Source organism: Dama dama, chromosome 30, assembly GCF_033118175.1.
Source record: "Dama dama isolate Ldn47 chromosome 30, ASM3311817v1, whole genome shotgun sequence".
Lineage (NCBI taxonomy): Eukaryota > Metazoa > Chordata > Mammalia > Artiodactyla > Cervidae > Dama > Dama dama.
Window position 1 is genome coordinate 83,929,786 of NC_083710.1, and position 72,089 is coordinate 84,001,874.

Here is a 72,089-nt window from a genome sequence, read left to right on the forward strand (position 1 = left end):
ACCCTAAAGACTCTACCAGAAAATTACTAGAGCTAATCAATGAATATAGTAAAGTTGCAGGATATAAAATTAACACACAGAAATCCCTTGCATTCCTATATACTAACAATGAAAAAACAGAAAGAGAAATTAAGGAAACAATACCATTCACCATTGCAACAAAAAGAATAAAATACTTAGGAGTATATCTACCTAAAGAAACAAAAGACCTATACATAGAAAACTATAAAACACTGATGAAAGAAATCAAAGAGGACACAAACAGATGGAGAAACATACCGTGTTCATGGATTGGAAGAATCAATATTGTCAAAATGGCTATTCTACCCAAAGCAATCTATAGATTCAATGCAATCCCTATCAAGCTACCAACGGTATTTTTCACAGAACTAGACCAAAGAATTTCACAATTTGTATGGAAATACAAAAAACCTCGAATAGCCAAAGTAATCTTGAGAAAGAAGAATGGAACTGGAGGAATCAACCTGCTTGATTTCAGACTATACTACAAAGCCACAGTCATCAAGACAGTATGGTACTGGCACAAAGACAGAAATATAGATCAATGGAACAGAATAGAAAGCCCAGAGATAAATCCATGAACCTATGGACACCTTATCTTTGACAAAGGAGGCAAGGATATACAATGGAAAAAAGACAACCTCTTTAACAAGTGGTGCTGGGAAAACTGGTCAACCACTTGTAAAAGAATGAAACTAGAACACTTTCTAACACCATACACAAAAATAAACTCAAAATGGATTAAAGATCTAAATGTAAGACCAGAAACTATAAAACTCCTAGAGGAGAACATAGGCAAAACACTCTCCGACATAAATCACAGCAAGATCCTCTATGACCCACCTCCCAGAATATTGGAAATAAAAGCAAAAATAAACAAATGGGACTTAATGAAACTTAAAAGCTTTTGCACTACAAAGGAAACTATAAGTAAGGTGAAAAGACAGCCCTCAGATTGGGGGAAAATAATAGCAAATGAAGAAACAGACAAAGGATTAATCTCAAAAATATACAAGCAACTCCTGAAGCTCAATTCCAGAAAAATAAATGACCCAATCAAAAAATGGGCCAAAGAACTCAACAGACATTTCTCCAAAGAAGACATACAGATGGCTAACAAACACATGAAAAGATGCTCAACCTCACTCATTATTAGAGAAATGCAAATCAAAACCACAATGAGGTACCATTACACGCCAGTCAGGATGGCTGCTATCCAAAAGCCTACAAGCAATAAATGCTGGAGAGGGTGTGGAGAAAAGGGAACCCTCTTACACTGTTGGTGGGAATGCAAACTAGTACAGCCACTATGGAAAACAGTGTGGAGATTCCTTAAAAAAATGGAAATAGAACTGCCATATGACCCAGCAATCCCACTTCTGGGCATACACACTGAGGAAACCAGATCTGAAAGAGACACGTGCACCCCAATGTTCATAGCAGCACTGTTTATAATAGCCAGGACATGGAAACAACCTAGATGCCCATCAGCAGATGAATGGATAAGGAAGCTGTGGTACATATACACCATGGAATATTACTCAGCCGTTAAAAAGAATTCATTTGAACCAGTCCTAATGAGATGGATGAAACTGGAGCCCCTTATACAGAGTGAAGTAAGCCAGAAAGATAAAGAACATTACAGCATACTAACACATATATATGGAATTTAGAAAGATGCTAACAATAATCCTATATGCAAAATAGAAAAAGAGACACAGAAATACAGAACAGACTTTTGAACTCTGTGGGAGAAGGTGAGGGTGGGATGTTTCAAAAGAACAGCATGTATACTATCTATGGTGAAACAGATCGCCAACCCAGGTGGGATGCATGAGACAAGTGCTCAGGCCTGGTGCACTGGGAAGACCCAGAGGAATTGGGTGGAGAGGGAGGTGGGAGGGGGGATCGGGATGGGGAATACATGTAAATCTATGGCTGATTCATATCAATGTATGACAAAACCCACTGAAATGTTGTGAAGTAATTAGCCTCCAACTAATAAAAAAAAAAAAAAAAAAAGAAAAGATGAGGAAGAACCAACTCAAAAAAAAAAAAAAAAAAAAAATAGGATGTCTAGTGAAGTTTGCCTTTCAGATAGCAGTGAGGAATATTTTAGGACCTGTACATCCCATGGAATATCTAGAAGACTATGGATCTCTGTAGTGGGTAAGGGGATCCTGGGAGTGAGTACGTCTATAGTAGATCTTGTGGGGGAACAGATCGAGCTTCTTCAAAAAGTATGATAGGAGTGACAGGCGTCATATCTGTCATTGTCATATCAGGCAGGTAACAATGAATACATACGTGGCTTCAGGTGCCCAACTCTGATTTTCTTCAGGAATATTTGTCATCGAATACAAGGAAGATTCAGACATAGATTTTTGGCTGGTTGGATTCCTAGGGCTGTGGATGTGGTAGACCAAGTGTGATGAAAGGAGAGAGAGGCAAGGGAGTTGGGGGTATTTTTAAAGAGTGGCTATACTGATTAAACTAGACTAGAAAGTGAGTTCAGCGATATTGCAGTTTCTGGTGATGAAAATGTGCATGATGTCATCTTGGGAAAAGGTAGGGGCAGGACAACAGAATAAAATAAAACTGAGTGTGAGGTGATCACAGAGATGGAAAAAAAATACATGGCTGGAAATATTACACACATGGACTGAAGTCAGTGAGGGTAAAGAGAAATCTGGGGGCACACACTGAAGTCTTGAGTGAGTGAAATTAGAGAGTTATAGGAGGGAGACGTTGTGGTCAGTTGCTCACTGGTGTCCAACTCTTTGAGACCCCATGGAATGTAGCCTGTCAGGCACCTCTGTCCATGGCCACTCTCTAGGCAAGAATGCTGGAGCAGGTTGCCATACCCTCCTCCAGGGGATCTGCCCAACCCAGGGATCAAACACAGGTCTTCTGCTTTGCAGGCAGATTCTTTACCATCTGAGCCACCAGGGGACCTCATGAATATTGGAGTGGCCAGCCTACCCCTTCTTCAGGGGATCTTCCCAAACCAGAAATCAAACCAGGAAGGTAGAGGTAGGTATGAATGATTGATTTTTGTTTACTTATTTTTTCACCAATAAACAAACCTTCCTTTCTCTTTGGGTTAGTGGGTGACGGGGACAGGTAGAAATTGAGCTTCCTTTTTTATTTGGTAACTGAGACATGTGGAATATTAGTTTCCTACCAGGGATCAAACTTGTACCCCCTATACTGACAGCACAGACCCTTAACCCCTGGGCTGCCAGGGAAGCACCAGGAATTGTGCTGCTCATGAGCACAGAGGTGTGCTTCCGATTGCCTGATGAATGTATGTTCTTGAGAAGGTATGTCAGCGTTTCTCTGTGAACTTGAAATCACGTTTTCTAAATAGATGGCCAAGGTCAACATTCCTCAGTATGTTTTACTAAGGATTTTCTCCTACAAAAGTTAAGAATCTATTACATTGCTTCTCATTATGACACATTTCATTTTGCAAAAAAAAAAAAAAATGTTTATTTTGTATCCCATTTCATATACTTTTACTCTGTATTAAAGAAAATTGAAGTGTAATTCCAGAATGTACAAATATGTTCTCAATCAAAACAAGACTCTAGGAACTTATGTCCAGGCCACCAACAGTAGTTGTGCATTTTTTATATATAACTATATATACAGTTATATGACAAGTCTTTGGTTTTCTATCACACTGTTTAGTTCTTTACACTGAGTGCCATTTTGCCTGAACTCTTTTCCTAAAAACTAAGAGAAATTCAGGCAGGTCATTGCCTTTCAACCTTTACCATGTAAGTTCTGCCAGTTGAGGCCCCCTTCCTTGCTCTTCCATCTTTGCTAATTTGCACTGATGTTTCTAAAATGTTAAGTAGCACTGTCCATTTTGCACATCAAGATTCTGAAGAGTGCTCTTTGTTGGGGCATTGGACTCACTTCCTTGATTTCAGACCCAACCCCAAAGAAAAGCAGGGTGCAAGGCCCCTTCTCATCATCTCTCCCTCTTATTTACTCTACAGCTTTCCCTTTCATCTCCCTCCAGTTTGAAGTTTCAATCCTCTCCTGAGGATAGGTGTGGTGCGGCAAACTAGCACTCTAGTTTATTCTTCTAAAGCTTCCTATCTTTTAATTGAAGCTTGGCTCTTGAAGGAAAATTGACCAGTCTTGCATATTGTAAAAATTAAAACAAAGAAAGAACCTTGACATATAGAAATTTATAGCTATTTAACATAGGACTACATGAGTGTATGGTCTCCCTAGGTGGCTCAGCGGTAAAGATTCTGCTTGCCAATGTAAGAGACACAGGAGACGTGGGTTTGATCCCTGGGTGGGGAAGATCTCCTGGAGTAGGAAGTGGCAACCCACTCCAGCATTCTTGCCTGGGAAACCTCATGGAAAGAGTAGCCTGGTGGGCTACAGTCCACCAGGTTGCAAGCAGTTGGGCATGACTAAGTGACTGAGCGGGGCTTCCCTGATGGCTCAGCGGGTAAAGAAGCTCCCTGCCATGCAGGAGACACAGGTTCAATCCCTGGGTCAGGAAGACCCCTTGGAGGAGAAAATGGCAACCCATTCCAGTATTCTTGCTTGGAGAATCCCAGGGACAGAGGAGCCTGCTGGGCTACAGTCCATGGGGTCACAAAGAGTCAGACACGACTGAGTGACTAGGCATACAGGTGACTGAGCTCACATGTGAGCACATATACAGATAAACACACAGGCACATTCATGTATCATACATGTGTATGTGCGCATGCATCCTCACTTGCCTCAGTCGTGTCTGACTCTGTGCGACCCCGCAGACTGCAGCCCACCAGGCTCCTCTGTCCACGGGATTCTCCAGGCAGGAGTACTGGAGTGGATTGCCATTTCCTCCTCCAGGGGATCTTCCCAACCCAGGGATCAAACCCTCATCTCCTGCATCTTCGGCATAGAAGGTGGATTCCTCTCCACTGAGCCAACTGGGAAACCTGTGTATAACATCAAATAATTTACGGTGATAAATAACAATAGAACAAAGAAAATATGGAGTCAGGGAGGGGACAGAATTGCCAAATCAGGAAAGGCCTCCTTTACAAGACGAAGTTTCAAATCCATGGCTGATTCATGTCAATGCATGGCAAAAACCACTACAATATTGTAAAGTAATTAGCCTCCAACTAATAAAAATAAATGGAAAAAAAAAAGAACTAAAAAAAAGAATGAAGTTTCAGTGGCGACCTAAAGACAGGAGAGGAGAGCCATGTGCATAGTTCAGGAAGTTATTCAAGCAAAGAAACAACACACAAAGCTTCGAGACCTGAGTGACAGGATTGGAATTAGGAGACAAGGAAAGCAAGTGTGTGTGTGTGTGTGTGTGTGTGTGTGTGTGTGTGTAAGAAGCTGCTGGATGTAGAGATAGGGAACCAGATCATACTGGATGTTGCAAAGTCCTTACATCATTGTGATGACTAGGGTTCCCTGTGAATGAGATCTCAAACCATCCACTGGAAGAGGCATCCACTGGAAGAGGCACAACCTGAGTCACCTTTTAAAAGGTCGCTCTGGCAGCTGAATGGAGATTGGCTTTTAGTGGAGGAATAAAACCAGGAACAAGGACTGTGGCTTATCTGGGAGGTAGTATCTGGGAGGATTTCAAGGGTAGTCAGAATCTGAACGTATTTTGAAGTTGGATCTAACAGTATTTGTTGGTGGATTAGATGTAGGGCGTAGGAGACCTTGTGCCAAATAGCTCATGATGGTTGTACGCTTTTTCAGGTGTTGATCCTTAGCAAGCATATTTTTATTAATATTTACCTTAGACTCATAAAATGCATTTACCAACCACGTAATAACATATGTATAAAGGCCTTTGATTTACCCAAGGCCAAAAAAAGGCATTAATGTCCAAGCAAAAGAATGTTGGCAGATGTCATAAAAATCAGGTGTTTGCAAAAGACTTTGAAATGAAATGTGCTAATAATATTATCAGAGCTTCTCTATTTAACTTCTTAATGGCCAACGCAATAGCCGTGTTCCTTGGAGCTACTTTCATCTCAGAGATCATTTTCAATGACATGTTACAGCCACTTACCAGTAGAACTTTTCACTAAGATTACTTGTCTTAAATTTCTAACACTAAGATTCCCATGCCCAGCTTTAAACACATCCTATTTAGTAAACAGCACTTCACTCTTCTTAAATCAGGCATGCAATGTTCCAGAAGCAGCCAATTTAATGTAGCAAGACTGAATATTTGTGTTGTTTGAGTATTTGAGTATATTCTTGTACAGAAAAGTATAAGAACTTCCAATTAAAATGTATATGCTCCTATTATAATTATACTTTCATATATTTAGATAGACTTGAAGACATTAGTTATATATAGAGAGACATATATTATTAATAGTATTTATTCTGGTCTAATTTCAAATATAGTATTTTTATAACTTATATTTCTGTAGTAGCTTATATAAACAGTTTTAACATGTTATAACAATTTATTAAAACTACTTTAAAAGATATAGGTCATCATAATTATAGTGTTTGAGGAAACTGAGAAACTAAATGATTAATTGACTTCATCAGAGTTAAGTGGTAAGAGATTCATCCAAGATGTGCATCTTAATTTTAGAATTTCAAGTTCTCCAAGACCTTGTCCATTTCTTTTTAGGTGAAAAATAGTCTGGAGACAAGACACATTTATTAGAACTAACTCAAAGAGGCAAATATTGTCACTGATGCTCTATGCAAGCCAAGGACAACCTTATATGTAACCAAACTAAGCAGCAACTTCAGGAAAGAAAAGATCTCTTCTTGGACTTTGTAAATAATTTGTCAGATGAAGGAACTGAAGCTAGAGAGTTTTAATAAATTGCAATGAAATGATGGGGACTGGATCCAAAACTCTTTTTCTCTGATTTCAAATGTGCAGGATTCCTATCATATCAGACTCTCTTCCAACAAAGTTAAATTAAGTCTGCACAGATGATGTTTAAGTAGTTCATAAAGTCTCCAAAGGAAGCTCACATATACACATTTCTATCCACATATGTATTGGAAGAACAGAGGGCCCTAGGCAGTTTGAGATTAACAGGCACACACTGTTATATTTAAAATGGATAACCAACAAGGGACCTACTGTATAGCATAGAGAACTCTGATCAATATTCTGTAACAATCTAATTGGGAAAAGAATTTGAAAAAGGATACATGTGTGTGTGTGTAACCGAATGACGTGTTATACAGCTGAAACTAACACCACACTGTCAATCAACAAGCAATAAATATATAATTATATATAATCCAACATAAAATAAAAAGTTAAAAAATGAAAGAACAGAGAGTCCTAGTGAACCACACGATTACGATGAAGAGTCACAGGAATCTGGCTAGGAGATGGGTCTGGTGAGAAGACAAGGGTCTGGAAGAAGCTGGGAACAATCTGTTACTTCTGCAGTGCTGCCGCTTGTTAGCATGCTCTGCGCCCGGCTGTACTCCAAGAGTTAAGAAGGCGGTCAAGACTTTGATGAAAGTACAGAACTCAGAAGTGGAAATCATTAAAGGATAGGAACACAGAATATATGAAGTCAGGTAAAATGACATTGAGGAATATGGGGAGATAAAGGGTAAATTTGAAAACTCCATTTATTCATATGAAGAACTGCATGATCCTACTTTCTCATCATAAACCAAATTTGGGGGGATAAAGTTTAAAGAAAAGTGCTTTAAAATAGCAAAATTCAAGCTTCCCAAAGGTAAATTATTTCAAATGTTGAGGAAAATCAAGGCCTATTTGCTTCTGGTATCATTTTGGGGTGTAAATAATAACAGAAAAGTAACCAAATTGGGATAGGAGAAAACATTCTTGCTGATGCTGTTTTTTAATTTGACGCCAACAGGGTGGTGAGATTTTAAAGTGGGTTTCAGCTCTCACTTTCTCATACACTGTGAAATCTCGTATCTTGCTGTCCAAGGAAAGTCATTTTTTTAGGATAGATATTTTAAACCACTGTTAAACCTTTGGTTCTTTTTTTTTTTTTTTGTAAATAGGCTTTATCTTTTTAGGGCATTTTTTTCATTTTATCTTTTTACTTTTGTCTTTTTAGTTCTAAGTTCACAGCAAAACTTAAGAGGTAGGTACAGAGATTTCCCATACCCTGTCCACACATGGGCAACCTCACCTTCTATAAAACTCTCATATCAAACTGGCGTAGCCGCTATGGAGAATACTAGGGATATATCTTTAAAAAACTAAAAATAGAGCCTCCCTGTGACACTGAAATCCCACTCCTGGGTATATATCTGGAGAGTAGCATGATCCAAAGGGATACATGCGTGTCGGTGTTCACAGCAGCACTGTCTACAACAGCCAAGATATGGAAGCAACCCTAAAGTCCATCAAGAGATGAACGGATAAAGAGGTGATATATATATATATATGTACACACACAGTGGAATATTACTCATCCATAAAAAAGAATGAAACAATGTCCTTTGCAGCAGCATGTATGGACCTAGAGAGAGTCATACTGAGTGAAGTTAGTCAAACAGAGAAGCAGAGACATTGTATGACATCCCTTATAGGTGGAATCTAAAAATAAACGATGCAGATGAACTTACACAACAGAAAGAGACTCAGACATAGAGAATAAATGTATGGTTGTCAGGGGGAAGGGGTGGGGGAAGGATAATTAGAGACTTTGGGATGGACATGTACACGCTGCTCTATTTAAAATGGATAACCTACAAGGACCTACTGTATGGCACGGGGAACTCTCCTTGATGTATGTGGCTGCCTGAATGGGAGGGGAGCTGGAGGAGAATGGATACATGCAAATGTAGGGCTGAATCCCTTTGCTGTTCATCTGAAAACATCACAACACTGATGCTGGCTCTATCACAACACTCACGTTGATAATTGGCTCTATCCCAATACAAAATAAAAAGTCAAAAGAGAAAAAAAAACCTCCCACACCAGTGTGGGGCATTCATTACAACTGATGAACTGTGTAGATACACCATTATCAATCAACGTCCATAGTTTACATTAGGGTTCACTCTTGGGGTTGTACATTCTATGGGATTTGGTCCTTTTTTAAGCAAAATTCTTCTGTGTACAACATATGAGAGAAAAACATGCCTTGCTGAGACCAGGGTCAACAGGTCCGTCCACTCAGCCTTCAGAGTTTTGAGAAAACTTCCAATGTAGTGCTAGTTTGAAACATTGACTACACCGGAGGAGCCTGTAGATATCTAACACATTCTTGTAGGAGAAAGTGGACTGGATTCGGAGTGGAAGACCAGGATGGTAATCCCACCCCTAGCTCTGTGACTTTGAGTAATAAACCACATTTTCGTGATTTATTGTCCTTATTGCCAAAGTAGAAATCATACGAGACTGCACAAACCTCTGGGAAAGGTTTAAATGAGGTCACATGTATGTAATATTTACTGGAACATCTGATACAAGTGGTTAGTTATTCAGTGAATGGTAGATTTACCTAAACTCTCTAAATTGTATTTAACTCAAGACCAATGTGATTCATGTCAACTCTATTTTCTTCACAGAATATAGTGGAAGTATAAGGAAAAGGTGTATAAATAAGTTTTTAAAACACAGTAATGTGCAATAGCTTTTTTTCATTATTCACAGAGAACATGAAAGACTCTAAGATGTCAACCTCAAAGAAAGGTTAACTTTGGCTTAAAGAAACAAACAAAAAAAACTTGGGTAATTTTCTGAAAGTGATCAGAAAGCTTAAATTTACATTACTATCATTTTAGAAAATTTTCTATTTCAAATAAGACTCTAAATTTATCATTTCTTCTCCTGCTTAAATTATTTCCATGTGACTTTGATCTACAAGAGGAACAGAAAGAAAACAAAAAGAGACACTATGATATTTTTTTCTCCTAAGCATAAAGAAAACCTCTAACACATTAAGGAGATATGTGTAGCCATTAGTACATAAGCTTTTTCCCCGAAATTTAACACTGTTATCCAAAGAAGTTTATGTCTACATTTGGACTGTTATGTTATTTGACTGAATAATTTTAAATAATACCCCACTCTTTTGAATGAATAATTTTAAACATCTCATTCTTTTGATATCTTATTTTTCCACTTATTGAAAGAACCAGTTTTCTCCTTTCCCAACCACTTTACAGGAACATAACAAGATCAAAGGTTTGGTGATGATGAACAACATTCAAATTCCTGATTATAATGGGATACAGATCTTCTCATTATCCTTTGTATAGATTTGCTGGATTATACAATAAATTATGTATTTTGCTTGGTCTTCAGTTAATTCTATTAGAAGCTCAGCTTATAATTTACAATGACATGAATTAATGTCAGAGTGTTTTGCTGTCATTTTAGCTTACCATTAATAATTATCTCTATATTATCTAATGTTAACTTCTCATAAAAGATTAATGTAGAATTAGGGACAAAATGATTCTCTTTCAAACACAAAACTCCATAAAAATTAATGCTTCTCAAGTGGTAACTTGAAAATCCAGCAGACACTTGTGATTTAAATCTGTTAATTCTCATTATAAAATTTGTATTTCTGCTTCAAATACAGAGATGCAGGCACCAACACATTTTATGTAAGAAGCATGAAGTGTGAGGAGATGTCTTAATCAGGTCTAATAAACTGTTTATGATAATTCATTCATACTTTTTTTGTTAACAGGAGTCATGGGAATATTGCAACACCGTGATTCTAGCTACCTTTCTAATGATAAAGCAACCTATGCCCAGTAGGTTTTCTAAAAACTACACATTTATGTAACTTCACACCATATAAGTTTATTTGGCAAAAGAAAAAATAAGAACAAATAAAATAAAACTAAAATGCAATATTTTCAGCCTTCTTAACTTGGAAATGATCTAATCAAGGGGTTCCCATTAATACATTTTTGCCATGAAAGTTATTAATTATACATAACACAGCATAACATTAAAGCATTAACATAACTTAACAGTACAGGTCTATCAATTAAATAAAAAGCTGACAGCTTCCTATCTGACAGAGCTGTCTTTGCTGCTTACTATACTACACACTAGTACAAATTTATTGTTAGACTCACCTCAATACTATCCACCCCAATTTTCATTTTTGTCAAGTAGGTAAGGAATATTTGATGTCTCAACTTGTTCAGGTAGTTTATATATTTTAGCAACAATCAAAACCTTGTCTCTGTTCTTTCCATTGTAATAAAGTTTTGTACCATCATATGTTGATCCTCAAAAGAGTACAACAGAAATATCTTAGGGTGAAGGCTGTCATTCATTTTGTATTTTCCTCTTGGTTTTATACAGAGTCCTAATTTTCATAAAGTGGAGTTCTAAGAAACTATCTTTTCCCTAAAACTTCCTTAAAAATTATTTACTATTTTCCTCTAGGCTTTCCTGGCTTCTGGATAAAAGAAAGGAATTCTTTTCATACTTTCCATACCACACCATTATAATCTATCTGTTAAAGGTGCTCCAGGGCATGTAATACGCCTTATGTTGTGGGGCTTTCAGACCGGGGACCATATGGGGTGCGATTATCCCAGGAAACAGCAGGGTTCAGTTACAGGGTTGGATGCGTTTTTCCCTTCCTCTAACAAGCCCTGCATTTATACATTGTTGCCATCGGTGCTATTTATTTAGTATAATTAGCAGACTTTTGGTGCATTTGTCACAAATGCTGTATTCAGCATTATTTATATGCCTCTCAACATTCACAGCTTGGTAACTTAAAATGCAGCTTTCTGTCTTATATAGCAATGTCACCCACAAATAAGTCTGAACCTCAACTGATTCTATTTTGAAAAAGATAGAAGTTACTTTACTGCACAGATTGTCTTCTGGCTTAAAAAAAAAAAAAAAAAAGACGGAACTTGAGGGCACAGACCAACATTCCTTGTTGGATAGATTGATGCATGTGTATCTAGGGCAGGGGAGTTTAATCCCTTGGGTCTGCTATCAAAACGTCCATGACGCCTTGCTCCATAACTTATAACATGAGGTTACTTTACAATCTCTAGTGTTAATCCCTAAGTGTATTTCAATTGATTTGAATTTATTAATGTAATTCAAATGCATAATATTCCTCCCAAAGCAGCTATTATTCAATCTCTAGGTTAATACAAAAATTAGGGGAAAACTTGTGGAAAAGGCCTTCTTTGAAAACAATGAGAACTTCTGTAGAGAAGTATTTGATTTGGAAGTCGGAAACCATTTTATATTTTCCTAGAGCATTCTCCATAAAGCAGGACTTCTGAGGGAAAGGAACTTCCCTGAGTCATATATCACCTACGGGGAGGAATACCTAACTCCAGCACACTCAAGTCAAAATGTGTGACCTACGGAAGAAGAACAAGAAAAGAAATATTTGTGAAAGTCATGGCAGTGAGAACTCAGATCCACTAAAACACTGCCCCCTGCCTTCCTGCCACACCCATAGGACTTGCATGTTAAACATCAAATTACAACGGAAAAAGTCGAGACACAGGCTTTACCTAAAGGGCAGTTCTTGGGAAAATCCAAAGGAAATAGGGGAAAAGAAAAGTGGGTAATCGAGGAATTTGAAAACTCTGGAACCAAGAGCTAAAACAAACATTAAACACAACCAAAATCCTAGCCAGATTAACATAAGCATCCACATTGAGTATAATTAACCCAGCTCCTATTAACTGATATATTGATAGCATGTCTAATTCTTAACCAAGAGTCCCTTGAACTGCAAAGAGATCAAACAAGTTAATCCTAATGGAAATCAACCCTGAATATCCATTGGAAGAATTGATGCTGAATTTGAAGCTCTAATATTTTGGCCACCTGATGCGAAAAGCTGACTCATTGGAAAAGACCCTGATGCTGGGAAAGATGGATGGCAAAAGGAGAAGAGGGCAGCAGAGGATGAAATGCTTAGATAGCATCACGGACTCAGTGGACGTGAATTGGAGCAAACTCCGGGAGATAGTGAAGAACAGGGAAGCCTGGCATGCTGTAGTTCACAGGATAACAAAGAGTCAGACATGACTTAGCAAATGAACAACTTTAACAAAAATCACAAAGCATGTCCAAAGACAAGAGAGGATGAAAAGCAGCATTGAAGAGATGGAGCAGGCATCAAATCCAGGCTCAGATGATACCGATGTTGGGATAACCAGATCATGTATTTAAAAGAACCAGCTTACCTGGTGGCTTCAGTGATAAAGAATCTGCCTGCCAATCCAGGAGACACAGGAGACAAGCGTTCAACCCCTGGGTGGGAAGATCTGGAGGAAGAAATGCCAATTCATTCCAGTATTCTTGCCTGGGAAATTCGAGGGACAGAGGAGCATGGTGAGCTACAGTTCTTGGGGTTGAAAGAGTTGAACAGGACTTAGCTACTGGGCATGTACACACACATTTAAAAGAACCAATGAGATCTCTTCAACATCATTAATTATTTCTTTGGCTATGTTCAATCCACTGATGAGTCCAACAAAGGGAGTGAATCTTCATTTACGTCACTTTTTTTCCTTCTATTTTTTCTTGACTATTAGCATTTCTCTACAAACAAAGCTAGTGGAGGTGATGGAATTCCAGTTGAGCTGTTTCAAATCCTGAAAGATGATGCTGTGAAAGTGCTGCACTCAATATGCCAGCAAATTTGGAAAACTTAGCAGTGGCCACAGGACTGGAAAAGGTCAGTTTTCATTCCAATGCCTAAGAGAGGCAATCCCAAAGAATGCTCAAATTACCCCACAATTGCACTCATCTCACACACTAGTAAAGTAATGCTCAAAATTCTCCAAGCCAGGCTTCAGCAATACATGAGCCGTGAACTTCCAGATGTTCAATTTGGTTTTAGAAAAGGCAGAGGAGCCAGAGGTCAAATTGCCAACATCCACTGGATCATCGAAAAAGCAAGAGAGTTCCAAAAAGCATCTATTTCTGCTTTATTGACTACGCCAAAGCCTTTGACTGTGTGGATCACAATAAACAGTGGAAAATTCTGAAAGAGATGGGAACACCAGACCACCTGACCTGCCTCTTGAGAAACCTGTATGCAGGTCAGGAAACAACAGTTAGAACTGGACATGGACCAACAAACTGGTTCCAAATAGGAAAAGGAGTACATCAAGGCTGTATATTGTCACCCTTCTTACTTAACTTATATGCAGAGTACATCATGAGAAACGCTGGGCTGGAAGAAGCACAAGCTGGAATCTAGATTGCCAGGAGAAATATCAATAACCTCAGATATGCAGATGACACCACCCTTATGGCAGAAAGTGAAGAAGAACTAAAGAGGCTCTTGATGAAAGTGAAAGAGGAGAGTGAAAATGTTGGCTTAAAGCTTAACATTCAGAAAACTGAGATCATGGCATCTGGTCCCATCATTTCCTGGGAAATAGATGGGGAAACAGTGGCTGACTTTATTTTGGGGGCTCCAAAATCACTGCAGTTGGTGAATGCAGCCATGAAATTAAAAGACACTTACTCCTTGGAAGGAAAGTTATGACCAATCTAGAGAGCATATTAAAAAGCAGGGACATTACTTTGTCCACAAAGGTCCATCTAGTCAAGGCTATGGTTTTTCCAGTGTCATGTATGGATGTGAGAGTTGGACTGTGAAGAAAGCTGAGCACCGAAAAATTGATGCTTTTGAACTGTGGTGTTGGAGAAGACTCTTGAGAGTCCCTTGGACTGCAAGGAGATCCAACCAGTCCATCCTAAAGGAGATCAGTCCTGGGTGTTCATTGGAAGGACTGATGCTGAAGCTGAAACTCTAATACTTTGGCCGCCTCATGTGAAGAGCTGACTCATTGAAAAAGACCCTGATGCTGGGAGGGATTGGGGGCAGGAGGAGAAGGGGATGACAGAGGATGAGATGGCTGAATAGCATCACCAACTCGATGGACATGAGTTTGAGTAAACTCCGGGAGTTGGTGATGGACAGGGAGGCCTGGCATGCTGCGATTCATGGGGTCGCAAAGAGTTGGACATGACTGAGCGACTTCACTTCACTTCACTTCACTTAAAATAATTTAACATATTAAATGGATGCTATTTTAGCTAAAGTAGATCAAACTCCCATGTCTGGTGAAGAATAGTTGTAAAATAATAACTAACAGTATGTTTCTGTTGAAGAATGTCATTGAAATCTTCCTTATAAACCATGTAATTTGCATGAGTTTTTAGATCTGTACTAGTTGACTCAAACTATAATCACTATTTTAGGGATTTAACTTTAAAATAATTATAATTATAAAAATAAAAACTTAAACGTTAGGGAGTGATATATACATTGCTAATGCCTCAGAGTAACTTCACTGATGATAGACCCCAGAGAATGAGATCTCTTGTAGAGAAATGAGCAAAACATATTTTCTAAGACAGCTTAACTTTCTATCATGTGTGTGTGTTTTCAGAAGCAGTTGGCCCAAAGAGAAATGAGGTGTTTCATCTTTTTTTAATATTCTACTAGAACTTTTATATGCAAATTAGTTTTCACCTGAAATTTCCTTGAAATACTGCATATGGTTCCGAAAGTGTATATGCAAACAAAATCCAAACAATCTATACTATCTTCAAATGCATGTTAGCCCATTTCTAGGCTCAAGCAAAAATGATTTTCAAGAGAAAAATATAATTAGATTTCAGCTGGGACACTGAGAGTCTTGAAATATGTCCAGTCTTGAAATATGTCTTGAAATATGACTTTGATGCTAAGGTTATAGAAACATAGAAAAACTTCTCAGAAATTTGCTTTGCATATACATAAATATTGCTTGAGTAACATATAATATTTATATATATATATATATTTAATAGGTTCTTAATTTCCTCTGAATTTAGAATACAGTTAGTACTGCTGTGTACTGTCCAAAAAAATTTTGTCTTTGGGTAGAGGACAGCCTTGGGTGCGCAGTGTCTTCTTTTTTTCTAAAGTTTCCCCTCAGACAATTTCTTTTTATTGATACCCTTGAACTCCCTGCAGACAGATCATCACTCTGCTATTGGCAGATAAGGTGGATCTTGGGAATTGACTGTCTTCTTTCTGCTTTCTGCATTCTGGAGATATTATAGGCTAGTGTTCTCTGGAAGCCAGAAAACTTAATTCTCACTCTTATGAACTGTCAAAATGCAAATAATTGCACAGATGACTGTATTAATTGAAAACTGATAAATGGTAAAAAAAAAAAAAAAGAGAGAGAGAAACAAAATTGCAAAAATATGTGTGTGCATATTTATATAATATATGCATAGGCATATTTTATATGCATGCTTCCAGTATGCATGTGTAATACATAAATATAAAGCAATAATCGTTTATGTGTGTGTACATCATTCTATTTACTCTTTCTTCTCTGCCCGTAGTGTTAATACAATTACAACATCTGGGTTCTATCTATCAGATGACAGTGTAATGTGGAAAATAGTGAATCACTGTCTGGCTGACCCATGAGCAGATATCACACTCTTGACATGTATGGCATGATTTTATTCTTCAACACAGAGCACTGTAAAAAGTTTCAGATGAATAATATCAGTATTGACAAAGTCACCTACATAATAAGTTACCTGTGTGGGACTGTCTTCTTTTCTCAGCAGTGAGCTTTAGAAGAAATTCACGCTTTATACTTTTTTGTGTGTGTATAGAACAATAGATAATAGAACCATTATGGACACTGTTTCTAACATCCTGTCTTTAAAGATAAATGATAAATTGTGCTCTTTTGTTTATAACGCAGAGAAGTCTCTCCTTTCCTTTTCCCACAAGTTAGATATTCTAACAACTTAATCTGTGGTTCATAACAGATGCAAGACTAGTTTCAAGGCTCTTTCAATGAGAAATAAAATGTGTTAGATAAAATGATTATATTTTTAACCTAGACATTTTAACAAAACAATTTCTACAAACTACAAAACCTCTCACCACACTACAAGCCATCAACTGCCTCTCAGTTTGAACCAATTCAGATCTCCCACCTGGATCTGAACAGACAATATCTGTTACTCATTCTGCAATTTTTACCTTAAGACCCTTTTTATTGCACTTTGCTTAATCACGCTTTGCAGATATTGAGTTTTTTGTTTTGTTTTGTTTTGTTTTACAAATTAAAGGTTGTGGCAACTTACTGACAGCAAGTGTATCCGTGCCATTTGCTCATTTTGTATTCCAGTGTCACATTTTGGTCACTCTCACAATATTTCAAATTCTCCACCAGCAAAAAGATCATAACTCATTGAAGGCTTAAATGATTAGCATTTTTTAGCAATAAAGTATTTTTAGCTAAGGTATGACATTATTTTTATAGACAGAATACTATTGCATACTTAATAGACTACTGTACAGTATACCCACAACTTTTATATGCACCGGGAAGCCAGAAAAATTCATGTGATTTGCTTTATTGTAATATATGCTTTATTGTGGTTGTTCTGGAACAAACTTATGGTACCTCCAATTTATGGATTTTGCTTTCCAATGGCTTTTCCAAGTGTTCCCACAGAAAAAGGGGAGGGGATTGGAATCTGTTTTTTGAGGAAAAATGACACCTCCACAACATAAATTTTCCCCTGGGGCTGTCAGATGCTCCCCAGATCCATTAGCTGCATTTATTCCTGTGGGTACTTAGAGTTATTTTTGCCAAGGGGATCCCTCCTGGGAAGGGAAATAAGGATTATTCATCATTGAAATATGTAAATATGCAAGCACATCCTGCACAATAAGAAATCGCCTCCACTGTGTTTCTGTGAAAGCCCCCAGTTCCTAAAATGAATACCTATGACTTTGATGACAAAGCAAGTTGTTTTAAATATGGCCAAGTGAGCTTCATCCATCAATGCCCAGGTTGAAATTTATCACTCCAAGAACGCCTTCCCCATTTTCTTCCTGCATATACATTTCTATGAAACTTAATTTCCCAAGAAATGTCTGCTTCATATTATTATTTATATGTTTCCTGTGTCTCTTTCAAACATCATGTTCTTGAAGCCAATGTGTTATGTCTAAACATCTCCATGTTTCCCACAGGCTCTAGAAAAGTGTCACCATTGATAAATGTCCATTGATTAAAATTAACTAGAATTATTATCCTGGATTGTTTTATCACGTATAATATATAGGTTCTGTCTTTTTTTTTTCCTATTGAGGGTATAAGGGCCCTGGAGTTGCATTGGATTCTGTTTGCACTGAAAATACACAGATGAGAGTTCCGTGCAAGCTGCACCTTCTGTCCAGATCTCTGAGCGCTACTGTTTACCATAGCCTTCCACTAAGGACCTGATGTCATGAAGCAGTGCAGTGGCGTTGTTTGGATTTATGGGGAATGTGAGGGAAGGCGGCCTGCTGAAATAAAAACTCTGAAACTCTGGGAACTTCACATGCAGGTGTGTTCACAGGCACAGTGGAAGGCCTGATATTATTCTGAGAACCAAGTCTCTTGACTGGGGTTTGCTGCCAAGTTGAATAATATCCATCCAGTAAGTTCTACATCAAGATGAGCATGTCAATGTAAAACTAAGCAGTGAAACCTGTTCCGGAACAGTTTCGAATTTGTGATATCTTGACCCTTGAGATTTCTCCAAGTTCAGTGAAATCTATAGTTGAACAAACGCACTTATATTTGTTTCATTTGCCTAAAGAGAGTCCATGACTTCAGGATTAAAAATAATAATAATAATGTTTTCTCACTTGTTTTTTCAGGATCTGCTTTGTTTTTTTTTTTAATTTATATTTGATGATGTTAACTTGTTGAGATTCAATATTTCAGAAACTAGAAAAAAATATTAAATAGTACTTGACTTCACTTACACTTACCTCTGCATCCAATACTGTAATTTGGTCACATTTGTGTGAACATGGTTTTAATGGGCTTCCCAGGTGGCGCTAGTGGTAAAGAACCTGCCTGCCCGTGCAGGAGACCCAAGAGAGGTGGGTTCAGTCCCTGAGTCCGGAAGATTCTCTGGAGAAGGAGATAGCTACCCACTCCCGTATTCTTGCCTGAAGAATCCTATGGACAGGGGAGCCGGGAGGGCTACAGCTCACGGGGTTACAAAGAGTTGGCCATGACTGAGCGAACTAGCACTTGCACTTTCACGGTTTTTGAGTTTCCCTGGTGGCTCAGATGGTAAAGAATCTGTCTGCAATGCAGAAGACCGGGGTTCGATACTTGGATCACAGAGATCCCCTGGAGAAGGGAATGGCAACCCACTCCAGGATTCTTGCCTGGGAATCCCATGGACAGAGGAGCCTGGAAGGCTATAGTCAGTGGGGTCACAAACGTGTCTGACATGGCTGAGCAACTAACACTATCAAAGCCGAGTCCTTTTTTAGTTGCTGAGGCTTTAAGGCAGCCAACCTTCTAAAGAAGCTCAACACAGTCAACACAGTAAAAGATCAAGACTCGTGTGCTGCGTGCTGTGCTCCGTGGCGTCCGACTCTTCCGTGACCCCAGGGACTGTAGCCCACCAGGCTCCTCTGTCCGGGGGGTTTCCCAGGCAAGAACACTGGAGTGGGTTGTTGTTTTCTTCTCCAGGGGATCTGCCGTAACAGGAATTGAACCGAGGTCTCCTACACTGCAGGCCAACCATTGACCATCCGAGCCACCGGGGAAACCCGACACGCTGGTGTTACTGTTACTGTGACTGTTAGCAGCAGCACTAGCACTAGCATTTTGTTATAATCATTTCCTGTTCAATTCAGTTGAATATCTCATTTCTGTGAGCATCGTGAGAACATTAGGAATGGTTGATCCTAACGTAAACTTATTCCCAAAAACTACCGGTATTCATATAAAGAAAAGTGATTTTTCTACTCAATAAATACAAAGCTCAATTTGGTTGATAGGATTTGTAGAAGGATGTGTGAAAGGTAATTAAAATATTAACGTGTTAAACATGTTGAATTAATTATTACAAGCATGAGTTGCTTTCTCTCTAACAGGTAGCTTGGTCTGAAACAGGTGTCTCCCGATGCCTTCATCGCTGCCTCTGTAACATGAAATAAGATAGATGGATGACTTTGGAAGACCTTTCAGGCTCACACAGTCTCTTGAAGGGTGGCTCAAAGCTAAGCAATAATTCTTCAACATTTCCCTCAGTGCTAGAATTTCAAGGGTACAAATGAATAAGACAGACATTGAAGAGCCAGAAATAGCAAGCCATCCACAAGGCACATCTTCCCTATTTGGGTTCATCTCATATTTGGGGGGCAATTTATAAGCTTGCTCCAGGAATGGAAGGAGAAGCTTATGTCTTTTCTACCCCTTTCATAAATTAATTCCAGGTCCCAATTTTCTTTACTTTATGCTGCTCTGAATTCCTTCTCCAAGTGAATCTTACCCCACTTATCTTCAGTCAATCACTCAATAAAACTAAACCACCAATCCAGCATACCTCTAGCTGGTAGGCACATTTCAAAAATATTTTCTGAATAGCAAAAGTAAAGAAATGTGTGCCATATTATGCACTCAGGTTGAGTCTTCTCTGCACCAGACGGAGAGCGATTTTCAGCTTGTTCTACACCCAGACCTTTCCTTTTGGTGAACAAGAGCATAGATCTCCTGCAACAAAGAGAAGAATCAGTTCTGAGCCAGGGGCAGAGCTGTGAGGCGGAGTTGCCTTTTCTTCCCCAGGGTGGAGGGCCTCCCCTGTCCTCACTACATCTGGCAGCACAGATGGCAGGAAAATTAATAGGAGTGAGGAAGCGTTGACCTCATGTGGATATAAACAAGTCCTGAGACTACACAGGCAGCAAAGCTGATAATAGCCTTAAAAGAGACCTTGAAAGTTCATCGAGTTCAGCTCCCTGCGGCTGTTAGGGATGTACTTGACAGAGTCCGATGTCCTGGATGAGCATCCTTGAGGTACCGTGCAGAGAGGTACCAGAACAGGTCACTGATGACAGCCGGGTAGTGCATCGCCCTCGGTGAGTGTGGGTGTAAGCTGCAAACATCTGTTTTATATTAAGCTATCTTGTTGGCGGTAGGAGATGAGAAAATGACTGCTTAGGTTTTTCCTATCACGTGTATTCAACCAATCAGAATCCTCAGAGACCAAGAGCCTAGAAACAGATGCTCATCTTTAAACACATTTGCAGGGTTTCAAGAACTAGCCTGCTTCAAGAACAGGTTGGTAATTGACATTAACCACTAAACAAATGTCTATTGATCATAGAATTATTGATCTGAAAAATGATCTGGATTCTGTCCATGTTGTTACTGGCAGCCGTGGTCTGGCTATTCAGGCATGGTTGACTGACGGATGTAAAAGTCATTCCCTTGCCTTTCAAGGTGGCTTCATGGGGGCAGTGAGACTTAATCCAAGGCCCAGTGGAGGGTTTTAAAGAAAGATTTGCTCTTTTGATTAAAGAGACGAAAGGGTCTCATGCTGTGCTTTCTCCCCTTCCACTTGCCTTGAACATGAACTCACTGATGTATTGCAACCATGGAAGCAGGGCAAGAGAATTGCAAATTGCTGATATTATTCCAGCAACTTTCCTGGCAACACATTTTTGTTATGCGAATATAATTAACTCCTGTTTTAAGTCGGGCTTAGTTCACTAACTTCATTTGAAAACACACCTAAATGATGCACTTACTAGTGTCTAAATATTCTTTACAACATCTTAACAGCAAAAAGCCTTCTCCAGAGTAATATTAGTTCAATTCTCACTCTAAAAATATAATTTAATCATTATATCTAGGTTTATAATCTAGAAAGCCCTTTCAAACACTTTGTCACCAAGAATATTTTTCCTTTAGCTTTGATAATTGTTCTTACTCCAACTATTTTTTATTCCATCTCACCTAACTGAACCACTAAAAGCATATTTTTTTTATTTAAAACTAAATTTGGAAAAAGTCTTCAATGTACATAGTCCTTCATATCTGACTATTTTTACAAAATGAAACATGAGGGAAGTTATTTTCATGAGGCGTGTTTGAAAACTTCATATTAGACCATGAATTTCCTGTAAGATCAGTCATTTGGGGGTTGTGTTAAATTTGAATTTTCTCAGTATTTGACAAGTAAATTCAAGTTACTGATGCCCCTAAATCACATTAGCCTTGGTTCTCAACTTATCTCAGGTACTAATCACTGACCCCATGAACTGTAGCCCACCAGGCTCCTCTGTCCATGGGATTCTCTAGGCAAGAATACTGGAGTGGGTTGCCAAGCCCTGGTCCAGGGGATGTTCCTCACCCAGGGATTGAACCCATGTCTCTTACATCTCCTGCATTGGATCTTTACAGGTGAGGGTTCTTTACCACTAGCACCACCTAGGAAGACCTAAAACCCAGATACTAGATCAGATTTGCAAAAATTGATCCAGGAGATCAGTGTGGAGTCTAGCAATTTACATTTCTCATCAGTTTCCAGGTGATTCATATCATTCGTCTGAGGGCCACATTTTCAGTGACATGGATACAAACAATTTCAAAGGATACTTTTTAATAACACTGCTATACTTGCACTTCTGTTTTAAAAAATGTGGACTGTTTTTAAAATCTTTATTGAATTTGTTACAATATTGCTTCTGTTTTATGTTTTGATTTTTTGGCCTCAAAGTACATGAGATCTTAGCTCCCCAACCAGGGATCAAAACTGCATCCCCTGCAGCGGAAGACAGAGTCTTAACTATGGGACCCCTCAGGAAAGTCTCTATACTTGTACTTCTTCATACTGGAGAGATCAATTGTCCTTGGGAAAGGTGTTGGCATATGCGAGGTCAAAACCGTGTTTGCATTTAGTATGACCATTGCACAGCATTGGTAAAATTCCCAATGATATTTAAGATCCGCAGCTTCATTTCCTGGACAAAGAGCTCTTAAACTTACGCGAACACATTTATGCAAATACGTTGTCTCCCTCCTCCGACTCTGATAGCTCTTGTTGTAATGGGTCCCCACCATTTCTATCTTTGGAATTCATTATGAGTCATTCCAAGTATTTAATACTATAGTAAAAAGAGCACATGGAATCTAAAATTCACAGTAAAATTACATGGCTCTGTTAAAATGCAAGGATCTCATTTTCATTTTTTTTAAAAAATTCTCATTTAACTAAGGAAGAATGTGTTTCTCATTAATCAGTGTCCTTTTCTTCTGTTTCCAGTTTTAATCACACACACACACACACACACACACACACACACACACACACACACACACACACACTTTTGTGTGCTGGAGAACGCAAGAAAGATGCCACTTTACGTTTGATGGACAAGAAGGGGTGCCATGATGAAGCTCATGCAGCAGGTGTCTGATGGACGATTATTTAATCTTTGCTTGGGGAAAGAGCAATCAAATGGTAGCTGCTGGTATTTGTTTAATAAAAACTCCAGATGTTGACAATGTTTTCCCATGGCCATTGATGCATAATGATTTGCACACAGCTGCTAAAAAACCATCAAGCCCAACTACTTGGTGATTGTCACTGGGAAAAACTCTTTTTTTTTCCTTTGTGTGTTTTATGCACAGCCCTTATGGCATGACTCACAGATTTTTCAAGTGTTAAATGGAGCCAGCTAAATAAGATTTCTTCACATTTTTTCTCTCCTATGTCTTTAAAGAGCTCTATCATACGTTAATGAGGGCATTCGGATGTAACAATAGAATGTCACCATCTTATGTCTCTAGTTAACCTGAAAATACAATGGGTTATGCATCTTATGTTTGGGCACCATTTGGGCAAATTTTTGTTGTGAAAAAATATGTAGTCAAACTTGGAACACAGGCGAAGAGAATAAAACACAAAGGTTTTGTTGATTTGTTAAAAGGCATTAAAATTCAGACTTTCTCAGTATTTGCATTTTTTCTAGAGTTAAACAAATAATTTCTTATTTTTTATTATTTACAGTTGGCTAAATGTCAGAAAGGAAACATCTTATGTTTTTTTCCCAATATCCATAGTAATATTTTCAGAAGAGTTTCTGAGTTGCTTCAGAATTGATAAATAGATTCCTCCCCGCCAACCCCACCCAACCCCTGAAAGAAAAGACTAGTTCTGGATTTTCACTCAGTCGTGTCCAACTCTTTGCGACCGTGGGCTGTAGCCCACCAGGCTCTTCTGTCCACACAATTCTCCGGACAAGAATGCTGGAGTGGGTTGCCATTGCCTACACCAGGGGCTCCTCCTGACCAAGGGATACAACCTGGGTCTCCTGCTTGGTGGGCAGACTATCTACCACTGAACCACCAGGGAAGCCCTACTGGATTTTATAAGATGTGTGAAAATGTAGCAGAACTCTCATAGAAATGAAAATGCTCACAGTAACACATATCATGTGCATTTCTCATTTTTCCTTCCGGTTACTTCATGGGTGGGCTCTTCTAAGATGTAGGTAGTCCTTGGGAGCTGTTGCAGGGGGTGAGGATGTAACTTGAGAAGCAGTAGCAGAGATGCCCTGTGGAAATGCCCTACTACCAAGTGCGGGCCACAGACTCGAAGGAGGGGGCGTTTCTGATGCATCGATCATTGATCATCGGTGGGGAGAGCTTCAGTTCTGTCTGCTCCTCTGAACTTCCCAGGCCTCATGTGTGTGTGTGTGCTCAGTCACACCCAACTCTTTTCAACCCTTTAGACCCTTAGCCTGCCAGGCTGTACTGTCCATGGAATTTTCCAGGCAAGAATATCGGAGTGGGTTGCCGTTTCCTCCTCCGGGGGATCTTCCCGAGTCAGGGATGAACCTGCGTGTCCTGTCTCCTGCATTGCAGGTGGCTTCTTAACCAAGTAAGTCGCCTCATATCTACAGCAGAGCTGGTCTCTCCTCATCACCACTTCAGCGTCCCTCACTGTTCCAACATGAATGGCCACAGCTACATAAACCGAAAGTGAAATCACTAGCAAAGTGTATTGTATTAAAAAAAATTCATCAGCAATGTTACAGAGTGATTCTAGAATGCCCTATCAGCTTTCCTATTGTTGCTGTAACAAATCACCACAAGCTTATTGGCTCAACACAGCACAAATGTGACATCTTACAGTTAGAGAGGTCGAAAGTGGGAGACAGGTGTAACCGGGTCAAAATGAAGGTGTCGTCAGGTCTGAGCACCCTCTGTAGTCTCCAGAGGAGATTCCGTCTCTCTGTCTCCCCGGCATCAGAAAAGGCATTCTTTGGCTCAGGGCACTGTTCACCGCCTTCCAAACTAGCATTTTCAAATCTCTAAGTCTGGCCTGCGCTCCCTTTGTTATCTCTCACGTTCTCTTCCTGACCCTTCCCTCCCTCTTATAAGAATCCTCGTCAACACGCTGGATTCACCTGAATCATCCAGTACAATTTCCCATCACAAAATTCTTCATCACGTCTGTAAAGTCCCTTTTGACTCATAAATTGACATGTTCACTGGTTCGGAGACTATAATGTAGACAACCTTGGGGGTCTGCACTACAAATACTATAAAAATTATACACTGTCCTTTCAAATTCCAGTTGACACCATTTAACATAACCGTGCTCTTTAGAGTTCATTTTAAGGCATTGTCAGTTCGAAAGAAAACAAAGGACAACTATGATTTTTTTTTTAAATGTTTCAAACTGTTCTTTCAAAAAGAAATTTTTTTAGATAGTTAAATGTACAGAGGCATAAGTAACATTACAAAGAGCACATAAGATTTAAGGCAGCTATTTTGGGCTAGTTAAACTGTACTAATTACTACTAATTAACTGATTATAATATGAAGATTAGAATATTAATGCATATCATTTAACATAAACTGATTTTTAATAAAGAATACATAATAGAACAGGCATGATTGACATTTTACCTTGAGAGTTCTTTTTACTCCCTGGAGTTTCTTTAATAATGTCATTTTGACTTGATGGTAGAGGATGGTAGGATTGGGAAAGGAAAGGAGACTAGAACAGAATACGGCAAGTATAAAATCTGGGTCATACAGTTTTCTAGGTTTTCATATTATGCAAGGGAGGGGCATCTCCAGGAGATAAGTAAAGGAAAACATATGAATTAGAGATTAGTTTTATGTGAGTTACTGTGTTTAAGATGTGAGTATTTTCAGTTTTTTGAGGAACTGCCATACATTTTTTGCAGTGGCTTCATCAGTTTACATTCCTGCCAAAAGTGGGAAAAGGGTTTTCTTTTCTCCACATCCTTGCCAACCAACACTTGTTATTTCTTGTCTTTTTGATAATAGTTCCCCTTCTGTAAGCTGACATCTAATTGTGGTTTTGATTTGCATTTCCCTGGTGATTAGCAATGTTGAACTTTTTTTTTTATGTACCTGTTGGCCATCTGTGTGTCTTCCTTAAAATAGTGTTTATTCAAATCCCTTGCCCTTTGTAAAATTAGACTGTTCATTTTTTTTTTCTTTTTGCTATTGAGTTGACTGAGCTCTTTATATATTTTGAATATAAACCTCTTCTCACATATATGTTTTAAAAATATTTTCCCTCATTTAGAAGGCTGCCTTTTAATTTTGTTGTTGATGAAAAATAATCCATAAGATTCAAAGCAACAGATCTTGAAATAATGCAGGAGTAAACCAAAATTAACGTGCTAACATATAAGTCCTCATACAAATGTTAAGAGACAGGAGACTAAACAAAAATAGAGCTGAAACATAAAAAAAAATTTAAGAAAAAAATAGGAAATTTAAACTAAAGCTATAAAATTAAAATAATAAAATATAAAGTAGAAATTTGAAACTAAAAATAGCTAAGCAAAGAAAAATTCAATCAAATTAAACAAATAAAATATCAATATAAATATATAGTAATAAAAATAATAAAGTACAGGAATTAAAAATATATATTTAAGGCAATCACAAAAGTGACTAAAAATTTACATGAGTGTAAAATGGATAGAGATATGGGTAAATGGATATAGCTTGGAAATACAGCTAGACAAGTTAAAATCCAAAATAAAATTACATATGACTACAAAATATATAACAACAATAGATCTGCAGATTTCTTGGTGTAATGAATAAAACTGATTGTTAATAAAGATGAGAAAGCATACCCAAATGCAGACAATGAAAACAGGGTCCTTGCAGGTGAAATAACCCCAGAGCATAAAGAGCAGGATGAGGTCAACAAAGGTAGAAAGTGAAGAATGAGGAAAAGAGTACAAACCATTAACCTCTTGCACTTCAACTCACATCAAGCAGTCCAAACCCTGACCCCAGCCTCTCCTTTCCAGGTTCACCTGTAAACACAGCTGTAGCAATCTATTGAAGATACCTCACACCATTCTCCATAGAGTGAATTCTTAAAGAGTATTGATTCATTGAATAAATTGAAGTCTGAGTCTGTATTAGAACAATTTATCCCCCTACAATATCTATAGATGTAGATAATCCATATCTGTACACAATCCTAACCCATCCATCACCGACTTCAAAAAAAGTGAAACAGAGTTTTGAAAAAGTATGTTTGTGTGTGTATTCCCACCAAGAAGCTTATATTTGACAAAGAAAGAACATAAAATAGTATCTGAAGTTCAGACTTCTTTGATATCAGTTCCCTCAGGAAAAAAACGCCTGGAAAATGAGGAGAGAAAGAGTGCAAAGGACTAATTTCAACAAGTAAAACATTGCTTAAGCCATCCTTTCATTCATTTAAAGATTCTTCCTAATTCCCTACTTTCTAGGTATGTGGCAAGCATTGAACATACACGGCAAAGAGACTACTGAAACGTCCTGCTGGGCAGAACCCATCTTTCCCACCGAAGGCTTGCGTGAGGCAGTGTTTGGCATACAACAAGACAACAACACCTATCGGAAAAGTGTGCGGTGCCACAGATGCATATAGCAGCTGTGTTCAACCTGATTTACAGGTCTGCTTTGCCCTGCCGATAAGGTAACTGAGTCTGAAGCGTGAGACCATTTGCAAAGCAGGTTTAGGGAGAGAAGGAGGATTGCCTCAAACAGAAGAAATAACTATGGGAAGGGTTCTCACACTGTAACATTCATCAAAAACATCGTAAGGCTTGATACAGGATAGACTGCTTGGCCCGATCCTCAGGAGTTCTGAATCAGTGGGTCTGGGCTGTAAATCTGTAACACGCATGTCTAATAAGTTATTAGGTGGTACTGATGCTGCTGGCCCAAGGACCTACTTTGAGAACCACTGGCTTAGCATATAGTGTTGAGATGACAGAGCATCTGTCAAGTAAGCAATTCAGCATGTTTAAAAGGTGAAAGAGAAGACAGCAAGATCAAGGTGTAGGTGAAAGGCAGATTGAAACCACACAGTGGAGCATCTCTTAAGTGTTTGCAAAGGGGCTGATTTACAGACAATGGAAAGCCATCAAAGCTTTTAAGTGGGAAGGAACCATTGACTTGATTTTGTTTTAGTTCAATCATTCTAGCTGCAGTTAGAGTGTGGTCTTCTGAAAGAGTGAAGGTAGGTAGGAAATTAATGTAAAAAGAAATGGGGGTGACCCTGGCAGGGGCATTGGAAGGCTAAGCATCGCAGGGACTGCAAATACCAGTGAAATAATGATAGATGTGCTGGTTTATGGTGAATAGAAGAGGGCTGACAGTTAAAAAGTTAACTTGAAGTCTGCTTGAAGTTAAAAAGAAACAAAAATGTAAAAATCTAACAAAGCAGATCCAATGTTTTGAAGAGATCCAGTAGAGGTACGTGACATAAATAGTAGCAATTAATTCTGAATATTATGTACAAAATATTTAGAAATTTTAGCACCCCTTATTTATAACAATTCTTTCTCAAGAAATCACAATAGAAGTGGTGTATCTGAAAAGAAGTAGTGAAAAACACAATTAACAATTTTGGTGAAGGAGAGAGATCCCAAATTAGACAATATGTATGACTTTGAAGTACATATGATTTTGAATGATATATAGACTATTTCCAATTACCACTATAGAACACAGAAAAAGTCTCAACTAGTAATAAGATGGACGTATTATGCATGTATCACAAAATTAAGGATTCATATTTTAAAACATGCACAAAGCTTCATACTTTGGAGAACAAGATACTCACCTTTAAACAATTCTCAGGTTAAAAATGAAATAACAAAGTGCAAAGGATTTAGTCCTGACTAACCTTGAAAATGGTTTACCCTGGTGGCTCAGACAGTGAAGAATCTGCCTGCAGTGCAGGAGACCTGGGTTCGATCCCTGGGCTGGAAGATTCCCTTGGAGGAGAGCATGGCAACCCACTCCAGTATTCTTGCCTGGAGAATCCCAGGGACAGAGGTTCCTGGTGGGCTACAGTCCATGGGGTTGCAAAGCGTCAGACACGACTGAGCGACGAAGCACAATGCAGCACAAGCTTGAAAACATTATACACCAACATTAGGTGCAACTGCAGCAGTCATTGGAAGGAAATTTGCAGTTTTATAATATATTCATCCAGTTAGAAAGGGGGTTAAAAATTGCATGATGGCTGTTTTCCCAGAGATTTAGAAAAACAGCAAAAGAGTAGGCACAAGAAATAGTGAAGTAAATGATAAACATAAAATCTATCAATTAATTTAAATGGAAGAGTGAGTCTAGAGAAAATACTTTTAAAAAAATGTGAATTTTTTTTTTTAGGTAGATGAATCCAATGGATAAATCCCTTATGTGATCAGTCAAGGAGATATAAAAAACACACATGCACATCAACATTAGAAACTGAAGCAATATATGACCATAGATTTGATAGCTTAAAAAACAAAATAATAATACAAATAGCCTTCAAACCTATACAAAATAAATATTTTAAAAACATAATTTGACATAAAAATTGTTAAAACTGACTGAAAATGAAATACAAACCTTAACCAACCATTTGTGAAATTAAAGCTGTAGAAGATACAGTTTAACATTTACCCTCCTCTCCACCCACCTCCCACACACAAACCAACACCAGGCCCAGACAGTTTTATAACCAAGTTCTATAAAATCTTAAAAGAACATGCGATCCTTAAATTATATAAACTGTTCCAGAGAACTGAAAAATGGAGTTTCCAGATTTGTTTTATGAGGCTGCTATAGCTCTGATAGCCAAACCAGGCAAGGAGAGATTTAGGCAAATCACAATGTTTTTAGGCAAAAACGTCAAATATAACGTCAGCATCCCCCAGCACTCTCACCAAAATGCAGAGTGAACAATATATCTTCAATGAACTAAATTCATCCTGGAATGACCGGAATGGTATCATTAACATCAGAATAAAGATACATGAAATTCTTCACATGATATTTACAGATTAGAGGAAAAGGGTAATGTGATCATTTCAGTAGACATTAAAACTTCGTTCAATCAACTAGCAATGAATGAAATTAAAACAATGTATGTGGAATCTGAAGATAGATGATATTTTCTTTTGTTTGATAGACAATAACTTTCAAAAAAATCTCTCCAAATAGTATCTAGTGGTGAAATTTTAAAAGCAGTGTCTGAAGTAATGGAACAGACAAGGGTTAACACTACGAATACTTATGCAGGACATTGTATCCAAGGCTGTAGACAGTAAAACAAAATATAAGTAAATAAGTATGTAAATAAACACATGAAAAGAAAAAAAATGAAACTCCTGTTATCCAAAAAAAGTGACCATACAAGAGTCTATACAAGAGAATATGAGATTATACAAACAAAAACAGCATTCCTATAACTAAGAAACTTGCGGATATATAGATAAAATGAAAATATCATCAAATTCTGCTACATACCCAAGCTGTGAAAATCTTACAAATATATGTTATTTTTATTTCATTTTAATATATTTATATTTTAATATTTGTATTTTAATGCATTTGTATTTCAATAGATATAAGCTGTTAAAATAGATTTTTATATAAAATATTTGTATTTTAATAAATATAAGAACGTGTCAAAGCATATTTTAATATTTTGTCTTTGTTATATTCTTATATGCTTTTCAACATATTTTAGATAGCTTATAATTTAAAAACTGTAGTGGAGAATAAAAGTACAATAAAATGCATGTATTGTAAGTGTACAAAATTATCAACAATTTGCCATAAAGGCAGGGCTACGTTTGTGTACACAGCAATGTACATAATTCCCTACCAAGAATAGATACTTAATAAAATTTAGCTGCACTCATGACATCATCCACAGGGAAAGCAACAGTCCTCACTGAAACAGTCCTTCCTGAAACAAACTGGATATATCATTGCTACAATTTCTTAGCCACATTGCTGCAGTAGGGTTGATAGGGCAACATTAAAATGTCTTGTAATCCTTGAATGTCTGTGGTTAGCTAATAATGTGTAGTCAGGGTGGAATACCAACTCAATTAGAAATTAATTTCTGAAAACGTGCCCAACCGAGAAGCTCAAGTAAAGGGCAAGTTGCCTGTGACAACATCATCACGTCTGTTCAGGAGTCTGGACACGCTGTACCACTATGGTTCCTAACGCAGGGCCTCAGCATCACCTTGGAGCTTGGAAACTCCCGGAGACCTTGCCAGACACAGAAGATCAGAGAACGCATTTTTCGAAGCTCTCCCAGTGATTTATCTATCACTTGAAAGACTCTGCCGTAAAAAATAGTGTGATAAATCTAGGTGGTTCTCTGAGGAAAGAATAAGCATCTAATGAACGCATCAAAATTTGTATTCATTTTCTATACATATAACTATAAAGAAAAATAGCATATTTTTAATAAAAATCCACTTTCAGAAAAGTCACTTGTCTGATTTAACTGGACATGGGCTTGAATTTTTGAATTAAAGTGAGTTTGGATATTTTAAATTTCTTATCTTTTACCCACTTTCAATCAGGAGATGGTAAGTCAGTTATCAGCGATCATAGGATTTTCTCAGTAAATATTAATTCTCTCCCATGGCAGCACTTTTCAAATCTCACCCTCCTTCAGCAGGTAAGATTTCTTGCCAAAGAGAGTTGACTGTGACTATTTTTTTCACTTCAACTTTCCATACAAAAATGTGATGCTGCAGCTTATTTCACACTTTGCTTTTCATTTTTTGGTGAAGCTTCAATTCTACACTATGTTTCTTCTGATCTCTATAATGAAAGTTTTGTTACGAACTGCAGAGCACCAGAAATTTGTCTGCAAAAAGATGCATCCTAGTCAGAGAGCATAAAATGTTTCATCTTGAGTTTTGATGAAAAGCTTAGAAAACTGAAATTGATTCAGATGAAGCTGTACTTTCCTGGTGAACCGCCCTAATTTCAGAGTTTCAATTTTATGGAGAGTGCATGGATTTGATAATCAGTAATTTCTAGGCATGTGGATTGAATGTTTAAAAGAATCAATACTATGCTTAGATAAAACTAGGAAATATGAAATAGGATCAAATGTATTTAAAACTTTTAGTATTAATAATCCTAAACAAAAGACAAATAGGAGTTTGAGGATTAGCAGATACAAACTATTATATATAAAATAGATAAATAACAATGTCCTACTTAGCAGAGGAACTATATTCAATACCTTGTAATAACCTATAATAAAAATATGAAAATTATATATACATAACTGAGTCGACTGAATCATTTTGATGTATACTAGGCTTCCCAGGTGGTGCCAGTGTAAAGAACCCACCTACCATTGGAATAGACATAAAAGATGTGGGTCTGATCCCTGGGTCAGGAAGATCCCTTGGAGGAGGGCATGGCAACCCATTCCAGTATTTTTGCCTGAAAATCCCATGAACAGAGGAGCCTGGTGGGCTACAGTCCATAGAATCACAAAGAGTCGGACACGACTAAAGTAATTTTGCAAGCACTCAGAAACTAACACAACATTATAAATTAACTATACCCCAATAAAAAATAAAGTAAAAAAAAAATTAAAAAGACAAAGATACTTATGATCAGGAATTTGATAATGTAATTTATGATACTTGCGAAGGCTATTACTTAAGATAATAGTACTCTTTAGACGTTTTCTCTTGTCTCAGCCAAGATTTAGCTCAAGAAATGCATACTAAATACTAAGATATTCAATATAACACAGTCTATGAATAATTCAAAGATAGAAATATGGAGTCTGATTTGTTTTGTTGCAATCTTGTTTCTTACCTTTGTGAGTGTATTGTTGTTGCCCTTTATGATATGAGTACCGAGAGGACAACTCCTTAATTTTATTATCCCTTAGAAAGACAGCTGTGAAGTTAATACCAGCTTTAGCAGGAAAATAAGAGAAAAAGAAAATAAAGTTGTTTTAAAACTTCAGCCCTGTGCTTTCTATAAATAAATTATAAAATTCAAATATGGTGGTCCCTTAGTGAGTGATATTGATGAAGTCATGGGAATAAATAGAAGGATCAATTATTTTAAAAAGACTACTTCACTTTTGGTTCACAACCAAAAGATAAGGAGACTAGAGGCTGTCACTTTCATCTGTACTACATGAAAAATCCTAGAAAAAACTGAACTCCAATGACTTTACTTGGACGCATCAGAGACTGAGGATTCAGGTCCAATCACCACGCTGAAATCTGAAGAGACAGGGCAACACAGAGAATTACAGCCTAGGGCAGTTTCCCTGCAGCAGCGACCAGGGGGGGTCAGAAACGTCCTAGAATGTGATGGAGACGGAAGACTTACAGAGGTCAGAGAGTAGACCTGATGAGAATGGGGACATTCTGGGTGCTGATGACTTAAGGGAGGGTTCAACATCTTCATGGTATTTACCTTCAGGACTCCTACCAGCTTCACATGGGGAAGAGTCCAGAAAACAATAAAAATAACAGCAGCAACACAAAAACTTCAGTGTTTCTAGCAGTGCCTTTCGTTATGAAGGATGAGTGGAGAGAAGGAGGGGAGAGAAATCATTTTGAAACAATCCCAGATGTTTACCTGACTTAAGGGAAGGAAATTAGCCAACCAATGTCAAAGTTATGGATTTTCCAGTAGTCTTGTACAGGTGTGAGACTTGGACCATAAAGAAGTCTGAGCACCAAAGAAATGATGCTTTTGAATTGGGCTGCTGGGGAAGACCCTTGAGAGTCTCTTGAACTGCAAGGAGACCCAACCAGTCCATCCTAAAGGAAATCAGTCCTGAGTATTCATTGGAAGGACTGATGCTGAAGCTGAAGCTCCAATACTTTGGCCACCTGATGTGAAGGGCTGACTCATTGGAAAAGACTCTGTTGCTGGGAAAGATTGAAAGCAAATGGAGAAGGGGTCGGCAGAGGATGAGAAGGTTAGATAGCACCCCGACTCTATGGAAATGAATCTGAGCAAACTCCGGGAGATGCTGAAGGACAGGGGAGCCTGGCATGCATGTGACCATGGGGTCACAGAGAGTTGGACACAACTTAGCAACTGAACAAAAACAAGAAAACACTTTTGTCTTCCTGCCTCAACTAAGCTGTTGGGGTGAAGGTGAGAACGAATAATGAAGTTCACAGCCAAACCACATAGGAGCACCAAAACATTGACCTTGAGTGATAATATTACAGAGTGTTCCTCTTACCCCCTTCACCTGACTATCATATCAACTGCTAACAGCCTTATATCGAATGCAAAAAGACAAAAGAAAATAAAATGTATACAGATCGAGAATGAAGAAACTAAACTGTCTTTTTTTTAGGCACATGCCATGATTTTCTATATAGAAAATCCCAAGAAAAGAGCAAATAAAAAACACCTGCAACTCATAAGTGATGATAGCAAGGTCAACAGTTACATCAATATACAAAAGTTAATTGATTTCCTGTATAGGAAAATGAAAAATTGTAATTCAACATTAAAAACACATAGTAGCAAAAAATCAAACACCTAGGTGTAAGTCTAATAAAATATTATGCTATATATATATATATATATATATATATAAATTGATATAAAGAAAGATCTGAATTTATGGAAAGATGTTTCATTTTCTAGACTTGAAGGACTCAATATTAAGATATCAATTCTTTCCTAACTGGTTTACAAGTGCATTACTACTCCAAGTAAAATAGCTGTTTTGTGGATAAGAATAAACTGATTCTTGTGTTTATATGGAAAAACAAAAGATCTAAGATCCCTAACAATACTGAAGAAGAACAAAGCTGGAGGTTTGATGCTCCCAACTCTAAGACTCACTGTACAGAGACAAAAATTAAGGCAGAATAGCATCGGAAAAAGCATGCATACATATGTCACTGGAATAGAATAGAGACCCCAGAAACAACGTGGGTCTCTCTTAAAATAGGTAATCAGCTGATCTTTGACAAGGGTACAAAAGCAATGTCAGGGAAAAGAAAAAAAAGGTTAGTCTTCTCAAAAAATGATGCCTAAAAAATTGAGTCTAAAAACAACAAAAGACCTACACATAAACCTTAGAAACTCACAGAAATTACCTCAAAAGGTATCACACATACAGATGCAGATGATATAGGTATGTGAAAAACAGTATCACAAAGCTTCTAGAAGAAAACATTGGAGAAAATCTATGCGACTTTGGGGTTGGTGGTAAGTATTTACATACAACAAAAGCATGATCAATAAAAGAAAATATATATATATATATATTTAATTAAAATATTTTGCTCTGCAAAGACATTCTTGAAAGAATGAAACATGAAGCCACAGGTTAGGCAACCGTATTTCCAAACCTCAGATTTGATAAAGGACTTGAAGATAGAGCAAAAAAATTAACTTAAAAATGGGCAATGGTTCTGAATAAACACATCAGTGAAAAAGATACTGAGATAGCTAAATAAACATGTGAAAGATGCTCAACACCATTTTTCCTCAAGGAATTGCAAATTGAAACCATAATGAAGCATGACTAACTTCTATTAGAATAGCTAAAATTGAAAAAACTGACAATATCAAATTCTGGAGAGGATGTGGAGAAATAGGAATGCTCGCTCACTGCTGGTGGGCATACAGATGAGCATGGACACTCTGGAAAGCTATATGGTAGCTTCTCATAGTTAGACATAGGTGTCTTATACAATGTGGCAACTGGCTCCAAAGCAATTCCCCAACTGATTTGAAAACTTGGGTCCATGCAAAACCTGTACAGTAATATTTACAGTAGCTTTATTTATAATTGCCCCAAACTAGAAGCAACCAAGGTAGACTTTAATAGGTGACAGGATAGGCCAGCTGTCATACATTGCAATACCAGCCAGTGATAAAAAGAAATGAGCCATTAAGCAATAAAAGACCTTGAGGAAGTTTAAATGGATATTAAAGAAGCCAGTATGAAAAACCTACATACTGTATGATTCCAAAACGATGTGGTTACAATACAGAAATGAATATATATAGAAATAAATATATTGTATTTATATATAAGTAATACATTCGTTACTGCTGAGCCACTTTTCCGATGGGTGACCCAGCAGTGAAGAATCTGCCTGCAATGTAGGAGCTGCAGGAATCACGGGTTTAATCCCTGGGCCGGGAAGACCCCCTGGAGGAGGGCGTGGCAGCCACACCAGGGTTCTTGTCTGGAGAATTCTATGGACAGAGGAGCTTGGCGGGCTACAGTCCATGGGGTCAAAGAGTCGAACAAGACTAAAGGAACTGAGCATGCACAAGTGGAGCTACTGAGGGTGTGTGTGTGTGTGTGTGTGTGAACTGAAAGTGGCCTAAAGAATTCATAGCTTAGTAGTAGAGTCCATCTGATCATGATTTCTAATACCACATTTTAATAATATGTACCAAGGCCACTTGGACGAATGATTAATTCTAGGACTAGGCAGAAAATACTCAAGATGAGCTTTGAGAATTACAGGGATTAAGAAATTAGGAAAGTACTTAAAAAAAAAAAGAAACAAGAAACAAAAAAATCCTATTGATGAGATAAACCTTTTTTTTTTTTTTCATTTCAAACCTTTTGTTTACATTAAGCCAGGCACACTGCTAGCTTCTTGCACTGATTTTCTCTTTTAATTTCTACAATCAGCATTTTCCAGACCTGCAAATTAGATAGTTTGCCTAGATCATTATAAGGTACATTATAGGTTAGAAAGCAAAATCACAGTTCAAACAAATTGTAAAGTTAGAAGTCAGACAAAGATCTGTGTAACTCACAGTTTATCTTTTCCCAGATAAACCCTGAGGCTCTTGTCTTAGAAATATCCCATTCAGAATTATTAAGATATGTCTGTGATAGTAGCAAAAACAAGGAAGTGAAACAAGGTTTTTAAAGGTAAAATGAAATTTTCCTGTGACTTTGAGTTAGACATCCACTATTATTTTGGGGACAGGTTCCACATTTGTGATAACTCAAGATGGACTGCCTATTAAGAAAATTCATCATATGATAAATTATGCCACGACACTGAAGTAGAAGAGGAATAACTGTTAGTTCCTAATAAAGAAGTATCCTAGGCACTGGTAAAATCTGATTCACTCATCCTGAGAAGCTATTGTGCTCAAGACTATAAAAGCTTCAACCCTAAAGATAGCAGTAACAGCAACTAGTGCAGCAAGATCCCAGTAATGTAAGAAATGTGTCCACTGATGCCTCCTCACAGAATATCAAACCATTTTGTTCAAAAATGGGCACTTACTCATGCAAATTAATGATAACTACAAAATAAATCATAACAGCATCCAAAACATCTATACTCTTCTTAATGTGTCTAGTACATTATCCGTATTTGATGGATAATGATTTTCAAGCTATCAGAAAATGTACACAGCTTTACTTTAAGGTTTGAAGTAAGGTAGTGTTTATTTCTTTTCAAATTTCTTCAAGATAGTGAATATGGAATGGTGAAAATAACCACGAGACTGTCTTCTGCACAATTGGCATATCAATAGGGACAGCTGTTCTTCCCTGGATTTATGCCACCTATACAATTTTAATTGCATTCAAAAATAGTTTGAAGTGTTGCTGCTAGAAGCAAAACCAAACTCACAGATCAGTTTTATGCAGATTCACTTGAACATTGCAGACTTTGCTTGTCAACAGCCATCCTCTATGTTTCACTTCATAGAGGGCCTTCTTGATGATCACTGTAGTGAAAGCATCTATCGATATTTAATTACTTGAACTTGAAACATGATTTAGCTGCATTCATTTGTATTTCATTTGCAAAAAACACAGAGATATCGAGTGGCACTAGTGTAAAGAACTCACCTGCCAATGCAGGAGATGTTAGAGATGTGAGGTTGATCCCTGGATCAGAACGATCCCCTGGAGGGGGGCAAGGCAATCCACTCCAGTATCCCTGCCTGGAAATCCTATGGACAGAGGAGCCTGGTGGGCTACCGTCCATGGTGTTGCAAAGAGTCAGACAGGACTGAAGCAATTTAGTACCCACGCGCAGATTAATTAAGATGAAACTCATTAATCACAATTTCAAAAGAGTTTGGTGGTACTACTTCTGTCCACACTTTGGGTCAGTGATATAACTTAACAGGAGGCTACCAAGGTCTTTTCTTCTTTTATTTTAGATTATGAAATTACTGAGCTTTTTAATGCACAGTGATTTGTCATAGATTTATTTTCTTCTCTTTCTGTAGTGCATTAAATGAAAAAAAAAAAACCCACCATGCCTGGGGCAAGAGTCATATGGACCTAATTTTGGTCATTTGAATATTCTTATCATCACCGTTACTCTTCCAAATAATTTTTGTGATGGTTTATTTCCTCCATGTAGAGAAGACTCTTCTTCAGACTGTTACTTTTTTATCCAATCATTTTCTTTTCCATAGACTTCGAGTTAGGGTTTTACATGGATGTGCTCAGTTATTAAGAGGGAATTGTCTTTGGCCATCCAGCCACAATGCTTGGAATGTCTGCAGATGGCCACACCGATTTTAACTGCTCTGCTACACAATGTAGATTGTTTTAGTGTCAGGCTGTCACTGGGCAAAAATAACGTTAAACCCTTTGGCCTTTCTTATCTTTTGTTTCTCATTATTTTAAATCTCTATAGCACTCACAGGAGTTTCCTATGGTTCTAAAAAAATAAAAAGCAAAACACACACACGCACACACACAAACCTTATAGACTCATATTTCTAAGCAAGGGTCTCTTTCTGAGGAATGTTATCTCTGTGTTAAGTGTACTTTTCTGCTTCTAAAAAAGTTTGAAATTTGATAAGAGTGAAAAAAGAACTGCTATGTTCACCTAAAACAATCAGCAGGTGAGTTGTAACGTTGCTCTTGTTGGTCTGCAAAGACTAGGTCTAACAACTGGAGGTGGAACTTCCACCTTATAAGCTTACATCCTTATAAATCTTTATCTTCTATTTAAAAAGCAAGCAGAGAAATGAAACTCTTTTTGAAAAGAGTTTAATTCCAGAATTTTTTTTTTTCCAAACGATGCTGTGTGTTCTTTACTTTGTGCCTGTGCTGTGTTTATTAATCCACTTATACAAACACTTAGAAAGCTATTCTTTGTTACAATTCTTTTTTTGTTAAATATTCAGGTCAAATTACAAAAAGTAAAACTCTCTGAGAGCAAGCATCTATGTATTAAGGTTACAAGTAATCTTAAGTTATAAAAACTGCACCAGCCTCAGCAATATTCTGGCCTAGAACTGATTTTCAGGTCCTCAGTTTTTTCCTTATATCTCTGTTTTATGAAACTACTAAACTGTAAGAAATCTTGAAGGAAGTAACTATGCATTATTCACTAGCATAATCCCCATATGATCCAGGACACATTCTTAGCCATGAGGAAAATGCAGGCATTCAAGATTTAAAAATAAAGTAAAATTAGCAAAATGATTTTTAGAAGTCCATGTTAATTCAGCTCTGGAACCAAATGATGAAAAAAAAGAAGTGAACTTTTTAGTGTTTCATATAAAATATTAAAGTCCTCAGATAAAACTGTTAGAATTCCAGATGGAGAGTTAGATAATATCAGAACACAGTAAAGTCAAATTGAAGACGGGAACACAATGCTTCTGGCCACAAAACATTTTAAAAACCATTTATAATACATCTATTCTAATAGAATATGCTTCCTCCTTTCATGTTTGAGTAGATGTTAAGGGAAAAACAAGTTAATATATAAAAGAAGTATTTGAAGAAATCAGGCCATCAAAAACATTAAGCTATCAAAGTTTCAGGTTTCTTGAAATCAAGAGAAAGTAACATCCTATAAATCAAAAAACTAATTATAAAAAGAAAATTGCAAAATATAACAGGAGATCTACTCATGATTTATTTGGAATTTCTTCTTTGATTCAGATAAAAGTTTCTTTTGTAGTTCAGATTAAGCATCGTTAAGATTAATGGCACACTTAGATAAGTACTGTTTTCAAACTAGTTCCTTTGGATATTAAGACCATTAAGGTGACCAGTAAATTGCTGAAAACTGATTACAGTTACAGAAACACCTAATAAATGCAAACCTGAAGCAGCTCTTCTGTCTCAGGTCCATTTTTCTGTGGTTCTTCCTCTCCGCACTTCCTTGGTGGTCTCATCAGAGTCTTGGGTGCTACCCTTATCTGGCAACTCCATCTCTAGTCCAAAAGTCATATCCTTAAAATGGCATCGCATTTTCTTCTTCTTCAGCTGACTCCTAAAAACATCTTTTGTTTTTACCATCAAGCAGATGATCAGCCGTCTTCTTATTTTTTGTGCCTTTTTCATTCCCTAAGAGCCACAAACCAGTCCTTCGATCATTCTTTCACTGGTATTCACAGCCCCCTTCCTTTCACTGCCCCTGCTGGGGTCATTTCCATTTCTTTTACATTCTTTTCCCACTTACCTTCAATCTTTCAGAGAAAAACCACTCTCCAACTTCAGCTAGAAAGATTGAACCAAAACAAAATCAAGTCAGTCCTTCCTTCCCCCTTGAACCTTGAATGACTTTCCATTGCCTGAAAGTAAGTCTCTTTGCAATAGCTTAAGACATGCCCCACTGTGTGGTTTCAGCCTGCCTCTCACCCTACTTCTCCATCTTGCTGCCTTCTTTCTCTCACCTTTTAAGAATGTTGAATTGCTTACTTGACAAATTCTCTTTCATCTCAATACTATGCTCTAAAGCCAGTAGTTCTCAGAGTAGGTCTCTGGGCCAGCAGCCTCAGTGCTATCGTAGAGTTTCGAAATTAATTTCTGCTCCAATTCCTTGGACAGAAAGGAGATCAAACCAGTCAATCCTAAAGGAAATTGGCCCTGAATATTCACTGGGAGGACTGATGCTGAAGCTGAAGCTTCAATACTTTGGCCACCTGATGCGAAGAACTGACTCATTGGAAAAGACCCTGATGCTGGGAAAAATTGAAGGCAGGAGGAGAAGGGGATGACAGAGGACAAGATGGTTGGTTGGTATCACCGACTCAATGGACATGAGTTTGAAAAAATTCTGGGAGATAGTTAAGGACAGATAAGCCTGTGCCGCAGTCCACAGGATTGCAAAGAACTGGACATGACTGAGCAATTTAACAACAACAAATTTCTAAACAAACTGCTGTCTCCTCTTTTGGAGATCAGTGATGCTATTTTGAGACAGGGTTCCTGGGTCACAGATTATTCTTCAGGTACCCAAACTAGCCCTTGGGCTAAGAATCATCCTGGCATTTCACAAGAAAACTACATAAGGAAAGTGAGATGACTCAGAAAATGTAACCAGATTTCACCAGCCTTATATTTAATAATGCAGCTCTAATTTGAACTATTCAAGCAGGCAGCATTATTTCCATAAAAAAGTATAGTGCAGGCTGCGTAGGTGGAATCTTTCACTTTTAATTTCACTGGAGATAACCCCAAAGAAAAGTTGCAGACTATAGATGGGAAATAGAAACATTAAAAAAAAATAGGATTAAAATTCATCAGCTAATTTTCATCTAACATAGCAGACTATGTTAGAAATAGCTTACTTTGAGTGACTCATGGTATAACCATAAAAACATATATAGTGTGGAAAGATTTCTATCTGGAGAAGTAACAAGGATACAATTGTTCATTTTCACCATGTTTAAGATGGCAGGCATTGCAAACAACAAAGAAAAATTACGTTGATCATTAATTCGTTCTAGTATGAGTTGATTCATAACTCCCTGAAAGTGAAAGTCACTCAGTCTTGTCCAACTCTTTGCGATCCCGTGGACTATAGAGTCCAGGAATTCTCCAGGCCAGAATACTGGAGCGGGTAGCTGTTCCCTTCTCCAGGGATCTTCCCAAACCAGGGATCAGATTCAGGTCTCCTGCATTGCAGGTGGATTCTTTACCAACTGTGCTATCAGGGAAGCACAAAAGAAAAGTGAAAGTGTAGTTGCTCAGTCGTGTCTGACTCTTTGCGACCCCACAGACTGTAGCCCGCCAGGCTCCTCTGTCCATGGAATTTTCCAGGCAAGAGTAGTGGAGTGAGCTGCCATTTCCTTCTGCAGGGGATCTTCCCGACCCAGGGATTGAACCCGGGTCTCCTGCGTTGCAGGCAGACGCTTTACCGTCTGAGCCACCGGGGAAGCCCAAGGCCACCTCAAAAATATATTGAAGCCTGAACCCCCAGTGCTGCTTATGCGACCTTATTTGGGATTTAGGTCTTTACAGATGTAAGAGTTAAAATGAGGTCAAAGAAGAGCCAGGCTTCCCAGGTGGCGCTAGTGGTAAAAAACCTGCCTGCCAAAGCAGGAGACAAACACCTCGGGTTGGATCCCTGGGTTGGGAAGATCCCCTGGAGGAGGGCATGGCAACTCAATCCAGTATCCTTGCCTAGAGAACTCCATGGACAGAGGAGCCTGGAGGGCTATAGTCCTTGGGGTCGCAAAGAGTCAGACCTGACTATGGGACTAACACTAACTGCATACCTGCTCAGTCGCTGCTGCCGTGTCTGACTCTTTACGACTCTATGGTCTGTAACCCACCAGGCTCCTCTGTCCATGGGATTCTCCAGGCAAGAGTACCAGAGTGGGTCGCCATACCCTCCTCCAGGGGATCTTCCTGATCCGGGGATCTAAATCGCCTCTCTTATGTCTCCTCCATTGGCAGGTAGGTTCTTTACCACTAGCGCCACCTGGGAAGCCCCAACACTAATAGTCGTTTTAATACAAATAACGTGCATCTAAATGTTTGTGAGGTGCATAACTATAGTATGCATTTTAAAAGCATAAAAAAGGAAAATATTTTAATAAGAAAAGAGATATCAACAAATCTTAAAAGGTAAATTTCTGTGGTTTATTTTAAAATGTGTGTGAGAGAGCACAGTATAGAAACCCAGAACATAGTTTTTAGAACAGACTGGATGAATCTGCCCACAGATCCCAGCTAACAGAGGATCCATCATCTTACTATGAGTCCAACGCAAGCTTTCAAGGATTGCCAGAGTGTGGGAACAAAGGTGTCAAGAATCACACATCAGCTCTGAAATGCTTCCACCTCGAAGTGCTGTGTTCTCACGTCACTCAAGTATAATTACCGCCTAGAGGGTGGAGAAGTCTATTCCTCCAAACTCTAAAAGGAAAGAAGAATCCAAATACTGATGAATTCAGCAATCTTTGTCTCAACAATAAGATACAATTATCATATGTACTTGACAAGAATTTTATGTAGGAGCCTCTAATATATACTACTCTGTGTGTGTGTGTGTGTGTGTGTACTATATGCTGGGTCACTCAGTCATATCTAACTCTTTGTGACCCCATGGACTGCAGCCCACCAGGCTCCTCTGTCCACGGGATTCTCCAGGCAAGAGTACTGGAGTGGATTGCCATTTCCTTCTCCAGGAGATCTTTCTGACCCAGGGACTGAACCTGCATCTCTTGCATTGAAGACAGATTCTTTACTTGCTGAGTCATGGGGGATGCCCAGTACTATAATTATTTAATATGTCCTGGGGGATATTATGGAATATATGTGGTGTTATAAGGGTTCAGTTAATTCAGTTCAGTTTTTCAGTAATATCTGACTCTTTGCAACCCCATGGACTGCAGTTTGCCAGCCCTCCCTGTCCATCACCAACACCCAGAGCTTGCTCAAACTCATGTCCATCGAGTCAGTTATGCCATCCAACCATTTCATCCTCTGTCGTCCCCTTCTCCTCCCGTCTTCAATCTTTCCCAGCATCAGGGGCTTTTCCAATGAATCAGCTCTTCGCATCAGGTAGCCAAAGTATTGGAGCTTCAGCTTCAACATCAGTCCTTCCAATGAATGTTCAAGACCGATTTCCTTTAGAATTCAATGGTTGGATCTCCTTGCTGTCCAATGGACTCTCAAGAGTCTTCTCCAACACCACAGTTCAAAAGCGTCAATTCTTCAGCGCTCATCTTTCTTTATGGTCCAACTCTCACATCCATACATGACCACTGGGAAAACCATATGTTTGACTAGACAGAACTTCATTGGCAAAGTAATGTCCCTACTTTTTAATATGCTGTCTAGGTTGGTCATGCTTCTCTTCCAAGGAGCAAGTGTCTTTTAATTTCATGGCTGCAATCACCATCTGCAGTGATTTTGAAGCCCAAGAAAATAAAGTCTCTCACTGTTTCCACTGTTTCCCCTTCTATTTGCCATGAAGTGATGGGACCAGATGCTATGATCTTAGTTTTTTGAATGTTGAGCTTTAAGCCAACGTTTTCACTCTCCTCTTTCACTTTCATCAAGAGGCCCTTTAGTTCTTCTTTTCTTTCTGCAGTAAGGATGGTGTCATCTGTATATGTGAGGTTATTGATATTTCTCCTGGCAATCTTGACCAGCTTGTGCTTCATCCAGCCTGGCGTTATGGGGGTATACACACAAATACAAATACACACGTGCATACCTTACACAACCCAAACAGTAACTCAGTTTTATTGAAAAGAGTTCAAAGACCTAGAGTAGAATTCTAGCTCTCATTTCCAGGATGTCTTAGGGGAAAAAACTTAACCTCTCAGTATCTCAGTCCTCCCCAGGAATTGAGTAAGGAATAGCAAAGAAGAAGCAAATACATCTAGTATTCAGAATCTTTATTTGAATTGTGTTTAAACTTATTTCCTGAATGACTCTTAATGACTTACATAAACATTCTGAATCTCAGTTTGTTTAATTATAAAATGATATAGCCCACATACAAATGGTTGCTCTAAGTACCAAATAAAGTGCACTGTGTGCTCCACAAGGTGTTTTGATTTTGTAAGTTATTATCAAGTATCACATTGCTGTCTGAGGCTGAAGTAAGGTAACACAGGTGATATTACCAGGGCAGCCCTTGGTGCATAACATCACTCAGTCCTCAGTAATCAGATGTCCTAATCACACCTTCACAATGCACTTGGTAAGAGATTGCTTCATATATGATGATTACCATCGGATTGATTCAGACTGCAGTATCTAAGAGCTTGTGTGGATAAGGGCAATACATTTATGGCAAGCTGGAAAGCAATAAATACATTTCACAAACATAGATTCTCCCCACTTAATTTCTAAACAGTGAGAAGGACCATTAATATATGTGATGTGACAATCACATTAAGAACATTAATTTACTGGCATAGCCCATGCTTGATAAAAAGCAGAAAATAAAGTAAATATGAAGAAGGCAATAGCGATCATCTCCAATCCTTTCACACTATGGCTACCACTTAGATTTCTTGCTGTATGATCTTTGAGATATTTATGCTTCAGTGCATAATAGCTTTTAAAATGTGATAATAGCTTTTATGCTGTTTGTTATATAACTTTTGAAAGGGCTTCCGTGATGGCTCAGTGGAAAAGAATCTGCCTGTAATGTAGGAGACACAGGAGACACAGGAGACATGAGTTCAATCCCTGAGTCAGGAAGATCCCTTGGAGGAGGAAATGGGAATCCACTCCAGTATTCTTGTCTAGAAAATTGCATGGACAGAGGAACCTGGCAGGCTATAGTCCATGAGGTCACAAGAGTTGAACATGACTGAGTGACTAAGCCACCACCAAAAAAGAAGGCTAGTGTCTCAGAAATCTCAACATCAGATGAGACAGAAGAAAGAAAATTAAAATAAAATCATAATGGAATAAAGAAATGCAGTAGAAAACTTAAGATTCCAAATATCTTCCTTGATCATGCTTTTGAAAAGAAAGCCAGAGCTTGCATTTTGAAAACAAGATTTAGTAAAATGATTATTTTGGGAGGCATCATTACATATATAAGTGAGATTCAACTATCTCAACCCTCCATACATTATTTTGCATCGCTGAAAGGAATTCTGAGATGGATGTAATCTGCCGTAATGAATGAGCAATAGTTTTGATTATCAGAGCAGAGCAGGTAAGGGAAAGCGTTTCAGAAACATCCCCAGTTACTTGTGATGATAAGAAATACCTGAAGAAAATCATAGAGACAAGATGATGATCTCATCCAGAAGGATGCTTTATAAGAGCTTCATTTATGACAGATGTCTACATTTAGGCTTAGAGAAGAGACTTCAGGGTAATAAGTGTGTTCCCTGACAGCTCTATAAGTCACCCAGGAATAGACATGCCAACTATAAATGTTAACAGTAAACAGGGAATATCATCATAGGAAGAAACAAACTTTGGGGTATAGGAGTTAAGCAAGCCCTCTGAAAAGAATGCTGCTTTTTCTTCACCTTCTGGACATCACTCAATACTGCTTTCTTTTTAAATGTCTGGCAATACTTGTTGATACTCAGAAGGTCTACAGGAAAACCTTTGGATGTGCAAGGTTCAGGCTGGGACGGTGGTTTAGTCACTCAGTCGTGTCCAACTCTTGTGACCCCATGGACCGTAGCCCACCAGGCTGCCCTGTCCATGGGATTTCTCAGGCAAATACTGGGTAACTGTTTCCTTCTCCAGGGGATCTTCCTGACCCGGGGATAGAACCTCGGTCTCCTGCATTGTAGGTGGATTCCTTATCTGCTGGGCTACCAGGGACACCCTCAGCAACTATTATTCTACTAACACTGAAATACAGACCTGAAGCAGTGAGCATACTGAGGATTTTTCTAAGACCTCCGTTACCTCTTGGTCCCATATTGACTGGATTTTTGCTGTTTCTTTTGAAGTATGTGAACATCTTACAAGACCAGAGGTAAAAGTTTATTGAAAGGAACTCTTCACTCCCCATAGGCGCCACATGACTGAGACTACACGTCTTAATAATGAATCACGCTCTCTTCACTGCAATTCAAAGACCCAGCATGCATGCAAATCACAATGACTTTGGGCGAATGAACTAGATTAATCACTATTGATTTATAAGAATACCAAGAATCATCTGACCCCAGGAGGGTTGTCAGAATTATAGCTGGTGACAAATTTGAAGCTAACTTTGTTTACAGAAACCATGTAAAATGTTTGGATTGTTTGAGGGGGGGTCTATACAGGTCAGTTAATGTGTCTAAAAAGAGGCAGAATGTTAGGATAAGCTATTCCAAATGCATACATGTGAATATCTGCATGTTCAGTAAGAATGATAAAATGAAATATGTAAGTGATGGTGTAGTTTTTCACAACAAATCTGAAGCCTGTTAAGTATTTAAGAGACTTGATGAAAAAATATCTAGTGAATCAGACACTATAAAAAGTTATATGAAAAGGCAAAAAAAAACACGTACAAGTCAAGTGCTGTAAATACCTTCCAAATAGAAAAAGAAAAGAATGCACCAGTCATCAGAATATTCTTGTGAAGATTCAATTTTTAAAGGTAAAAGAGGAATGTGAAACAGTTGCTTAGGTTAATACGGGAGAACTCTTTCTCAGTCATAAGCAACTATTCCCCAAAGATAGTATTATCTTCATGAATAAGTCATTCACAAGATTATTAATAACTAATGGTCAATTTCACTGTCAGTTGTAACTATTCAAAGTTGATGCGGATATTTGAGAGTCAAATGCAGTTGCTTTGTGTGTTGCCTGAAGAATACATGTGTGTTCAGTTGCTTCTGTCACGTCCGACTCTGAGACACTATGAATTATAGCCCGCCAGGCTACTCTGTCCATGGGATTTCCCAGGCAAAAACACTGGAGTGGGTTGCATTTCCTCCTCCAGGGGATCAGCCCCACCCAGGGTTCGAACCCATTTCTCCTGCATCTCCTGTATTACATGAGTATTCTTTACCACTGAGCCATTAGGAAAGCCTGGAGAATATATAGAAATGACAATTCTCCTCATTGGCTATGCCCTAGATACAGATCAAGATTTAGTTAGGTCCTCTGAACTTGCACAACCCAGCTTTATAAATGTCATTTCTATTTAACAATAAAATGCTGTGTGCACTTCCAATTTTGTGGTTTGATGGATCATATAAGACCAGTTCACAGCAGACAGTTAAGTTGAACAGTCACTTGATTACACGTCCCACTGGGTCACATGGGTCACATGTCTCAGTAACTGCTTTTGAGATGGAGAATACAGGATTGAGCTTTCTTATTTGCTGCTGATACTTTGAGTCCTTAGATCCAAGAGGCAATGTCCCTTGTACTATGTTCTGGACTGGTAGAGGGTTTTCCTGCTCCCAGTCCCAGCTAAATGCATCAGCCTGACAAATTTTGGTCACTGAGTCAGAGCAGCCTATGGAGAAGTGCCTCTTTCTTTATGGCAGGCAGTACAAGGTACAGATTCAATCCCTAGGCCAGGAAGATCCCCTGGCCTACCCACTCCAGTAATCTTGCCTGGGAAACCCCACGGATGGAGGAGCCTGGTGGGCTACAGTCCATAGGGTCACAGAGTGTTGGACACAACTGAGCGACCAAGCAGCAGAAGGTACAGAAAATTGTCTAACAGAATATTCTTAACTTTCCCAGATCATTGAATCCGTGGTAGGACCCTCTCCAGTATGACACCGCCCTGGACTTAACACGGTGTTTATATCTTCTGTCATGTATTCTTACTATGGTTTGCTCCATCCTACCCCCCAGGCCCAATTACTAGCACAGTATCATCAATGAATAGGCAGCGCTGTACTCTATGTGCTACTAAGACAATTGCAGAACTCACAATCTACATTAGCCAAGAAATCAGAGAAGTTGACATCATCCTGATGTAAGAAAAAGTAGTTAGATTTCCATTCATGGCTGATGAGACAAAATGATGTGAGTATCTTTCTCACAGGGATTTGAAAATAAAGCATGGTGCTAGGTCAATAGTTATATTTTTAATAATCCCTTGTCATTCTGCAAGGCCCACCTGACTTTTCCCTGGACAGAGACACAGGTCTTACAGAGACATGCAAACACTGAATGCCTCAAGGCTTTGATGTAGGCTCTAAAGTCTTTTGTGCCTTTGTGGATGTAAAAATGGGGATTGGTCAATGAAAATAGACAGTTTAAGGGCTTTCACTTAACCCTTTCTAACATAATAACTCTTCACAGATCTGGTAACTACTGTTGCAGTTCTGTCTGTTACTAAATATGTTGTCTCTCAGGTCCTCCCTCCCTGCAGTCTTTGCCTAAAGGTATCTGGAGACATCTACCTAAAGGACTGCGTTAGTAATATTGCAGTGAAAATCTAGAGTTAACAAGTTTATTCTGTCTCTGTTCTTCAGCTAATCAGCTGAGATTCCACCAAGATCCATCGCTCAGAGTAGACGGATATGGACATCAGGCAGCATATGGGTTCTTGGACCAAGTCTATGTCATGGGGGTCCAATTGAACCTCCAGCCATCCTGTGGTTATTGTACCAATTTTATAATGAGAGAAGTGGGCTGTCACGGGGGTTCTTCCTTATGTAGCGCAACTTCCTGTCACTCAATGGGCAGCAGCTTTGTGAACTGACTTCGATTAGAAACTCAGCAAGTGGCCATCAATCCTCACCAAGGCAACTCAAGACAATTTCAACCCGAAGACATCGAACTGTCCAATTTTATGTGTCAAACAGGACCTCAAGGGGCTATTCATCTATGTCACTCCCAGGGATTTGTGATGAATCAGGCACAGCCACAGACATCCTTGGCTTAGCATGGTGATTGGACAAAACTTATCCGCTAGTGAAGCAAGGACATCTGGCCTCTACTGTTATGGGATCACTGCTGCAAGAAGAGGTCTGATGCAGCAAAACAAAATTAAACTAAAAACAAACAGGTGCTCCCAACAGGAGAAAACAAACAGTGTTAAAGACTTGCTCATAAACTTCATTTTCTTAGAATGTTATTTTCTTAGATCTTGTAATAGTAGTCTTATTTGACAGCTTTAAAAATGTTTTATTATTGTGGTTATTTTTATCCTTCTAAATCAGTTGTGCATTTTTTCATGTATAATAATGCAACTTCTACTTGAAGGGCTCCAAAATTTTATAAGTCACAGAACTCACAAAACCTTGCTCCACTCCTGAGTTTAGTTTGATAGCAACATCATCCAGTGCCACCCAGGGCCCCTGGAAAATGTACCTTCCTGCACTTTCAAGCCCTGGTGAAGGAGGCATTGTCCAGCTTAGGCAGGCATGTGGTGGGGATAGGCAGGCAGGAAGGGTGACTGAGAAGTTTTATAAAATTAATCGACGCTAACATTTCTTTCTGCTAGAGCTTTTGGTTCTTTCCTCCTAGTGCAGGGGCCAGAAAGTCTTCATGTAAAGCATCAGATAGTAAACTCTTTGCGTTTTGTGAACCATATGGTCTTCAGTGCAATTATATAGCTTTGTCATTTTTGTAAAAAAGCATGCATATACCATGCATAATATGGGCATTGCTGAGTTTCAGTAACACTTTATTTACAAAAACAAGCTAGCTGGTCTGACTTGGCAGGCTGACCCGTGAAAGTGAGAATGCCCAGCAGCTCTAGCTATTAAATGCCATTGATTGAGATGACTCAGACTTAATTAACTAAACTGGTAATCTAGCAATGCCACTCCCACAGACTTAAGCTGATCTATAAATCCTTGCTTCTAGGCGAGTATCTCTACATCTTTTCTTAATTTTTCTTGGTCTGCCATCCTCAGAACCCATTCCAAAATGTTTCCTAGTTTCCTGCCAATTCAAACTGAAGATGTTCTAGAATTCTTTTGGTGTAGAAAGACTTTTGTCTCAGAGGAGAGCCTGTCTGGTATGTCTTTCTGGGCTTTGCTGGGATCTGACTTCACTGTGGGCTGGGGATCCAGGAATGTGGTGGGAGGAGACATCCCCAGTCCAGTGGGGCAACTGCTCCAGGTACAATCCCTGCAAGCATTTCACGATGGGGAAGCCTGGCTCCTCTGTTCAGTTACATTAGCAGAGAAGTTACATTAGGGGAGAAGTTACATTAGCAGAGAAGGCCTCTATAAGAAAACTGAAGGGTTCAAAGTTCTTAGCCTCAACTCCATCTCCTCAAGTGTGTGTGTGTGTTCATTAGTCATGTCTGACTCTATGTGACCCCATGGACTGCAGCCCACCAGGCTCCTCTGTCTGTGGAATTCTCCAGGCAAGAATACTGGAGTGGGTTGCTGTATTCTCCGAGGAATGCTGGATTCCCTTCTCCAGGGGTCTTCCATGCCCCATCCCAAGGCACAGGCGCACCCCTATTCCTCTAAGTTCTCTTACTTTAGCACAAGAATCCTAAGGTCCATTCATCCATTCTGCAATTCCATGACAACTGCAATTGAGACCCGGGCTTAATTTTCAGCCATGCCTTCCGTGTGGCTGCAGAAGATTACGTTCATCCTTAAAGCCCTCCTGGTGGCCCTGTGTGTGCCGTCCATTCTCTGACTTGGGCATCTGTTCAAGACTTTCCGGTGGTCCATTTCTCTGTGCGTTTTCTAAGGTCTTCAGAGACAGCCATGCTACGCTCTGCTGATGGCTCTGATGACTAGAGCTAAGTGACTCTGAGTCATAGCCATTTCCTCTAAGAACACCGTGTCCTCCACCTGCCCTCGCGACACCACCGTCTGCCACAGATCAGCATGTCCCGTCGTCAAGGTGACGACCAGTGCACTCATCAATTGTGCGGGTAAGCCAGCCACAAAACGCCACTCTGAGCTTCCTTTTCCTGAGGCCGTTCCTAGTAAACAATGTCTACACCAAAGTCCTGGAATAAATTAGTGTGCTCTCAGGAGGGGAATTAAAGAGATCCAATAGAATTTAATGAAATGGCAAACCTACTTAGCTAACCATGGATGATAAGAGTCCCCATGTCAGTAACAGGGACACATCACCGCTATAGGTTTGAAAATGCAAGGAGCACATTGGCCAGACCCAAGAAATCAGGAGCTGTGGGTTGTGCTGGGATGCTGACCAATAGAAGTTGTGCTTTTGGTGGAAGGATGCGGTCACAAGCAAAACACAGTAAGACAAAGCCAGGAGACTATAAGCCTGGCTCTGTTTTCTGTTTTCTGTAGGCTGTGTCTTTTCCTGCTGCCCATTGACTGACACCATCCAGAAGACAAAGAAAGAGGAGGATGGGTTGATTCTACCCACAGAGGGAACTTCATAGGGTAGAACATGGACAGAGAATGGGTGGACTGAAACTGGAAAGATAGAATTAGAATTCCAGCACAGAGATCTTCTACTGCAGTTAAGCTCCTTTTATTTTACTGGTGTCAGGGCTTTGTACGTAAAAAACACTTCTGTTATTTGCTTACAGAAGCAAGTATATATAAAATGTGTGCTCACCATAGGTATTTACTAACTTGTGATAGCTCAGATGATCACTTTGACCTCCACAGAACAGTCAGGATAGAGTATTCCAGAAATAGTGCTGTTTAATGCCTAAACTTCTCTAAATGGGTGTACAACACGTTTTACATATTATCTGTAGAACAGGTAAAAGGAAAGCTTACTATTTCTTAAAAGAACAACTACATTTCAGAATAGGAAATAGGATATGCATTGTTATTGTTCGGTAGCTAAGTAGTGTCCGATTCTTTGAGACCCATTGGACTGCAGCATGCTAGGCTTCCCTGTCCTTCACCATCTCCTGGAGATGCTCAAATTCAAGTTCAATGAGTTGGTGAGGCCATTCAACCATCTCATCCTCTGTCACCCCCTCTTTTCTCTGGTTCTCAATCTTTCCCAGTGTCACAAAAATATTCAGAAGACTCCATTCTAGGGCTAGTATTTCCTCAACCTCAAGTGCATGCTATGAATTTGCAACATATTATCAGTGGACAATCATCATTATTTATAATCCATGGAACCTAAAGGATTAAATCATTTGTAAAACATGACATTACTACCTAGTCCAAGAGGACTTTGGAGAAAGTACTTTTACTTATTGGCTTAGATCAGATAATCATGCCATGAGGGGAAAATGTTTTCAATGGCTATCTGAATATTAATAGTGACTAGTAATACCAAGGGAATTCTGTGATGACTGTTTAAACAGAAGTCTTTCTGTTAAAGACAAGAATAAGGCAGATGTTACTTTAGAATTAACTGGTAGCTTTCCTCTTGAAAATGAAATAGTTAGGACAAGCCAAATGTGTATAGTAAGCTTTCTTTTTTCTTTCCTCTTACAAATACCATAATCTATGTCTTGGGAATAGGATACCTGCTGACACTTAGTCACTCACCTGGATGTTTCTCAAAGTCAAATATGTTTTAGAAACTAATATTCCTAGAGGGATTTTGTTGTTGTTGTTTAATCATTAAGTCATGGCCAACTCTTTGCAACCTCATGGACTGTAGCCTGCCAGGCTCTTGTGTCCATGGGATTTTCCAGGCAAGAATTCTGGAGTGGGTTGCCATTTCCTTCTCCAGGGGATCTTCCTGACCCAGGGATTGAACTTATGTCTCTGGTACTGGCAGGTGTATTCTTGACTGCTGAGCCAGCAGGGAAGTCCTACCGAGGGATGGGAAAACTCACTGCTATCCAATTATTAACTCTGCCATTTAGAAGACCTTCACAAAGTCGATTTCTGGTGATCAGAAGGCTGTTTACAGCTCCAGAAAATTAAATCAGCAGGAAGGAAGTTTTATCAATTTGAGTTCCTGTAGATAACCCAAAGGGACCAGTAAGACTTAAATGACACCTTCAACAGAGGTGGGGGAACTTAACATCCACTTGGAGTGGTTTTCCTTCTCTTCTCAGAGCCTGGACAGAGGATGCCATCACAAAATGGAAATTCCCAGATGTCGAGCTGCAGGAGGTCTTGTTACTTCACTCAGGTGGCTAAGCTCATAATTTGTCATGTCACAGTTTCTATTCTGGACATTGATCCATACACATTCAGAGGTGCCCAGTTCTATTCTTTGTACGCTGTGCATGCATGCGTGCTCAGCTGTGTCCCACTTTTTGAGATCCCATGGACGGTAGCCCACCCGGTTCCTCTGTCCTTGGAATTCTCCAAGCAGGAATACCAGAGTGGATTGCCATTTCCTTCTCCAGGGGATCTTCCTGAACCAGGCATCGAACCCAAGTCTCTTATGTCTCCTGCATTGACAGGTGGATTCTTCAGCACTCTGCCCCCTGGGAAGCTGGCTGTTCTATAACTCAACATTTGGCAACTCCGCAGAGCAGTGCTTTCACGCCCGTGAGGAAGTGAGGCAGGTCCCCTGAGGACTGAGCAAGGTGCCCTCATGTCCTCAGGACCAGAAAAGGGCCGATCATCTTCTCTCTCTGGAAAGGGATGTGGAATATGTTGAATGAGTGTGATCTGTTCATCCTGGTTTAGAACAAGGCCATCTGTTTTTGCCCTCTTCAGGATGTAGCTGTTCTCAAGGGAAGCAGAGAGGAGCTAGAGCTATGTCGGCAGCATCCTTCTCTTCATCACTCTCACTAAGCCAGAGTTTACTATCCTTTCACTTGGTACCTCTTTCCTCTGCTTCCTCCTCTTTCCCTGCCTACCATCCGCCTTTATCAACTCTTGAAGAATACAGACCACTGGGGTCCCTGAGTTCTGGCACGGCTAGAACCAGGACCATACAAGACATTAGACTCTTTCAAGCTGTTTTGGCTAAAATGACACAAAACAACAAAGTGCCATTGGCAAGTTTTGAGAAAGCAATCTGTCAGAATCTGAGGTTGTTTCAAAACCAACCACTCCCTCCATCTCTGTGTCGGGAGCTGCAGCATTTTCTTATCCCTTGTCATCCCATCGTTTCACTTCCTGAATAACCATCTCTCATGATGTACTGACTTCCTTGTTTCGTCAAGCCCTGCTGGCTCCTCCCCTTCCATGACTTAACAGTGACGTTTAAGTTCAGCTTCCACCACCATTTTATTTCATTGGTATTACTTATCTCACATTTCCAAAACAAGCCCAATTCACTTCTTTTGTTTTTGCTTGTTTTTATTTTCCCAGGCATCTCATGGATCGCTAGTCCCTTACCTGTCTTATGATTCTCTGCATTTATTTTATCTCCCACCCCTGGTCCAACCAACTGTCATGAAATAGTTGATGTAAAGGATGAGTTGCATCGTAGACCTTTGGCAAAGCCTGAATCTTCGAACAAGATGAGTCAGGGTTTCTGTTTTTACCAGCAGTGCTACTTAGAATATTGTCACTCTCTTTTTGCAACCACCATCTCAAAGTCATTGTCTCTTTTTCTTTCCTTTAGCATGCTCTAATCCTATTTCCTTTACAACTGCTATACTGATAATCTCACTTACCTATTTCAAATAACGTCTTAAGTTTTCAATTCAGTGGTATTGTTATCCTCAATTTCTCTGTCTAGTTTAGCATATGATTTCCTTTTTGAAACATTTATCCTGTGGGTCCCTCAGTATCACGTTATCTTCTCCTTTTTATTGCTACTGTTGCATCTCTATTGATCTTTCTCTCATAATTTAAACTGGACATTCCTCAAAGGTTTCTACCCAGTCTTTTGTTCTCCACCTCTTAAGTTCTTTGATGCTGAAAGTAAGCATACAATCACTGCATATTTACCTATTTGAACATTACTCCAACATTCTAAACTTGATGTATTTACTTTATATCAATGGACCACAACAGATAATCTGAGTTACTTGTCCATCAAGGACTTTTCCACTAGGAAACTGAAGCTGATATCAAATCATGTTACAACATGGCTATGTGACCTAGATTTCCTGCTTATACTTATGATAAAATATTCTAGTCACATAATGTAAAGTCCTTTGTATCTGACATTTCACAAAGATCTCAGTATGTATTTAATGATGGTCAAGTCATCAAATTCATTGTCATGTTGAACTGTAAGTCATTTATTCACAATACCCCCAGACACTCCAAACTTTTATGCAGAGTATTACAAAAGGATATTTAGGTATTATATGTATTAATGAAGCAATAGCTACTCTAAAAGATAAACTCCTCAATGATAGAAGTAAAATGTTTAAAGTTTCCTGATTCATAAATGGCTCTCCTCCAAATAAAGCTCCATATTGCTACCTAGAGACTGTTGTACATGTTATTTAAGCAAAAACAAATGTATGTGTCATTGGAAACTGGAATTTTGACGTGGAAGAAAGCAAAACATATGTAAGAGAGAAAAGTTTTGAGAAAATACCCTGTATTTCAATGGAGATGAAAACTAGCTGTGTACTCACGATATATTTTATCTCTTAAGGGAACAAAGGGGAAGAAAGAAAAATAAATCCTGGCTCTGCCCACAGAAAATGCCTTGGGACATTGACCAACTGAAAAATAATGAGTATTGCTAGGACTAGGACCAGAACTCTTAGAACAACTAAGTCATTTGTCTAAAAACTTTTACCTTTCTTTTTTTAAAAGGATGGAGCCAAACATTCACCCTGTTTTTTTTGTTTATTTGTTTTGTTTTGTTTTTAATTACCCAGTTCAGGAGTAATCAGCAGTTACCGATGGCTGGTAACATCACGGAAACAAAGACAAACTGACATTATGTGATGTACGTATGAATCTGCATTACTAGTGAAGCATTTCTGCAAACAAAAATGAACTTGAACATGAGGAAAGCTTTCTAAAACTACCAATTTACAGAAGACAGAGGACATAGAAAACATGGTAGACGACATACTGCAGGGGCAGTCAGTGGACTCTGGGAGACTCTGTAGGGATTTCTTCAAAATATAAAATGGTGAAAAACCAAAAATACAGAGATAAGAAATGGACAGGTTAAAGGTTAAATATTGCAATATTTAACTACTAACAATGATAATATAGGGACCTTGCTTGGACCCTGTTTCAATCAAGTTAATAAAATTCAAACTACATGCAACACTTCAGCACTGGCTATAGTATTTATGTTATAAAGAGAATATTGCTCATTTTTAGGTATAATGACATTGTGGTTTCTCTTTAACAGAATCTTTTTATTTCAGAGATGTGATTTTAAATATTTATGGATGAAGCATTATGTTGTTTGGAAAGTGATAAAAATATTCCCAGTAAGGAGAAATTGTCAGGGATTTAGATGAAAACCCAACCAGGACTTGAGGATCATAGAAGCTGAGTAATTGGAATATACCATTTGACTATGCTAGTCTATGTAACTTGTATAATAATTCATTGTATAAATTTTTTTTTTCTTTTCCAAAATGGGACTACTGGTAGAAAGGGAAGGATGTGAGTTTGGGTATGCACACCTATGTGTACGATTATGAAAGTGAAAGTGAAGTCTCTCAGTCGTGCCCGACTCTTTGTGACCCCATGGACTGTAGCCCATCAGGCTCTTCGCAGGCAAGAATACTGGAGTGGGTTGCCATTTCCTTCTCCAGCGGATCTTCCCGACCCAGGGGTCGAACCCAGGTCTCCCACGTTGCAGGCAGACACTTTAACCTCTGAGCCACCAGGGAAGCCCTGGTGTGGTGTGTACGATCATACACACACACAAATGCACACATACATAATTCTCTGGTTGGGAGAGAAGGCAGTGAGCACAGAAGCAAAAAGAAAGAGATTGAACATTGAAATGTGATATTCATCTAACCTTAGATCTGGAGGGATCTCAGAAACAACGAGATGTGAGACTATGAAGGAATATCAAACTATATTGAAAAGCACTTTTGAATGTGCCGATAGTGTTGATGGCAGGAAAGTAACTAGAAATTCATCCACGTGTCCAATCAAGAGGGCAGTGCCGTCCCTGTGGGGTAGATCAAGGAATGGAGACAAGGGGGCAAAGCTGGGAAACGTGGCAGAGAGCTGTGTTAGACAGCTAAGACACGTGAGCGCAAAATAAACGCGCGAGCAAAAGACGAGGAGATTTGCAAAATGGTCTGAAACTGGTTCACTCCCACAGTCTGCCATATGGAGTGAAGTAAGTCAGAAAGAGAAAAACACGTCTCATATATGAACACATATATGGTGGAATCTAGAAAAATGGTACAGAAGCACTTTCCTTGCAGAGCGGGGATAGAGATGCAGATGCAGAGAATGGACAGGTAGGGGGAAGGATAAGGTGGACCAACTGGGGGATGAGGCCTGACATATACACACGGCCATGTGTACAATAGGTAGCTAGAGGGAGGCAGCTGTATAGCGCCCGGAGCTCAACTCCGTGCTCTGCGATGACCTAGCGGGGTGAGATGGAGGGGTGGGAGGTTCAAAAGCGAGCGGATATACGTGTATATATATTCACTTCGTTGTACAACAGAATCTAACACAACATCATAGAGCAACTATACATCAATTTTTAAAAAGAGTCTGAAGAGCCCCCTTGTGATGAATGGGGGATGTGATGAAAGGGAAAACGCTCATCCCCGCTCCCATCTAATAACAAATCATCCGCGTGTGCATCACTTCCTCTTTATTTGCTCCTGCCTATTAACTACTAAAAACTCAATGTTCAGACTCTTCCTGGTCCAAAATTACTAAACCTTTCCTTGAAGCAAATCAATCTCTCCCTTATTCAAAGTTCTCTGATATTTTCCACTGACTAGGGAAGAACTTTCAACGTGCTAAGTTAAAGAACTTTTAACTTAAGTCCAGTAAAGAACTTTTAACGTGATAACTTTATTCTTTACATCCTACCTTCAAGAGCTATTTCCTGTTAAACTCAGCATAGAATTCAATGGAAGTTAGGTTTTCTCCTAACTGAAACGTGACTTTCTTCATGATTCTCTTAATATTCTCTTTTACTTTCTTAAAAGTATTATTCACCCTTCAAAGATGGCCCTGATCCCAATTTCTCTGCTCAGATTTCTCTGAAAACTAGATCATTGTCAATTCCTTCCTCCTCCATACAACTCCAGTATTACTTGGAGATTCCGCTCTTCTTTTGTTGTTTTTTATTTCCTGTTTTTTTTAATTTTATTTTTTATTGAAGTATGATTGATTAATGATACTGTATTAGTTTCAGATGTTCAGAAAAGTAATTTGGTTATATATATGTGTGTGTGTATATATATATATGTATATATACACACACATATATTTCAAATTATTTTCTCTTACAAAATATTGACTATAGTTCCCTGTGATATACAGTAGGTCCTTGTTGGTTATCTATTTTATGTATAGTAATATATATATATATATATATATATATATGCTAAAGCAAAACTCTCAATTTGTCCCTCTGGGTGCCCCCCATTTCCTTTCCCCTTTGATAACCGTAAATTTGTTTTCTAAGTCTATGAGCTTATTTCTGCTTTGCAGTTAGGTTCATTTGCACCATTTTCTTTTCTTTCTTTTTATTTATATATCTTTTTGGTTCCACGTGCGAGCAATATCATATTTGGCCCTCTCTATCTGACTTAGGACGATAGTCTCCAGGCCCACCCATGTCGCTGGAAATGGCAGTATTGCATGCTTTTCCATGACTGTGCAGCCTTTCTACCTCTTTTTCTCGCTTCCTCCACTCTCAGCTGGCCTTAGACACAGTGATCTCCTTGCTGTCCATCGATCGTATCAGCCTAGCCTCATCAGGGAGGTTCTTGCTCTGTCCGCTGACTTTCTCACCACTTAGCTGCATGGCTCCTTTGCCCCCTTCCTGCAGTCTCTGTGCAACTATCTGCTTTTCAGGGAGGCTTTTACTCACCACGCTAATTAGTCTATCGTTACCCTCCCAACAGGCCCAGTCCCAGTTCCTTTCCGTTACTTCAGTTTGTTTCCTTTTTCTAGAACAAAAACGTCACTGTCCCTGCTGTATGTGTGTGTGTGATTGCCTTGCTTCCCTTTTTGGAAGGTGAACTCTGGGAGCAAAGCTACTTTTTCTTGGCTCACTGACCTATCCATACATTTAGAACAGGTGGACAATGTACGCTGTTGACTCATATTAGGCTTTTTATAAGTAGTTTTACAAGTCAATACCGAACTCTTGCTTGTATGGAGATAAAGTAGGAGAATTTTTCTCAATCAGATTGAGTTTTTAGACATTGATCAATTTAGGTAATTTATTTCCAAAAACATTATAAAATGAGTGAACTCATTACATGTCAATTACCTCCTTCCTTCTAGTGATTTAAACATAGACAAGGGCTTTGAATGTCTGTTGTGTCAGGAGCTTGGGAGGGAAAGCTAATTCCAAGCTTGGGGAACTGATCAGATCAAGGAGAAGAACAGTATATATATATATATATATATATATATATATATACACACATATATTAACATACAATAATATATAAATATATTATATAATATATATAACACAAATATAATGTAATTTAATAATAAAAATATACAATATATAATAATACAGTATATACAATACAGTATATATATTATATAGTTTTAATTACGTCCATGGCTTTATTCACTTTCCCTGCTTTAAGCATGAAATCCCTCTATCTAGTCCCATGTTTTTTTCAAGCTTCATTTTTTTTTTTTTTTTTTAGTTTATACTAACTTTATTTTTTTTGTTTTTGTTTTTTTATTTTTATTAGTTGGAGGCTAATTACTTTCAAGCTTCATTTTTTGACAAATTTAGAAGCAGAGGCTGTGTGGCGGTCCCCAGAAAGAAATGATACTATAAATCCACGGCTGATTCATGTCAATGTATGGCAAAAACCACTATAATATTGTAAAGTGATTCGCCTCCAACTAATAAAAATAAATAGAAAAAAAATAAAAATAAAAATAATAAAATTATAAAAAAAAAAAGAAGAGGAAAATTAAGAGAACGAGTTTTTGAAAAAGATTGTGTGCTTGCTTAGTCGCTCGGTCGTGTCCAGCTCTTTGTGACCCTGTGGACTACAGCCTGCCAGGCTCTTCTGTCCACCGGACACTCCAGGCAAGAACACTGTAATAGGTTGCCGTTTCCTCCTCCAGCAGCACTTCCCAAACCAGGGACTGAATCTGGGTCTCCTGTTTCTCCTGCAGTGTAGATGGACTCCCCGCTGAGCCATCAGGGAAGCCCCATAAGAAAGAGAAAGGAGTGAATTTGGACCAAGACTCTGCCAAGTACCAGGTTCTGACCTATGTACATGTGAAAGTTGTTATTCAAAATGAGAATGGATGAACTTGATTTTTAGACATCAAGTACATCTGAGAATGTGTCATGCATTCTCAACTTCAGTAAACAGTTCAGTTGTTCTATAACTGTAATTATCCTCTGGTTGTTTTGAAGAGTAAAGCTGACAGACACGGTCCTGTAAAAATCATTGGGGAAAATGTGTTTCTATAATTTAAAACAGTGTTCTCTGTAATGTAATTTCAAAATAAAACCATTTGTTTAGGAGCGCTGGTTCCTGTCTATTTCCATGAGGAACTGTTTTTAACTCATATTTAAGGTGAGAGGCAGAGGGGGAAGGGCTTTAAGGAAGTGATAACAACTTTAGCTCCTGACTAACTAGAGAACAGTAGCAAAAATGAAGTAACTAAGTGGTCAGACAGCATAGAAGAATCTAGGAACAGATAGCCATCTACAATGATATTCAGTTTCCATTTTTTTAAATTCTAGCAATATAATTTATAGTGCTTCTTATTCTGATATTTTACTCAGTTACAAATGACTCTTGAGATCTTCCTACATCACAATCACTTGATAACCTGTTTGTTGGCATTTCATTTCTTTCTTTTTCTTTTTTTTACTCCTGAATCTTCTTTGCCCGTGGATGTAATCTAAGTGAAAAATGGTGAAACGTAAAAGATCTGAAACAAAATATTCTAGATTTCAAGGCCACGAAGAAGGCAATGATTAACTGAATGTGGATCTTATCACAATGTAAAAGCTAACTACCCTTGCTTTAAAAATGTATACACTGGAAATTGAAATAAATTACAATGACAAATTATTTTTATTAATTTTTTCTCTTTAAACAAATGACCTCTTCCGTGGATCCTCACTTTCCTTCATTTATCTCAAATGCCATCTAGAGAGAAAGCAGTCCTGAACATGTTGTGCACGGTCAGAGTTTGGTCTGAAAATTATAATCAAGGGCATGCAATAACACTAATTATAAAATAGAAAGAGCATTAGCATTAATGTCAACACAAGGAAACCAACTGATTTACGTAGTAAGTCTTAAAAGAATCTCCATTCACAGCTACATAACTCAGAGCTTTGATGGATGTAGGCTTTTGGTATATGTCAGTTTATCACTGTATACTTTGGACTAACTTAATTTTTATTGTGGTTACGAATTCCAGATTTCTTAATTTAAAAAACGAATTAGTATTAAATGCTTGTTTTGCTACTTATGAGCTGTGAGACTAACAGCCCTTTATTTTAACTTTCAGAGACTGTTCCCTGTTTCAAAGGGTTGCTAAGGTCACTGATGCCCATAAAAAGGAATGGTCAGTGACGGTATTTTACTGGTTAGTGATGCTCTTGTAAAAGATGGTTAGCGATGCCTATGCCAGCAAAGTCAGCAATGGTTGTGCCAGAGACGGCCTGTGAGTGATGACCATGTCGGGAAGGGTCAGTGTTACCCCAGGCATGGGTGATGAGCAGTACCTCACCATCATGACGTGGCATGACTAGTCAACAATCCACGCTGAGCCATCATCTGGAACTTACTTTGAGGAAAGAAATTCCTCTAGACATTAATTATGTTATCCTGAATTTTCCCTACATGCTGGATGCACAGATAAATTCAAAAAAGCCAATTCTGGTTCATCAGGATGACACCAGAAATTTTTGTAAAGTCATATGCAAGGCTATGATATAACAACTAGTTTGAAATTTGAAATGATTAGATATTAAGTGCAAATTGTAGGTACAATAATGCAAGCTGCAAAATGCAATGCTACTTACTTAAAAAACACATGTATTTAATGTTAAATAAAATTGGCACAGTTTTTAAAACAGGAGCATTATTTAGTTTCACTGGCTTGCACAGTTTTAACGGCTCTGTTTACCTTTCAGGTGCAGTTTTTAATGCAAAAAGGATAATATGAACAAATAGATGATATCAAAATTTCAGTATTCAGGGAAGTAAAATTGTAACTAAAAAAAAAAAAGCCCCACAAATATACCAATAGTATTAAGAAATGGTAAATTTTACAGAGAGCTTTATGTGTAATATGCTTTGTCCTTAGAAATAATTTAGTTACACCATACGTTGAAACATAAAGTTAAGTATAATTGCTTCAAATATTAATAATGCAGCCATGAATTAATAATTTAATCAAACACAAAACTAATTTTATTTGCTATACTGACTGAAAAATGTCACGGACAATTAGTGCCCACAAGAATGTTTTCCTGATTTTCGGGTCTAGCATTCAATGACAAGGAGATGATTTCTCACATATATTTTGGCCTCTTTTAGGCTATTAAACACTATAACCTTGTATTTAGCCTTGCTTCATTAAATATGTATGCTTTTAGCAATCCAATCGGATTCCTAGTATCCATCACTGACATAGTGCAATGAGAGCGGTTCTTTTCCCTCTAATGGGTCTGTAACAGCAATGCCACCAAAAGAAGCCTGGGAAGAAGTGCAGAATGCTAAAAATAGCCACAGCTCACCAGATTCGGTGAAGTGATAGCCCAATAATTTATAGGTGGAAAAGCTTCTAAGAAAGGTCTGTAATGAGATACCAGATTTTTTTTTCAAGCAAGCGGAATATTGAAATTTATTTTTATTTGAACAACAAAAAAGCAGGAAATCGCCGCAAAGTAAGCCACTAGGTCAGTGCTGTCTCACGATGAACGCAGCTCACTTGGTCCCACTGTCAAGCGCCATTAGGTCTGGATGAGAAGTTTTCTTGTGTGATCAGAGCATTCTGAAGAATCGCAGGTCCAGGTACTGGCAGATTATTTGGTGCATATATGTGAGTTTAAATGCATGTATATTTACATACTCATATATATGTATATATAAATTCATATTCTATGCACATTATGAATGTATACACATGCAACTTATATATACACAAATATAACTGTAAATATTTTCTCTGGCCAAATCAATACCATGTGGAGAGGCAGAAAAGAAACCTCTGTCTCCATTGTCCATATATTTCCCCTGAATTTGATGAATCTATGTTGACAAGGATAATTATGTGCCACAGACTGTTTCTGGAACCAAAATGTACTGGTCAGGAGGAACAAGTGCACGTTTCAGGGGATTTGTTGACTTTTTTTCCTCCAGTCTTTGTACTTGAATCGTTGAACTTTTCCAATGTGTCATGAGCTGCCAGCAGCTAGCTGACATGTCAAGATTGATTGTGACAACGTGCCTGCATCATCTACGCACAGTTTAGGACACAACGCGGCCCTGCACACTCAGAAAATAAAAGTGAGTCCCTTTCCCTGGGAGCATCCCAATTACCCACAAGGCTGTGCAGTAGCTCATTGTGGTTAACAGAGACTAGTTAGAAATACTTAACAGCAATTAAAACATAAGCTTTATTCAATGGATCATTGGCTAGGTTTTTTTGCTTTGTTTTATTTTTTTTTTTTCATAGACTTAACTGATTTGTTAAAATGCATCTTTTAGGTCCAGCTTCCCTGGTGGTTCCTTGGTAAAGAATCCACCTGCAATTCAGAAGACCCGGGTTTAATCGTTGGGTCAGGAAGAGCTGGTGGAGAAGGAAATGGCAACCCACTCTGGTACTCTTGCCTGGGAAATCCCTGGAGAGAGGGGCCTGGAGGGAAGATTACAGTTCACAGGGTCACGGGGTCACAAAGAATCAGACATGACTTAGCAGCTAAAACAACAGCATGATAATCCTTTAGGTCAGTTCTCTGAATTTACCACCCATGTTATAGAAAGTCTGACTAGTTCAGCCATTTTTACTTCAAATCTCTTTAATCACAGAATATTGTAGAAAGGAAACATATTCTAACCCTAGTTTTCCATCAACAACATGTATGACTTTACGAAAACCATATGCTTTTTCAGGACCTTGGATTCTTGTGTGTAGTATGAATATGGTAGACTTGATTATCCATTTATTCTCATTGTTAACTTCCATGATCAAGTTTCAAGATGCCTGGTGTGGACCCTTCAAGCAATGCAAGCTGTTTTGCACAAAGAAAGGGTTTGGAGACTTTTTGCCCTGTTTGCTTGGTCAGTCTTCTGCCCCTGGATTTTGGGATGTAGGAAGTTCACCTAGAGAACTGGAAAACGGTTCCATGAGAACATCAAAACCTTTGCCTACCCCTCAGTTTTTATTCTCAAATGTTTGAAAATATCTCCAGGCCTTTGTTAAAGTACAGAGCTGATTAAAAGCTGTTTTTTTTTGTTTTTTTTTTTACAGAGTGATTTTGTACTTGTAGAAACAGTTTGTAAACTTTAATTATTCCTAAAAACAAACATTGAGTTAGCCAAAATATGTAAAATATATAGGATTCATTCTTTTCAAAAGGAACATGTCTTATCAAAATTACACATTTTAGGGGGATGCATTATATAATTATATAAATAATTTGATTAAGTGAACCTAGCCAAATACAGTCTTGGTGTTACTTTGAGGATTTTTATTAGTTTATATATTCTTAAAAATTTAGGTATATTTTAAATAAATGACAAAATATTTAAGGTAGCATAAAACTCATATAATTCATTAGTCAAAATACAACAAAATAGTCAAAACTATCTAGCTAAGGTGAAATACGAAGAATAAACTGATATTTAACATATTAGCATTAACAAAATTCCTTTTGACACATACTCTTGATTCCATTTCCTTACCAGAAGACACAGGTATAATTTAAAAATTAATTTGACTTTCAATTATTACAGGTGCTATTTTAAATCATGAAAATTTTAAATTTAAAAAGACATGAAATTTTAAACAGATTAAATAATTTGCATAAGGTGTTAGAAATCAGTTAATTTCAGCATCAAGGGTTATGACATTTTTTTTTTCCCCTGAACAAAGGCACCACAATGCATTACTTGTGCCTCTAATTAAAATAGATGACAATAGCCCTGCCTATAGAAGCATCTTAGGAGTGTTAACACCATCTCCAAACTCCAATCTTCTCTCTTTGTCTCTCAGAAAGCACTTCGATTCTCAAAATCATAACGGGAGTGCCAGAATTATCCAGATAATCAAGAGGCATCGATCATTTTCTGATGTTTGTTTTCCTTATCTATTAAGAACCCACAGTCCCGAATTTTGAAAGGTAGATACGATGGTATACAGTAAAGTAAGTCAGTAAGCTAACAATGCTGTGCTGTTGTCTAGTCACTAAGTTATGTCCAGCTCTTTTGCAACCCCATGGACCCACCAGGCTTCTCTGTCCATAGGATTTTCCAGGGAAGAATACTGGAGTGAGTTGCCATTCCCTACTCCAGAGGATCTTCCTGACCCAGGGACTGAACCCACGTTTCCTGCATTAGCAAGTGGGTTCTTTACCACTAAGCCACCAGAGAAGCCGAAGGAAGTTGAGAATAGCACCTCCAAAAGGAACAGCTAGAATACAAAGCAGCTGGGGGAAAAAAAAAAGATGCTTGTGTCTATTATCTTGGCCTTTTTTTACTCCCAAAAGCTGAATGTCATCCACAAAGAAGGAGATTTCATTTTATGCCATCTTTCCGGATCTTTTATAAAACCCATAAATAATATCAGCCTTGGCAAAGGTCACTGTACACCCACCTTGTTTACACCAGGAGTCTCCACCTGTCTCTGAGTAATTTAAATTCATAACCTTACTCTAGGAAAAGCCAGCAATTCATTAAGACGTATCAACATTTCTTTCGCTCATCAAAGAAACTGGGCTTATTGCTGAGAAAGAACATGCTTTAATTGAGAAGGTTCTTGCTCTTTTTATTCATAGTTGAACGAACAGTTTGCTAACAGTATTTAAAAAACAAAGGGAAACAAACAAAACTTAAAAACAATTAAGTTTTCTCAATATAATTAAATTGATAAAACATTGCACTTGGAAAGATGGACTCTTGAAAACAAGGCTAGTCCCTAAGTGGGACAAGAAAATTGACTCTGATGTGGGGCGTTCGTTTTCTTGGTTCTGGTCACTTTTAGCTATTTAAATACAAAAGTGCTGTATGTGCTTATGCTCTCACTTTTAGCTGCCATTTCCCCCTTGTTCACACCCTCTTCACTTCCGTGGGTGGTTCCACATAGAGGGTTTCTCATCAGAATCAAGCGAGCCACACAGAATCTTAAAACTGTCTTGACGCTAAATGAGACTTTTTCTGTAAATTTTCTTCTGATGGGCACCGGTCTAAAAGAACCATTTCTAAAGAAGCTAATTTTAACTGGAGCCTCTCTATGGTCATGCTCTTATATTGGTTTGTTAATTTCTCTGCTGATTCTCTAACATTCACTGGGCATTCTCTGTGTGAATCACTGTGTACCGTGATCGTGTGCTCCTAACCAAGCAGCTTAGTCCGGTCCCTTCAACTCCTGACACCAACTTGCCATCTGTCATTGTTTTTCTTAACATCTCAGCTATGTTCGTCTCTGGCTGCCTGGTTTCTGACCTGGCTACCTGTCCTGGCCTTGACAGGTGGCAAATGAATTCATTCTAAACCTTCCATGGTCTGCTTCATGTCCTTGCTCTGACCTTGAATAAATGGATGCAGGTCTGCAGCAAAATAGCCCTGGTTCCAAAATCCAGCTCTTCTTAGACCTTGACATTTCTTGGGCTAGAGTCATCCTAGAAACATTCTTAACTCCCAAGTTCCCTAGACGTATCTGAGTGCTCTGAATCCTAGCTCTTTGCTTAAAACCAAGCACAATGAGGCTTCTCATCCAAATACTGAGAGTTTCTTTTTTTAAAAAAGCTTTTTATTTAATTTTGGAGTATAGCTAATTAGCAATGCTGTGACAGTTTCAGGTGAGCAGCAAAGGGCCTCTGCCGTAAACATATCTGTGTCCATTCTCCCCCAAACTCCCCTCCATCCAGGCTGCCACATAACATCAAGCAGAGTTCCCTGTGCTTACAGTAGGTCCTTGTTGGTGATCTATTTTAAAAAGAGCAGTGTGTACATGTCCATCCCAAACTCCCTAACTATTCCTTCACTTGACCAGCCCTGACCCCTGGTAACCATAAATTTGTTCTCTAAGTCTGTGAGTCTGTTTCTACTTTGTAAAGAGGTTTATTTACAAATGTGGAGAGTTTTAACGTAATTAATTAGGCAGGAATGCATTTAGCAAAACTATACAATATGTTGAATTCAGTCATTAAGGAACATGTACTGAGAGCTCTTTTCTAGGCTCTGTGCTATGTACAATATGAAATAGATACTTTTTATAGAAAAACAACTATTTTTACACTATTCCTCATATATTTTTATAATTATTTATGATTGGTCATGAGAAATGCTTGTAAAATATAAATATTTTCAGTGTTTTAAAGACTGATGCTTCAGTAGACTCTAGAAAATATGGTTTTGTCATAATCTGGTACCTAACCTTTATATGAATACATTTGATGGGTGACTGAGTATTAAATATTTTAATTTTGCATCTCATTGATAGGAAGGGAGTGGTGGATAACAAAGATTCTACCTCTCCACTTGGAGTCAGTCATGTTCAGTTAGAGAGACTAAAGAGGTATGGTGAAAGTTTTATTTTAGCCAGTTGCACAATGAGCCAAAAGCTATGCTCCTTAGTGTATCATGCAAGTGTAGTATTGGAGTCTTCCAATATTCTGTGACACAGATCAGCATTTTCCCTAAAAGTAATTGTGTGACATATGCAGAAAACCTTGCTTAATCCATATCAAAGCAAGGGAATAAAAGGATTAATTGCCTTCTTTTAAGAAGTATGTTGGGACGTAAGTTTTGTGCCTCTACTTGTCAAGGCAGCAAAAACTTGTGGGTGGTGACAATGATGGGAAAAGAATTAAGAGAAAAGGTAGATGGGAAGTAAGAGACTGGTCTCCAAAGTCTGTCAGAGAGCTTTAAACTTTGGTGAATAATTGACGATTTGGAACACAGGGAGTTTATAATGAAATTTTTATCCAGTTTAATTGCTGTGATAAGTTTGCCTTATCCTCACTTTATAGGTGAGAATGTTGAAGTTTAAGCTTACATAATACGAACAAGGTCACACAAACAGGAACCGGCAGGTGAAGAATTCATACATGAGTCTGTCTGATGCATCTATTCCTTCTTGGCAAAAGTTGAAGATACAAGAAACACATGGGGATGGAAATGGGGAAATGGATGGGAGAAACATTTTAAGGAGAGATGAACATATTTAGTCATTTTAGACATACAGGCTAATATGAAAAGAGGGAGAAGTTAAAAAATGATTCCATGTTTTGAGACCAAACAATGTATTACTTATTTAAACTTGGGAATAAATTAACATTGCAGAAACAAAATCTTGTATGGCAAACCAACTGGTACAATCGTTGCTGTTGTTATTTAATCATTAAAAAATGATCCAAGACATGTTAACAGAACATATTTAACTATGTTAAAAGTGACTGATATCTATGTGACATCTCATTTTAATTGCAAAGTCCTTTGTATGAATTATTGTGTTTGATTTCTCACAACTTCATAAAAAAGGTTCTACTTGTGCCGAGGAAGGAATTAAGCTTAGAGGGGAGATGTGACTTGCTGAATATGATACAGTGAATGCCTGATGAAGTTGGGGCATGAATTTATGTATTCTGATTCCAAATCCTGGATACCAGGAGGTTCTTAAGATGTGATAAATAGTCATAAGCACTTTTAACTTCCTTGAATCAAATGGAACTCACATAAATCCAAAACTAAATAGAACTAGTTATCAATCTATTGAAGTGCAGCGAGGGAGATTCAGATAAGCTTAAGGCATGATTTCTAGTCCAGTAAAGATATAAATACCTTTCTCAAGGAGAGGTAGAATTGCCTTATCTACCAAAATATGAATAAGGCAGATATTCCTCTGCCCTGGTGAGATTACCTATGGCCCTTTTAAAGGCTGTGAAGGTGGTCTGATGATGAACTTGGAAATCCAGTTGTGCATTCTAAATGTGTTACATAAAAAGAAAATTAAATCATATCCTCTTCTTTTCTAAAAAAAAAAAATTCTTTGATACTGATTCTTTGATACATTGGAGCTTCCCTGGTAGCTCAGCTGGTAAAGAATCCACCTGCAATGCAGGAGACCCTGATTCGATCCCTGGGTTGGGAAGATCCCCTGGAGAAGGGAGTGGCTACCCACTTCAGTATTCTGACCTGGAGAATTCCATGGACTGTATAGTCCATGGGGTCACAAAGAGTTGGATACAGCTGAGGGACTTTCACTTTCACAGACAGCCTTACTCAAAAATGGACAAAGGGGTTTTTTTTTTTCCCCATGATTTTCTACCTGAGATGGAATTTGAAGGTTTCCATACAACTTTCTACTTTCATTTAATTCCTTGTGGATTTTTAAATTACTTTTTTCCTTTTTTAATTTTGAGAATCCAAAAACCCCTATAAAAACTTTTCCTGTAGCAAATCTGTAATGATTGGTATCAATCACACACAGACACACAAGTATGTGTGTTCACACCCCTGCCATACCCAAAAGGACATGCCTTTAGGACAATGACCGCTGCTTCTGCGAGAGAAGACAGCGTCCTGGAGAATCTCTGTGTTAGGCCTTCTGGTATAAGGGCTGACAAATTAAAATCAGAGGAGCCTGGCATGCTGCAGTCCGTGAGGTTGCAAAGAGTCAAACGCAACTTAGTCACCAAACAACAAGGAAGTCCATTTAAGACATAAAACTTATCAGTTTGTTGAGATGTATAAATATACACATTTTATGTTGTAAGATTTTCTAGTTGCTTTTTTTTTTTTTTTACTTTCACATATGCCTTTAACTCACAGTTAATACCTAAGTAGTAATTGTTTATCCATGGTTTTAAAAACATTGAAATGGATATGGGGCAGCGCGTTTTATGTGTTATAATGCAGGGGTCCCCAACCTCTGGGATCTGATGCCTGATAATGTAAGGTGCAGCTGAAATGATAGTAACAGAAACAAAGTGCACAATAAATGTAACGCACTTGGATTATCTTGAAACCATCCCCCTACTTGGTTCGTGGAAAAACTGTCTTCCATGAAAACGGTCCCTAGTGCCAAAAAAGTTGACGACCACTGCAATAATGTACTTAGTCAAATCTTTATAATTTAACATGTAAATAGTTTTCAATACATGAATATTTTTAACAATATGTTGCTTTCAATTTTCCTTAAAGATTAAAAATGGAATTTGGCAGAAAATATACCTGCTTTTAAGGCTTTTGATACATCTTTCCAAGCTGTTCACCATGAAGAACCAATTTAAAATCTAAGGCAATATATATGAAAGGGTGTATTTTACCCCAGCCTTATAAGCACTGAATAATGCATTTTAATTCCCCATCTTACAGACAATATAAAATTTGATTATTGTATTAATTTTCATTTGTTGCTTATCTGCCTATACTCTTTAGGCTTAATTTTCTAATGATGTGTTCTGTTAGTTAATATTAGGAGATACTTATAGATTGAATATTAATATTCAGGCTCTATATTATAAATCATGTGTTTGTAGCCTAACTTCTTTGCGTTGGAGAAAACTCGAGCTCTGCAGTCAGATTTATTGCTTTCTCTTACCTTCTGTCTTTGCTCATGTGTTCCAGGGCTTCCCTTAAGCCAAGAGCACATGTTCACCTTTGCTTCGTTTCAGTCGTTCTGCGGTTTAATTCATCTGGATTTTATTAGGGTGCATGTTGTGAGGTAGGGGTTTAACTTTATTTTCCTTTTCCACATGGCGAGCCGATTGGTCCAATACCATCTGTTAACCAACGTATCCTTCCTCTCCCGATGTAAAATGCTATCTTCATCACACTCCCTTCAAGCACACGTGGAACATAGGTCTGCCGTGCCTGTGGGCTCCTTTCCCGTGCCATTTATCCTTCTGCGTCTCCCTGCAAACACGCCTGACATCTCAACCGCAAGGCGGGCTGGAAGACGTATGACACAGGAAGCTTCCCCAGAGGGGGGCCGTGGGCAACGTCGGGGGAGATGGAAAATTGATGATGGGAAGCTCTGCAGGGGGTTTCCTCTGGAAAGTGATAAGAAGGCAAATCTCTGAGAAGCCCAAAGCACTCCTTCCCCTTGACACAAACTGCCTCAGAAAAAAAAAAAAAAAAAAAAATCCGCAGGAGGAAAGACAAGAGTCGGAAGAGAAAAAAACAATGACAAGAACAAGAGATAAAGTTTAT